At 46.2% G+C, this 72,089-nt stretch overlaps 1 protein-coding gene and 1 pseudogene across 2 annotated transcripts; both read right to left on the bottom strand.

The window, feature by feature from the left end:
* Positions 1-40,106: 40,106 nt before the first annotated feature.
* On the bottom strand, positions 40,107-42,184 carry LOC123076471 (E3 ubiquitin ligase BIG BROTHER-related-like; annotated as a pseudogene).
* Positions 42,185-42,200: 16 nt separating this feature from the next.
* LOC123080335 (uncharacterized) lies at positions 42,201-48,359 on the bottom strand. Of its 2 annotated transcripts, none has more exons than XM_044503245.1 (3): positions 48,037-48,359; positions 45,859-45,953; positions 42,201-44,650 (listed from the first exon to the last, which is right to left on the bottom strand). In XM_044503245.1, the coding sequence occupies exon 3, from the start codon at positions 44,646-44,648 to the stop codon at positions 42,465-42,467; it is 2,184 nt and encodes a 727-aa protein (XP_044359180.1). In that variant the 5' UTR covers positions 44,649-44,650; positions 45,859-45,953; positions 48,037-48,359; the 3' UTR covers positions 42,201-42,464. The 2 variants fall into 2 exon arrangements, with proteins under 2 accessions (XP_044359180.1, XP_044359181.1); XM_044503246.1 differs by lacking the exon at positions 48,037-48,359 and adding an exon at positions 47,676-48,020.
* Between the last annotated feature and the right edge of the window lie 23,730 nt (positions 48,360-72,089).

Here is a 72,089-nt window from a genome sequence, read left to right as displayed (position 1 = left end):
ACAATACTAGCACCGGAGGTGATAATACTCCGGACAACGAAGACCCTGTTGAGACAGGATCTGAACAGGAGGACCAGGAAAGCGGGCAAGATAGCCCTGATGAATAGGCCACATACGGAGATTCGGAGGATAGTAATTATCTTCCACTCTCCGAGGAAGAAGAGAGCCTCGGCAACGAGGAATTCATCGTGTCTGAGGAACCTCTAGAACAGGAGCGCTTTAAACGCCGGCTCATAGCCACTGCAAGGAGCCTAAGGAGGAAGCAGCTGCAGCTTCAAGTGAGCCAAGATTTGCTCAATGATAGATGGACCGAGGTCCTGGCCGCTGAAGAAAACGGCCTTAGCGGCCCAGACAAAAGCCACCACAACTGTAGGTGGCTCCCTCAATACGATGGCAAGGCGTTGGAGCCCACACGACCATCGAATAAGCCGGTAGGCCGACCACAGTTCGGTCCGGACAAAGCAGCAGCCCAAGCAGAGCAGCATACCAACCCATCCGGCCGTCCAACCAAGAATAAAGAAGCTCGGGGAAACACTCGCGACATCCAACAAGACCTGGAGGGTAGAACAGGACACACAAAATCGACACACCGATCGTGGAGGCATGCCCCGGCCAGTAATAACGGTTATCTATTCGGACACAACAGACCCGAGCACGCTCGGTCCGAAAACCGTAAGCGGAGTCCACCGGAGGTGCTTCATAGTGTGGCCCAACATAGAGGAGCCGCACACCCTCTTTGCTTCACCAACGAGGTAATGGAGCATGAATTTCCAGACGGGTTTAAACCCATCAACATCGAATCATACGATGGAACAACAGATCCCGCAGTATGGATTGAGGATTTCCTCCTCCATGTCCACTTGGCTCGTGGAGACGACCTTCATGCCATTAAATACCTGCCTCTCAAGCTTAAGGGGCCAGCACGGTACTGGGTAAACAGTTTGCCAGAAAATTCTATTGGCAGCTGGGAAGATCTTGAAGACGCCTTTCGTGACAACTTCCAAGGAACATATGTCCAGCCACCAGATGCCGATGACTTAAGTCATATTGTCCAACAGCCCGGTGAGTCAGCCAGGGAACTCTGGACTAGGTTCTTAGTCAAAAAGAACCAAATTGTCTACTGTCCGGACGCGGAAGCCCTTGCGGCCTTCAAATATAGCGTCCGGGATGAATGGCTAGCACGTCACCTCGGCCAGGAGGGACCTAAATCCATGACAGCCCTTACCGCTCTAATGACTCACTTTTGTGCGGGAGAAGACAACTGGCTCGCTCGTAAAAGCAACAACGCCAGCGACCCGGGCACTTTCGAAATCCGAGACAGCAACGGCACGCCACGATTAAACGAACACAACAGTCGCAACAATAATGAAAGATTGCGCGACACAGCGGTCAACGCCGGATTTCACAATCCGAAACCCGGTCAACGGAAGAAGCCATTTAAGGCCAACCAGGATGGACCATGTGCCCTCGATAGGATATTAGACCGACCTTGTCAGATTCACGGTCACCCTGATAAGCCAGCTAATCACACCAACAGAAACTGTTGGGTCTTCAAGCAGGCAGGCAAGTTTAACATCGAGCACAAGGCGAGGAGGCCATCAAGCGATAAAGATGACGGAGCAGCTCGCCAACCAAACACCAGGGGCCAGAAACAGTTTCCCTCTGAAGATCGACCACTCCCGGAACGGAAATAGCAGTTCGGCTTCCGCCACCCACCCACTATGCCGGCCAGATTTACACCACGTGTGCATCACTACACGCTCAAGATACCATGGGCATCGGCGGAAGCACACTATGGACAACCCTGCAAGCATTCCCGTAATGTTTTTTATCTGTTTCCCTTACTTTTCTTTATTATAACTCAAAAACAGGTGACCAACAGGACAACATCTACAACGGACTCTATCGGAGTCCGGATCCGTACATTCACCTAAGGGGCTACTTCTGTTAAGGACTCCCCTCCCGGAGGACGGGCGGCGCAGACGTGCGACAGGAGGTCCAAAACAGCTTTTTGTAGACCGCACTCTTTATTCTGAGCCTGTACTATGCCTTTTTTCCTCCGTTCCCGACCCCGAGCATGTCAAATAGCCGGGTTGTAAGTTCGAACAGCTCTATAGCGTACTTCGGCGCAAGTTTGGCCTTATATGCATCAGCTCCGAATCATTGGCTTTGGTCAATAGTTGGGTTGCCCGGCTCCTGTGCTTGCTACCCTACGTTCTGCTCTATCGGCTAGGGTAGTAAAGGGAGAACTACTGCGATTGTGCCCTGGCTTTGACCAGATGAGCACCTCAGTAGAGAAAGCCGAAAACTGACTGTCATGATGCGGTGAGGGCTGGTCAACCACTTGACGACTTATTCGAATCTTTAGCGATTCTCCGTGTCACACGAAGGATCTTTTTCAGATCAAAACATGTAAGGTACAAAAATTATAATACGCCGCATACATACCAGGGGCTATGTCGTAGCCCCACCATAAAACTCCTATGGCTAAGTGAAAGTGTTAACGCCCTATAGTCCGATTGCCTGGTTCGCCGCATTATCACCTCCTTTATGGACCGAGACGTTGGATAAAGAGTGATTCAATGCTTTTCCGAACACCAACGTATTTCCTACAAGGGGGCTGAAGCCGACGACTGGAAAACTTTCAGATTACATTAAAACGGTCGCACACGAGGAATACAAGCTTTCGAGCAAAAGATGAAAACAGATTAACCATAAAGTTGTCGGCTACAACACTTATACACATCACTCGAACATTATGTCTTTAGAGCACTGACCCTCTATCAAGCGGGCGGCCTCTAGGATGTCTTCAAAATAATGCTCCGGATCTCCTCAGCTTGCCGGATCTCCTCACGGGCTGCTCTGGATTCAGACCGCGCTTCTCTTGCCTCTCGTAAGGCCTTGTCAAGTTCAGCCGTTTTGGCTTCATTTTCCTTCTCAAGAAGTCTACAGCGGCTAGCCGCATTCTCTAACTCGTGCGCCATGGTGGACATCTTCTCCTTGTCTTGGCGCCGCGCAGCTTGTTCGGCTTTCAACTCAGTCGATGCCTTTTCGGCAGCCGCATCACTAAACCAGGCCTGCTCCTTGACCCGGGCCAGCTCTGCCCGAAGGGCTTCCATGGCGGCGGCACCATCTGCATTCATGCATATTTCATATAAAACTCTTTTTCAGAGTCAGGCTTAAATTACAAGCACATTGGTGTAAGGAATGCTCGAAATATATACCTTGCGAGTCGCCAAGACGCCGGTTGATCAATGCAATGTCATCCTCCGCAATATCCAGCTTTCGCTGCAGTTCGGCCACTTCCGTATTTCGAGTAGTGGCGCAAGGGGCGGTAGCCTGTATTTCAAATTAAATCAAGATTAGTACCTGAGCATATCTTTTTGATCCTCCGATTGCTTCCTTCGGAAGGCAATCCGAGTCTCAGGGGCTACTGCATACACAACAGGTGCATTCTGTCAATATCATTCAATTGGAAACATTACATCACAAACCTCAAAACCTCTTAGAAGGCTCGTAAAGGCCTCGTTCAACCCGCTCTTCGCGGAGAGAATCTTTTCGACCACCGTAACCATTAAGGCATAGTGCTCTTCCGAAACGGACGCTCGTCGCAGCATGTCCGTCAGCGTCTCCGGCACTCCTGGGTCTTCGGACACCGCCGCCGGAGCACGACACTCCTTTGAAGGAATCCGCTTACCCGCCTCCAAAATCGTCTCCGGCTGTAAACCGGATAGTTCGGGGCCGTCATTCTTGATCCCCAAACCCTGAGTGACAGAGGCGCCACCTTCGGGCAACTCCTTCCTCGTTTCCCACGCTACTTGCCGGTTGGGAGGAGCCCTCCGGGACGACACCTCAAGATCATCTGCCCTATTGGGCGAGGAGGCCGGAGAAGGCGTGTCACTCTCCATCATCTCCGGCAGAAGGTCTCCTGAGGAGGAGGACGATTGAGAAACACCAGGCGTTAACCTGCGAGGATGTACATATGTCGGAGGATTACTTCAGTAATAAGAAAGGAATGAGGTATGGTTAAAGTACCCTGTGTCACTTACGGTCCGGCCGGAGGTTCGTCCTCATCATCAAGCTCTACATCGACATCGCTTGCCCGACCCAAGCCGCCCGACGATGGCGTTTTCCCTTTCTTGGAAGGTTTCCCCTCCTGACCTCCAGAAGCGGCCCTCTTCTTGCTATGGAAGGCTCCCTCTACACCTTTGCCACTGGGCAAAAGGGTTCCAGTTTCCCCGAACACAGCGTCTGAATCGTCCTCAGGGCGGGCATCTCCTTTGGGCTCCCCGCTCTCACCCCCCTCTGCAGACACCTGGTACGGTGTCGAAGTTAACATCCGCGTCAGCAGGGCGGACGCGGGGTCTTCGGGAAGGGGCGCCGGACACCAGATCAGCACCGCTTTCTTTATCTAGTCCTATATAAGGACGGGTTGTTCAGTATCTTGTCAAGAGATGCTTGAATGAAAGGTGTTCGGAGATTGAATACTTACCGAAGTGTCTGGATGATTGCAGTCAAGGCCAACGTCTTCAGTGGTGTCCGTCCATTGTGCTCGCTCCCCGAAATATAATGTCCACATCCCTTCGTGCGTAGCGCCAAAGAAGTGCTGAAGAGTCCGCCGCCCTTCTGGATTAAACTCCCACATACGGAGAGGCCGCCGCTGACATGGCAGGATCCGGCGGACTAGCATTACTTGCTAAACATTCACAAGTTCGATGCCCTTCTCGGTAAGGCTTCGGATGCGACTTTGCAGAGTCTGCACCTCATTGGCCGACCCCCAGTCTAATCCCTTATTGATCCATGAAGCGAGCTGAGTTGGACGGCCGGGTCAGAACACGGGCGTAGCTGCCCACTTGGAGCCCCGCGGCTCGTTGACATAAAACCACCCCTGCTGCCATAGGTCGGAAGACTCGGCGAAAGATCCTTAAAACCAAACCGCGCTGGCAAACTTGCTTATTATAACGCTGCCGCACTCTGCCTGCTCCTCCTCTATCACCCGCGGCCTCACGTCGAAAGTCTTGAGCCACAAACCAAAGTGCAGAGGAGTCCGGAGGAAGGCCTCACACGTGACGATAAATGTCGAGATGAGGAGAACGGAGTCTGGGGCCAGATCGTGAAAATCTAGCCCATAGTAGAACATGAACCCCCGGACGAAGGAGTTAAGCATGAACCCTAACCCATGGAGGAAGTGGGACACAAATACTACCCTCTCGCCGGATTTGGGGGTGGGAATAACCTGCCCCTCGGCAGGAAGCCGATGAAGGATTTCTGGGGTCAGATACCTCGCCACGCGGAGCTTCGCAATATCCTCCTCCGTGACAGAAGAGGCCACCCACCGGCCTGAACGGCTGGGCCCGGACATGATTGGGGCTGGTGGCGATTGGAACCCGAGGGCTAGAACTTGAGGTGGCTGGGGTTGAGGAAGAAGCAAACGCAGAAGAGAAAGACAAGTTTGGGTCCCTATATAAAGGCCCGGAATATCGAGCGTCCCCTCCTGGATCTCGAAACTTACCTATCCTCAAAGAGTTGTGCCCAGGGGACGGTTGGGTTACCCACACCTACATTATTGAAAATCCCGTAAATAAGGGGACACGATCTCTGCTTTGACAAGACGTGCCAACAAAACTGCTCCCCGAGACGTGGGGCGACGGGCTAGCCATCGGTTGGAAATAATAACCGGGCAGGCGTGATACAATGGCATAAACAGTTGTCAGCAGATTGAACTCGTGGAGTACTGTATTTTCTGTGATTACATACACATGTCCGGATATATTTACTACATCTGAAGACTATCTTGGAGTTCGGAAGAAGGGGAACCCGCCTTGCAATGCCGAAGACAATCTGCGTGCCGGACTCCTCGTCATTGAAGCCAGGTTCAGGGGCTACTGAGGGAGTCCTGGACTAAGGGGTCCTCGGGCGTCCGGCCTGTTATCCATCGGGCCGGACTGATGAGCTGTGAAGATACGAAGGCCGAAGACTATACCCGTGTCCGGGTTGGACTCTACTTGGCATGGAAGGCAAGCTAGGCGACCGATTATGAAGATTTCCTCCTATGTAACAGACCCCATGTAACCCTAGATCTTTCCAGTGCCTATATAAACCGGAGAGCATAGTCCGGATGGAGATATACTCATTACCATATACTCATAGGCTAGACTTCGAGGGTTTAGCCATTACGATCTCGTGGTAGATCAACTCTTGTAACACTCATATTCATCAAGATCAATCAAGCAGGAAGTAGGGCATTACCTCCATAGAGAGGGCCCGAACCTGGGTAAACATTGTGTCCCCCGTCTCCTATTACCATCGATCCTAGATGCACAGTTTGGGACCCCCTACCCGAGATACACCGGTTTTTGTGACACCCAAAAAATTTGTTTGGTTTTATCAAATTCTTTATTTGATTTGAAGGAGGTTATTTAAATTTTGTTTTAAAGGGGACTCTCCTTCTCAAAAAATTTCTTTTATAACAAGTATTTTCCTTGAGTTCATCCAAAACTTGATCTTTGGTCTTGGAGGTTTTTCATCTTGTGTTGACTCAACACAAATGTTTTTCATTGGGAAAGTTTTTGAAAATCTTTTCTTTTAAAATAGCCCTGTGGCATATGGAGTGATCCTTTCCCTTTCAAAATTTCCTCTTGCCATGACCTAAGTGGAAATCCCCCTCCCAAAAACCATCTCCCCACTTTGTGTCAAGATAAACTTCAAATCCAGCAAGTTGAACTCCCCCATGATTTTATCTCCATTTATTTCTAATCAAAAACCTTTCTGTCCTCTATTTTGACCCTTGGAGATTTACAAAGGAACCACTAGTTCTCCTTTGAGTTTTGCCTCCAAAAAAATTTCCTTGGCTAGTCCATAGAACCCTCAACCAAGATCCAGGAACATCCACTGGTCTCCAGTTCAAAATTTTCAAAATGTGCTTGCTGCAAGTTTGGGCCATATTTGCAAAATTTGGTGAAATTCATTTGTTTTCCTCCTCCTAAAAATCTGAGGAAATTCAGGCAGCCTCTAGGTGCATCAAGAGGTCACCTCACCAAGTCCCAGCTCCAGAAAATTTTCCTCGTGCCCAAATCATATCGTCGAACACCTGGAGGGCACTGTTACTGTCGAAGTTCAGAGTTCAGAGAACAGTTTCAGAGCCAGTGTCGTTTTCTTCAGAACACCTGTCGATCTCGCCAGTAGCTGCAGTGGCACCTTGCGCCCTGTTCCTCCTTCTTATCCCCGCGCCGCACGATCGCCTGGACGCTTGCGGGCGTCGGCGGCGAGCTGGCCGAGGTGCATCGCCCCATGCGCGGCGGCAGCAGCGCCCGCTGCGGCTGCCAGAGAGGCGCAGCGTGGGACGGCGCCGTCCAGCACCGCCCAAGCCACCAGAGGCCACCGCATGGCCGTCCCCTCCTCTGTGCACGCTGCAGAGCCGTCGTCGTGAACTGGGAGGCACGGAGCGCGCTCCCTGCCGCCGTCGTGCCCGTACGGCCGTTCCGTCGAGGACCGGAGCATTACCCCAACCCGACCGAGGTTTTAGCGGAGAAACGGTGCCAGTGGACCACCACGATGATGCCCAACCGCCTAAACCTCCTGCCCGACCTCTGCCTCGCCGTAATTGCTCGCCGGCGTTATCCCGTTCACGGCCACCTCCTCGGATCGCCTATAAAAGGAGGTCCCGAGCTCGAACTCGAACACGCACCATCCCTACACCCCACAAGTACCACGCCAAGCCACTGGGAAGGCCTCGAGGAAGTCTTCTTCCCCAACTCCGGCCGCCTCGACCCGCTTCGGGATCCGGCAAGATTCGCTCCCGTGCGTGCACCCCTGCCTCTCAACTCATGCCAGTAGCCACCTAGTGCATCCACCTCCCTAACCCGCGCACCAATTTGGAGTTTGCAGCACCCACCGGAGAGTTCCACCCTCGCCCGAACCACCGTCCGCCGGAGATAAGGTCGCCGTCGACGTGGTGCTCACCGACGGCCAAGTCCACCACCCACCGACGCGGAAGGACACCCTGAACCCGTAGGTACCCTGCGATCACCCTACCTCGCCGTGGATCAACGCCGGCGACCACCGCAGCCTTCGGGCGCCGGCGAGCTCTGTTGGAGTTTGAACCTGACGGGTGGGACCCCCCCCGCCATCAGCCTCTCTTTCTTTTCCTTCGAACCGTTTTCTGAAGGCGCCTTCGGGCTAAGTGTGTTTTCCTTCTGGGCTGGCGTATTTCGTACCGAAGCGTTTTCTGCTTTTTCAAACAAGCCCCTGGATCTTTTCTGTTTCATCACAGATTAGTCCTTGGACTAAAACCCTTATATCTTTTAAACAAAAGATGCTTTTTGATTGATTCTTTTTTGTCAGTCTTATATTTTTGTCTAGTTTTTTATAGTATTTATTTGGAAAAATTTTGGAATAATTTTTATACCCGCAACGGTATTCACGTTAGTATACGGTTTCTTTATACCGTAGATTCCGGAGGAGGTGACGGAGCCGCGAACTTCGCCGAACTAGACTCCGACTTCTCCGAACCAGGCAAGCATGTTTGAACCTTTGATATGATCGGTGTTTTGCATGTTTGCTTGAATAGTTTGTGCATGGCATATGGGCATCGGTGAGTGTTACGTTGCATGCAAGGCAAGTAACTGTGTGCTTTGAAGTTTGTTGTGATCTTTTGATGGGAGATGACCTGATCATGTGGTGACATGAGAGGTAGTAAGATGGTATTGTTGTAGCATGCCAGTCTTATGTCAACCGTTAAACTCCGACGTTAACGTGGACCGAGCCACGTTACCGTTCGTCCCCTTCCGTGCTGCCACATGTTTTCTGCAAAGAATACGGTTTAGTAAGTTGCAAACCTCTTTCCTTGTACACACCAAATAGAGGGGCCGGGATGAGGGTTCCATGGCCCTGGATTAAAGCCAGTCATCCGGTCAGGGGGCATGGGTGTTTCCGGTTGGGACCGAGAGGGGGGGCACCCCTTAGAGCGCGCGATATAAATTTGATCCCATGCTACACGAGGTTGTAGCCTCCCCGTCTCAAAGTTTTTCTTGAACGTTGCCGAGGGTGATTCCTGGCATCGGAATGTTGAATGGGTGTGTACTGGTTAGATGTGTTTCTCCTAAAACACCGTAAACGGAACTAGTCCCTTGTGACTACTGAAATCCGTTGGCTGTGGTTAAATAGTACAAACTCTGCAGAGTCAAATCCTTCCGAGTCATCGTGTCCATGGTCAAGGACCATGGCCGGTATATCCATATCTACGTCAATCCTCGTGGTAAATCCCCGGTGAACAAGCTTGAGTGGTAAACCCGGTAGCATTGTTATTCCTGTGGATGGACTAACCTTTATTTTATCTCGTACCTGAATATTCCCTTGCAATGATTTCTATTCATGAGCTACTGAAATATTAAGTTATGAAATATAAGCCCTTTATGTGATGTCGCTCAGACGTCCGACTGTGGCACTCTTGTTATTTACTTTTGATATAAGCCCTTTATGTGATGTCGCTCAGACGTCCGACTGTGGCACTCTTGTTATTTTCTTTTGATATAAGCCCTTTATGTGATGTCGCTCAGACGTCCGACTGTGGCACTCTTGTTATTTACTTTTGATATAAGCCCTTTATGTGATGTCGCTCAGATGTCCGACTGTGGCACTCTCGTTATTTACTTTTGATATAAGCCCTTTATGTGATGTCGCTCAGACGTCCGACTGTTGCACGCACTATCGTTTATATTCCATTATAAGCCCTTTATGTGGTGTCGCCCCGACGCCCGACTGCGGCATTGTTAATTTATTTGTACCCTTTCGAGGAGTCACTTCAGACACTCGATTGGCCTTCAGTAGTACATTGGAATTTTCGGGAGGACTACCGCCCGACTTCCTTTTTATTTCCCATGCATTGCTATTTTATTATCTGAGTGCGCATTCTTAATCTGTTCATATGCATCATGTTTGCATTTGTTATATCTTATGTCCAAACTGTCTTGTGAGTACTTTCATAGTACTCACCTGGCTTGTTGATTTGGCCAGATGTTGACGAAGGCGATCTCATGGATGATGAGTTTGATAGCGAGTCCGACGCCTAGAGGAGTCCCAGTCAGTCCCGTGCGATCCTGGATTTGGTCACTTGTATTATATACGCTTCCGCCACCCAAATAAAGTCCTCGAGCCTCACTCCGACGCTCGATGAGCTGTAAGATTTAGGAGTCATGTCACCCGCTTCACTGTGACATATCCACCACCACTTTTATTACGAGTCAGTAGTTATGCCACCACACCCTTTGTGTCATATCCGCCCTTATGTATAATATCGGCGTCCTTGTAATAAATTGTTGAGCAGCCCCCGCTCTGCTCAACCGTGTATTATATTTAGTACTCCTGGATATTTCTGTAATCAAGAATTTGTCTACTGGTAAGGAGGATTCTTCTCTACTGGTCCGTTAAAGGGATCGGTTTCTCAATAAAGGTTTTATTGGAAAACCGGTCATGACAAACTTGGTATCAGAGCCAGGCTGACTGTAGGAAGCCACTAGGTGCGATCGCTAATCGGTTATTAGCGTTTTTAGTGCTTTTTCGGCATTTTGCAAACGTAGCTACTTTCCGTTGGTCATCATAAATTTATGATTTGACTATTCAGAATTTTGCCTACTTTTGCAGATGGCTGGCAACGACTGCGAGACACGGGTGTTCACCAACGTGCCCGAGGGGTTTGTCAAACTTCTCGTCTCCATCACCAAGCTCACGATCGGGCCGTCGACTCGTCCAGAGTTCACACTTTACCAGCACAAGCTCAGTGACGACGTGTCTATGCACCAGGCCGTGGTGCAATTCAAGGGAGGACGTTCTGCGTCTCGCCACTTCCATTTTGTGGGGAGGGCCATGCCTACGGAGAGGCATGCCATGTAGATGGCCGCCCGTGAGGCGATAGCTCGTCTTCGGGATGTTCTTCCTACGATGAAGACTCGTCGCTACCGCTACCTCCCATGCCATGTGCCATATACTTGTCACTATGCATTCGCCTTCCATAGGGGAGAGAGAGATGAAGCTATCGAGATGCTTGTTGAGTATCTCAAAGCTCTGGAGGCAGCTTTCGACAACCTCGTGGACGACCTTGTGGCTGCCCGTATGGACTCAGTTCAGGGTTGTTCCGCCAACAGGAGGGAGCTTCTCCACATGGCACCGCCACTGACTTTCGTCTCGTCCTCAGCATCCTATGCACCTGCCATTTTAGCCACCGCTCGCCGTCTGCCTACCACTGAGGAGTTCGACCAAGTCATTGCTCCTACTCCAAGTAGAGCTGCACCGCCTGTCGCACCCGCACCAACTCCTCAACGCATTGCTACGCGCCTGGACCCTATTAGGGAGGAGGAGGAGGTTGAGTCTCCTGCACCACTGGGTCTCACCCTCGGCAGACAGAAGGAAGTTTTCACCATCTCCGACTGAGTGCGCCTAGTAGCCGTGTGATGTACCCGCTTGTATGATATGTTTATATGTACCTAGGTTCGGTGAGAAGTAGTGTGTGTGCGCATCATGTAGGAACTCGGAGAAGTGCACTAGCCTAAATAACATATCAGAAATGTGTACGCACATCCTGAGTGATGTATTGTATAATTACGACTCGCGTGTAAAATATGTACTGAGCAGTTCTTCTCCGTGCGCAATCAAGTATTTTTTTCTTAAAAAAAAATCTTGAGGTCCTTTAAATTTTCGCCTTTGCAAAAAATTTCCTTGTGCCACACAGTTCTTCTCATGAGTTTTGCAAAATAATACCCCAGAGTGGAAAATGCCTCGTCCCTGGACTCGTTCCATGCCAAATCCACCGGAAGAAGTTTATGGAACCCAGACAAGCAACAACTTCACACAGGGGCAGTCTAGTCAGCAGGGCAGCGAGGCAGCATTTTCTCAAGTATGCCGCCTTTTCGAACAAAGCCAGCAGCAGCACCAAGAAATGATGAATCACGTTATCAATATGGGAAATCACCGTGAGCCATACCAACCGCATTCCAAGTTGTCTGCACTACAGAAGACACGTCCTCCAACGTTCGCTCACACTGATAGGCCGCTTGAGGCCGATGATTGGCTTCGAGACATCAAAAGGAAGTTGATTATTGCACAATGTTCAGATCGTGAGAAGGTGCTTTATGCACCTCACTACCTCACTGGAGCAGCTGCAGCATGGTGGGAAAATTTTCTACACATGCACCCCAATGAACATAACATCACCTGGGAAGAGTTTAAGGAAGGTTTTCGTGGGGCGCACATTCCCAGGAGCATTATAAAGATCAAGAAAAGGGAGTTTGATGACCTCAAGCAGAGAGGCATGACCGTGACTGAGTACAACAGTCAGTTTACTCAACTATCTCGTTATGCCTACGATGAGCATATGATTGAGAATAAAAAGATGGAAAAAAATTTGGACGGCCTGGCGCCAGCACTTAAATGCCAACTGGTCGTACACACCTTTCCAGATTTCAAAACATTGGTTGACAAGGCTATTACATTGGAGAATGAGCGCCGCAGCCTGGAGGATATTCGCAAGCGAAAAAGGGACAAGACGGCTCATGCTCGCAACAACCGGAGCAAGACTGATATTCAGAGGAATGAAGCGAGAAAATCCACGACCACTGCTCTAAGGCCAACCAAACATTTCCATTCAAGGGACAAGGACTTTACATACCGCCCAGGTATTACTTGTTATGCTTGTGGAGAGGAAGGGCACTATGCCAAACAGTGCCCAAAGCCGAGGAACTCCGCCCCCAAGCCGAACAGTGGTGGAAATAATCCAGCCCCCAAGCGTAACAACTTCAACCCCAACAACAATCACAAGAAGGGTCACCTGAACCATGTGACCAAGGAGGAAGCACAGAATGCCCCAGACATCGTACTCGGTACGTTCCCTGTCAACACAATACCTGCCACGGTTTTGTTTGATTCTGGAGCTTCTCATTCGTTCATTTCGGAGAGTTTTGTTTTGTAACATGGTTTTCCGATACTTCCTTTGAAAAAGTCCATGATCATCAAGTCCCCCGGGAATAAGCAGATCACTCAGAGTTACTGCCAAGGTGTGATTATTGAGTTTGAAAGACTAAAGTTTCAGGCGAATCTCATCGTGTTGGAAAATAAAGGACTGGATGTTATCCTAGGAATGGACTGGTTAACCACCAACAAGGGATTTATCGACTGCTTCAATCAGACTGTAATCTTCACTCACCATCACGGCAAGACAATAAAAGTTGCAGCTCAAGAGAGACCACGGTCACGGCAACCAAAGTTGAACAAGGTGGACATTTCAGAATTGAGAAAAGTTCCAGTGGTGTGTGAGTTTCCTGACGTATTTCCCGAAGAACTACCAGGCATGCCACCAGACCGAGAGATAGAGTTCAGCATTGAACTAGCACCTGGCACCACCCCCATTTACAAGAAATCTTATAGAATGGCACCCTCCGAGTTGGTAGAATTAAAGACGCAAATAAAAGAATTACTGGACAAAGGATTTATACGAGCCAGCTCCTCACCTTGGGGTTCACCAGTATTATTTGCCAAGAAGAAGGATGGGACACTGAGATTGTGTATAGACTATCGAGCACTCAACATCGTCACCATCAAAAACAAATATCCGATGCCACGGATAAATGATTTATTTGACCAGCTCGCACAAGCCAAGGTGTTCTCAAAAATTGATTTAAGATCGGGGTATCATCAATTAAAGGTACGGACAGAAGATATCCCTAAGACAGCATTCACCTCCAGATACGGATTATACGAGTTCACAGTAATGCCGTTTGGACTGACGAACGCCCTCGCATATTTCGTCCACCTCATGAACAAAGTGTTTATGAAATTTATGGACAAATTTGTTGTGGTGTTCATTGATGATATTCTGGTATACTCAAAGACACCGGAAGAACATGCTGAACATCTCAGAATTGTACTGGGAGAATTAAGGAAACATCAATTATACGCCAAATTTAGCAAATGTGAATTTTGGCTAAGACAGGTTGGTTTTCTAGGCCATGTACTGACCCAAGAGGGCGTGGCCGTAGACCCAGAAAAAGTCAAGGCCGTTCTTGGCTAGAAAACACCAGCCAACGTAACAGATGTACGAAGTTTTCTAGGAATGGCTGGATATTACCGAAGGTTTATTGAAGGATTCTCCACCGTGGCAAAACCAATGACACAGTTACTCAAGAAAGATAAGAAATTCGTATGGACTGAAGCATGCGAGAAAAGCTTCCAAGAACTCAAGAGGAAATTAACAACAGCACCGGTTTTGGTTGTGCCAGACATACACAAAAGTTTTGAAGTGTATTGTGACGCATCCCGAAAGGGCCTCGGGTGCGTATTGATGCAAGATGGCAAAGTTGTCGCATATGCTTCCAGGCAACTACGGAAGCATGAAGAAAATTATCCTACTCATGACTTGGACCTAGCAGCAGTCATCCATGCACTCAAAGAGTGGAGACACTTTTTGCTGGGAAATCGTTGTGAAATATATACGGATCATAAAAGCCTTAAATATATTTTCACGCAACCAGAGCTCAATTTACGACAACGACGCTGGTTGGAATTAGTCAAGGACTATGATGTCGGCATTCACTACCATCCAGGGAAAGCAAATGTAGTGGCAGACGCTCTTAGTCGGAACCCCAGCTCGGGCAACGACAGTCTACAGAACTTGAGGCCTGAAATTCAGCAGGAGTTTGCCAAACTCAACATGGTGATAGTCGCGGAGGGCAACGTATCAAATCTGGAGATACAGCCCACCCTAATGGGACAGATTAAGAAGGCTCAGCATGGACATCCCAGCATCGAAGGTATAAAGAGAAAATTGAGCCTTGGCAAGGCTTCAGAGTTCGTCATAGACAATGAGGGAGTATTATGGTACGGGGACAGACTTTGCGTACCAAACATTGAGGACCTCAAACAGCAAATCCTAACCAAAAGCCACACCGCCCCATATTCAATCCACCCTGGAGGAACCAAAATGTACAAAGACATTCAGGAAAGATTTTGGTGGCACGGTATGAAGAGGGATATAGCCACATTCATTGCATGTTGTGATTCGTGTCAGCGCATTAAAGCCGAACACCAAAAACCAGCAGGGCTGCTACAGCCAAACAGGATACCTGAGTGGAAATGGGACGAAATTGGAATGGATTTTTTCGTCGGACTACCTCGATCACAACGCGGAAATGATGCCATATGGGTCATCACAGATAGGCTAACCAAGGTAGCACATTTCATTCCCGTGAAGACGACCTACTCCACTCAGAAGCTTGCTAAGCTTTATCTCTCCCATATAGTTTGTCTGCATGGAGTCCCAAAGACTATAATATCCAACCGGGGCACTCAATTTGTCTCTAAATTTTGGGATCACTTACAACAAGCTCTGGGCACTCAACTAGCATTCAGTACAGCGTACCACCCCCAGACTGATGGACAAACTGAACACGTGAACCAAATCCTAGAGGACATGCTGAGAGCCTGTGTTCTCACCTATGGAACCAGTTGGGAGGAAAGCTTGCCATATGCCGAATTCGCATACAACAACAGTTACCAAACCAGCCTACAAATGGCACCTTTTGAAGCATTGTACGGACGGAGATGTCGTACCCCATTAAATTGGTCAGAAATAGGTGACAGTCGTATCTTCGGCCCAGGCATGCTCAAGGAAGCCGAGGAGAAAGTTAAACAAATCAGGGACCGACTCAAGACAGCTCAAAGCCGACAAAAGAGCTATTACGATCGAAAACATCGTGAGGTCAGCTTTGAACCCGGTGACTATGTATACCTACGAGTGTCTCCTATGAGGGGCCTGCAACGGTTCAAAATTAAAGGGAAGCTAGCCCCAAGATTTATTGGACCCTTCTGTGTAGTTGCACGAAGAGGCACAGTAGCCTACCAGCTAGACCTACCCAAAGAGTTGTCAGACGTCCACGACGTGTTCCACGTCTCACAGTTGAGGAAATGTGTGAGCAACCCAGAAAAGCATGTATCTCATGAGAGCATTGACGTGCAACCAGACCTCACCTACAGAGAGCGGCCAGTAAAAATATTGGAAGAATCTGAAAGGAGGACCCGTCAGAAAACAATTAAAATTTTCAAGGTTCAGTGGAGCAATCACACCGAGGGTGAAGCAACATGGGAAAGAGAGGATTTTCTTCACGCAGAGTACCCACATCTATTTGAGGATCAGCAGAAATCTCGAGGACGAGATTTTTCCTAAGGGGGTAGGTGTTGTGACACCCAAAAAATTTGTTTGGTTTTATCAAATTCTTTATTTGATTTGAAGGAGGTTATTTAAATTTTTTTTAAAGGGGACTCTCCTTCTCAAAAAATTTCTTTTATAACAAGTATTTTCCTTGAGTTCATCCAAAACTTGATCTTTGGTCTTGGAGGTTTTTCATCTTGTGTTGACTCAACACAAATGTTTTTCATTGGGAAAGTTTTTGAAAATCTTCTCTTTTTTAAAATAGCCCTATGGCATATGGAGTGATCCTTTCCCTTTCAAAATTTCCTCTTGCCATGACCAAAGTGGAAATCCCCCTCCCAAAAGCCATCTCCCCACTTTTGTGTCAAGATAAACTTCAAATCCAGCAAGTTGAACTCCCCAATGATTTTATCTCCATTTATTTCTAATCAAAAACCTTTCTGTCCTCTATTTTGACCCTTGGAGATTTACAAAGGAACCACTAGTTCTCCTTTGAGTTTTGCCTCCAAACAAATTTCCCTGGCTAGTCCTTAGAACCCTCAACCAAGATCCAGGAAGATCCACTGGTCTCAATTTTCAAAATTTTCAAAATGTGCTTGCTGCAAGTTTGGGCCATATTTGCAAAATTTGGTGAAATTCATTTGTTTTCTCCTCCTAAAAATCTGAGGAAATTCAGGCAGCCTCTAGGTGCATCAAGAGGTCACCTCACCAAGTCCCAGCTCCAGAAAAATCTTCCTCGTGCCCAAATCATATCGTCGAACACCTAGCGTGCACTGTTACTGTCGAAGTTAAGTGTTCAGAGAACAATTTCAGTAGCTGCTGTCGTTTTCTTCAGAGACTCTCTTCGATCTCGCCAGTAACTGCAGTGGCACCTTGCGCCCTGTTCCTCCTTCTTATCCACCGCGCCGCACGATCGCCTGGACGCTTGCGGACGTCGGGGCGAGCAGGCCGAGGTGCAGCGCCCCATGCGCGACGGCAGCAGCGCCCCATGCGCGACGGCAGCAGCGCCTGCTGCGGCTGCCAGAGAGGCGCAGCGTGGGACGGCGCCGTCCAGCACCGCCCAAGCCACCAGAGGCCACCGCGTGGCCGTCCCCTCCTCTGTGCACGCTGGAGAGCCGTCGTCGTGAACTGGGAGGCACGGAGCGCGCTCCCTGCCGCCGTCGTGCCCGTATGGCCGTTCCGTCGAGGACCGGTGCATTACCCCAACCCGACCGAGGTTTTAGCGGAGAAACGGTGCCAGTGGACCACCACGATGATGCCCAACCGCCTAAACCTCCTGCCCGACCTCTGCCTCGCCGTAATTGCTCGCCGGCGTTATCCCGTTCACGGCCACCTCCTCGGATCGCCTATAAAAGGAGGTCCCGAGCTCGAACTCGAACACGCACCATCCCTACACCCCACAAGTACCACGCCAAGCCACTAGGAAGGCCTCGAGGAAGTCTTCTTCCCCAACTCCGGCCGCCTCGACCCGCTTCGGGATCCGGCAAGATTCACTCCCGTGCGTGCACCCCTACCTCTCAACTCATGCCAGTAGCCTCCTAGTGCATCCACCTCCCTAACCCGCGCACCAATTTGGAGTTTGCAGCACCCACCGGAGAGTTCCACCCTCACCCGAACCACCGTCCGCCGGAGATAAGGTCGCCGTCGACGTGGTGCTCACCGACGGCCAAGTCCACCACCCACCGACGCGGAAGGACACCCTGAACCCGTAGGTACCCTCCAATCACCCTACCTCGCCGTGAATCAACGCCGGCGACCACCGCAGCCTTCGGGCGCCGGCGGGCTCTGTTGGAGTTTGAACCTGATGGGTGGGACCCCCCCGTCAACCTCTCTTTCTTTTCCTTCGAACCATTTTCTGAAGGCGTCTTCGGGCTAAGTGTGTTTTCCTTCTGGGTTGGCGTATTTCGTACCGAAGCGTTTTCTGCTTTTTCAAACAAGCCCCTGGATCTTTTCTGTTTCATCACAGATTAGTCCTTGGACTAAAACCCTTATATCTTTTAAACAAAAGATGCTTTTTGATTGATTCTTTTTTTGTCAGTCTTATATTTTTGTCTAGTTTTTTATAGTATTTATTTGGAAAAAATTTGGAATAAATTTTATGCACGCAACGGTATTCACGTTAGTATACGGTTTCTTTATACCGTAGATTCCGGAGGAGGTGACGGAGCCGCGAACTTCGCCGAGCTAGACTCCGACTTCTCCGAACCAGGCAAGCATGTTTGAACCTTTGATATGATGGGTGTTTTGCATGTTTGCTTGAATAGTTTGTGCATGGCATATGGGCATCGGTGAGTGTTACGTTGCATGCAAGGCAACTAACCGTGTACTTCGAAGTTTGCTGTGATCTTTTGATGGGAGATGACCTGCTCATGTGGTGACATGAGAGGTAGTAAGATGGTATTGTTGTAGCATGCCAGTCTTATGTCAATCGTTAAACTCCGACGTTAACGTGGACCGAGGCACGTTACCGTTCATCCCCTTCCGTGCTGCCACATGTTTTCTGCAAAGAATACGGTTTAGTAAGTTGCAAGCCTCTTTCCTTGTACACACCAAATAGAGGGGCCGGGATGAGGGTTCCATGGCCCTGGATTAAAGCCAGTCATCCGGTCAGGGGGCATGGGTGTTTCCGGTTGGGACCGAGAGGGGGGCACCCCTTAGAGTGCGCGATATAAATTTGATCCCATGCTACGCGAGGTTGTAGCCTCCCCGTCTCAAGGTTTTTCTTGAACGTTGCTTGGGGTGATTCCTAGCAACGGAATGTGGAATGGGTGTGTACTGGTTAGATGTGTTTCTCCTAAAATACCATAAACGGAACTAGCCCTTTGTGGCTACTGAAATCCGTTGGTTGTGGTTGAGAGTACAAACTCTGCAGAGTCAAAACCTTCCGAGTCATCGTGTCCATGGTCAAGGACCTGGGTTAACAGATCCAAACAGTATCCATATCAGTCTCAGTGTCAGTCCCTGTGTCAGCCTCCGTGGAAACCCCCGGTGAACAAGCTTGAGTGGTAAACCCGGTCGAATGTTATTCCTGTGGATGGACTAACCATTTTATTATTTCGTACCTGAGTGTTTCCTTGAAATGATTTGACTTCATGAGCTACTGGAATATCGAGTTATGAAATATAAGCCCTTTATGTGATGTCGCTCAGACGTCCGACTGTGGCACTCTCATTGTTTACTTTTGATATAAGCCCTTTATGTGATGTCGCTCAGACGTCCGACTGTGGCACTCTTGTTATTTACTTTTGATATAAGCCCTTTATGTGATGTCGCTCAGACGTCCGACTGTGGCACTCTTGTTATTTACTTTCGATATAAGCCCTTTATGTGATATCGCTCAGACGTCCGACTGTGGCACTCTTGTTATTTACTTTCGATATAAGCCCTTTATGTGATGTCGCTCAGATGTTCGACTGTGGCACTCTCGTTATTTACTTTTGATATAAGCCCTTTACGTGATGTCGCTCAGACGTCCGACTGTGGCACGCACTGTCGTTTATATTCCATTATAAGCCCTTTATGTGGTGTCGCCCTGACGCCCGACTGCGGCATTGTTAATTTATTTGTACCCTTTCGAGGAGTCACTTCAGACACTCGATTGGCCTTCAGTAGTACATTGGAATTTTCGGGAGGACTACCGCCCGACTTCCTTTTTATTTCCCATGCATTGCTATTTTATTATCTGAGTGCGCATTCTTAATCTGTTCATATGCATCATGTTTGCATTTGTTATATCTTATGTCCAAACTGTCTTGCGAGTACTTTCATAGTACTCACCTGGCTTGTTGATTTGGCCAGATGTTGACGAAGGCGATCTCATGGATGATGAGTTTGATAGCGAGTCCGACGCCTAGAGGAGTCCCAGTCAGTCCCGTGCGATCCTGGATTTGGTCACTTGTATTATATACGCTTCTGCCACCCAAATAAAGTCCTCGAGCCTCACTCCGATGCTCGATGAGCTGTAAGATTTAGGAGTCATGTCACCCGCTTCACTGTGACATATCCACCACCACTCTTATTACGAGTCAGTAGTTATGCCACCACACCCTTTGTGTCATATCCGCCCTTATGTATAATATCGGCGTGCTTGTAATAAATTGTTGAGCAGCCCCCGCTCTGCTCAACCGTGTATTATATTTAGTACTCCTGGATATTTCTGTAATCAAGAATTTGTCTACCGGTAAGAAGGATTCTTCTCTACTGGTCCGTTAAAGGGATCGGTTTCTCGATAAAGGTTTTATTGGAAAACCGGTCGTGACAGTTTTGACACCGACAATGCCCCCTCCACAGTTACACACCTCGGTCATATCGTCGTAGTACTTAGGCGAAGCCCTGCGCCGGTAACTTCATCATCACCGTCACCACGCCGTCATGCTGACGGAACTCTCCCTCGGCCTCAACTGGATCAAGAGTTTGAGGGACGTCATCAAGCTGAACGTGTGCTGATCGAGGAGGTGCCGTGTGTTCGGTACTTGGATCAGTTGAATCGAGAAGACGTTCGACTACACCAACCGCGTTAGTAAACGCTTCCGCTTTCGGTCTACGAGGGTATGTAGACACACTCTCCCCCTCTCGTTGCTATGCATCTCCTAGATAGATCTTGCGTGATCGTAGGAATTTTTTTGAAATACTGCGTTCCCCAACATCTACCAACAATAATTACATGTTAGCATGCCAATTTAATACTATATATTATTGTAAGGCTATGAAATTAAAAGTATTTGAACATACTCTTCTGTGTTCCCATCTTGCATATCTTTTGTGTTGTAAGTTACTGAAGTTAGGAAGCAAATGTATCACCAGAGAGACCTCAACTTTCCGTACCAACCACTTCACCCAATGTAACTAATTCCTGAAATCATGACTAGAAGTCTAGAACCATTAGCATTGCATCTTAGAAATTCAGATGAAAGCCCAGAAACCAAAGGGAATAAAGCAAAAATAACTTGCCTCATAAGAGTTCTCATCTGGATCAACCTTGCCATGAATCATGTGTTCCTTCGGTAACATGCCGATTTGTAAATGTCAGGTACTCTGTCAAATTTGGCTCCTTTCAATAAGTAAGCAAAAACACGATACCACAATTCGAACAAAGATAAAGTTCTCCATACATAAATTAGACGAATTGGAGGTGCATGCCACAAACCCCAGAGAGAAAACATGGCAGTAGGTAAATGTTACCACTTATAGCATACTATCTACATCATAAGTAGCTTTTGGCTTTGATTGCTATATCAGAGAATGATTTAGCTCTACCTAGGAATTATGCCATTGCTTCAATTAAAATAAATAAGTACTCCTACTACACTATATGTCGCACGCATTAACAAAATAAGCATTGCTGTCGATCCAAGGTCATTTAATCAAAACTTGAGTGCTCCCAACTTCCAACTTCAAATACAAAAATTAAATCCATCCAAGAAAAGGAAACAAAAATCACTACATGCATGTGCAGCGTTTATGTGATCCTCAACATGCTCCTCTGCCCGCCCTACAAAGCAAAAGCAAAACTGCACATCAGCAACCCACGCGAAACGTGAATGAGCTGAAAAACAAAAAATACTCACAATCGCTGATCCCAGCGAGGGACATAAGCCATGTGACAACCTGTACTCTGCAGGGTCTTGCGTGGGCTCCAAGTCCTGCACCTCCTCATCCTAATCGAACCCCTCCTCTTCAAAACCTCGGAGAGCTCGTACTCGCGTTCATCCTCGCAGGTAGCCCTCACCCTCAGCCTTGAGATCATCGTCCCCATCACCATGGACGCCACCCGGCTGCTCCGGGTGGTGGACGCGGTGGTGGTGCTTCATCCCCTCCTCATGCTATTTTTCGTAGCTCCCGGCCTCCGAGCTCCCATAATCGCTGCCCTCGCCACCTCCGTTCATCCGCAGCAACATGTACGCCCTCTCCTGCATCGATCCATAAGGTATGTTATATGTTGGTCGCACTCTCAAAAAAATTTAAAACATCAGGATGTCAATCGCGCACCTCGGAACCCTAGGGACGGGGACGGGACGGTCGGGGCCGCGAGATCTAGCCAACTTGCCTGCTCCTGGAGGTCGGCGTCGATCTGGCTGAGGGCCGTGAACGGGCACCACGCGGCGCCTCGTCGTCGGCCTTGGCCGCTGTAGCGGCCCCCTCCAGAAGAGTCGGCCGGCGGGTTCTGATTCGGGCTAGGGTTTCGGCCGGCGTCGGACCTCTCGCCGCTGCAGCTCCCTTTCGAATACTTCTTGGGCGCGATAGTGCGGTGCGGGACGAAAGGGATCTGGTATATATATATATATTCCCTCCGTTTCTAAATATAGGTGTGTTAGATCAGAGTTCTAGAAACCTAGTAAATCATTTCTTATCATCATCTGGTTTGATCAATAAGGATAAATAGACGCATAGAATTTTCACAGGTGTAACAAAACTTTGATAAGGTAACATGTTAAAAAGGTCTAACAAAGCCAAACTTCTTGAGTGGCAGTAAGACAAAATGATTTACCTGAAAGTTGAGCCAAGAGAAGTGTCCAGATCAATTTGTCCATTCCAAGAAACACCATAGCGACATGCTTGGCTGAGACCATAAAGAAACCATGAAATATCATATTTAACTAGTCCAACAAGCATGCTCAGGGACTTGACGGCCCGGACCGCGAGATCTAGCCAACTTGCTTGCTCCTGGAGGTCGGCGTGGACCTGGTTGAAGGCCGTGAACGGGCGCCGCGCTGCGCCTCGTCGACGGCCCCCTTCGGAAGCGTAGTTCGGTGGGTTCTGATTCGGGCTAGGGTTGCGGTCGACGTCTGGCCTCTCGCCCACACTACTCCCTTTTGAATCTTCTTTGGGCGCGATAGTGCGGTGCGGGACGAAAAGGATAGAAGTCGGAGCAGGCATATGTCATGTGGAACTACTTGGAGAAGTTCCTTTGTAGTTGAGGCTGGATCCAATTCATAGCATACCTTCAGGGAGTTTTGGATTTGAAATGGCACCTAGTGCGAAAACCGCATTATTTCCTCCATTGGAATCCTCGTGCTCTTGCTGGGTCAGAAAGTGGCTTGAACACAGACACCAAACCAGGAATTTTCACAAAAACTAAAACGTGGCTTGAACACAAACACAAAACCAGGAACTTTCACAAAAATTACTCAGATCTACCCATTGGGGCCAACAAAACTTGCAAAGATATACCGATTGATGCCAATTAATAGGGACCATAGAAGTTACAAAGATCGATCGGTAACTTCATTTACTGGCCGGATACAACCAAATTGGCGTCCGGTAGCCATTAAGGAGCTAGAGGTTGAGGACGCCGAATGCAGCTAGATGGGCGTCTGGTCGACTCGTTGGATGGGTCCTCCACGTACTAGCCGGCATATCTCTCTCTCTCTCTAAAAAGTAAAAACATGCAGGACCATGAGGCTCTCCCGCAGAAGCGTTTAGCAGCGAGTACTACATTACCTCTGCTTGCTTGGCCATGCATTGACGAGCGAGGTTAGAGCCTTGGAGACGTTGTGCGTTCATGTAGTGCATGAATGCATGCAGCTACAGGTTGAGGAGGCCAGCTGCGTCCAGATCTGTAACGATACAAAAGCTTTATTGCATGTTTTATTTACAAAGTAACCTATTATCAATCGAAATGCGGCCAGAGTAATCTGCAAAATACCTAGGTGCCTACTGAAATATACCCGAAGTAACTAGAAACCTAAGCAAAAGAACTGCCCCCGAAGCAAATCAACATCACACAAGATTTTATCAGGCGCAACAATGGAAGATGCTTTACCAGGAAGCTCGTGAATCATGACGAGTTGATGATGACCAATTTGTCCATTTGAAAAACATGGCAGCCACGGCCTGTAGAACACACAGGGGATTACCCGCTAAGAGGACACCATACAGAAACATGGTTACAACCAGCTCAGCAGGACATAAACAACATCAGTATATAAAGGTAGAACCTAATAAGGCAGGAGTAAACGTTGATTTCATGCACACAACACTACATAAGTTACATGCTCATCCATTTGCATATTTCTACTTGTTTATACTATATGTGCAATAATATAAAATGGGACTTTCATATATGGTATATTCAAGTCTCATCAGACATGAAGATCATTATGCCCTAATTTTCAGCATTAACTAGGTGTAAGAACCTTAACTTTGAGCATTAGTATGAATTCACACACACATGTTATCAAGATCAGAAGTTTTCAACTTAACTTGAATTTGAATAAAAATTTGCTAACACAAAAGTATCATCATACATCGGATCATTTACAGTCTAAAGTAAATGTTCATGACATGTAAATAATTGCACACAAGACATCATACTTAAATACTCACCATATATGTATGCTGCTGAAGCATCAAGGGACATATTACATTAAGCACATTGAATGCAATTTTTAGAAATACCCATTTTTACATATACTATTGGAGGTGCCAACATTTTACAAGGAATACCAATAGCCCATTATATAAAACCCTAAACAATAATACAATCGCCAAACCTGAGTTCTAGAGACCCATGACATCTAAAAATACAAATACTAAAATATGTATAAAAAAACTGGTGCACAGGTACAAAGGTACCCTACATTTTCTATTCAGGTGACTAGACTAATAAGCATAGACGTGTGGTTGTATAGTAGAGGTACAAACGAACCCTACATTTTCCATGGCGCACGTGTGATTGCCTGATATGCTTCATACCATGAAAACATAGGCAATCCTCATCTATGGGGAACTATATGTTCTAACAATAACTAGGTTGAAAGTGGCATTGTACCTTATTTATTTGACGCCACTGAATAATGCAGTCAGGATCGTATGAATGCTTGCAGGGAAGTGCAACAAAGGATTCATCTTTCTCAAATGCCCTCCGACAAATTACACATCTACCAACAATAATTACACGTTAGCATGCCACTGTAATAATATATATATTATTGTAAGGCTATTAAACTTAAAATTTCATGCCACTTTAATAATATATATTATTGTAAGGCTATGAAACTTAAAAGTATTTGAACGTATTGTTCTGTGTTGCCATCTTGCATATCTTTTGTGTTGTAAGTTACTGAAGCTAAGGAAGCAAGTGTATCAGCAGAGAGACCTCTACTTTCCGTACCAACCACTTCACTCAATGCAACTAACTCCTGAAATCATCACTAGAAGTCAACAACCATTAGCATTGCACCTTGGAACTTTAGATGCAAGCCCGGGCACCAAAGGGAATAAAGCAAAACTAACTTGCCTCATAAGGGTACTCATCTGGATCAACCTTGCCATGAATCATGTGTTTCTTGAGTAACATGCCGATTTTTAAATGCCAGGTACTCTCTCAAATTTGGTTGGTTTCAATAAGTAAGCAAAAATACGATACCACAATTTGAAAAAAGATAAAGTTCTCCGTGCATAAATTAGACGAATTGGAGGTGCGTGCCACAATCCCCGGAGAAAACATGGCAGCAGGTAAATGTTACCACTTATAGCATACTATCTACATCATAAGTAGCTTTTGGCTTTGATTGCTATATCAGAGAATAATTTAGCTCTACCAAGGAATTATGCCACTGCTTCAGTTAAAATAAATAAGTACTCCTACTACACTGTATGTCACACGCATTAACAAAATAAGCATTGCTGTCGGTCCAAGCTCATTTAATCAAAACTCGAGTGCTCCCAACTTCCAACTTCAAATACAAAAATTAAATCCATCCAAGAAAACGAGACATAAATCACTCCTCTGCAGCGTTTATGCGATCCTCAACATGCTCCTCTGCCCGCCCTATAAAGAAAAAGCGAAACATCACATCTGCAACCCACGTGAAATGCGAAATGAGGTGAAAAAAAAACATACACACAATCGCTGATCCCAGTGAGGGCCATAAGCCATGTGACAACCTGTACTCTGCAGTGTCTAGCGCTGGCTCCACGTCCTGCACCTCCTCATCCTAATCGAACCCCTCCTCTTCAAAGAGTCGCGGAGCTCGTCCTTGCCTTCATCCTCGCAGGTAGCCCTCACCATCAGCCTTGAGATCATCGTCTCCATCACCATGGACACCACCCGGGTGCTCCTGGTGGTGGACGCGGTGGTGGTGCTCCAGCTCCTCCTCATGCTCGTGCCCGTCGTTCCCGGCCTCCGAGCTCCGATAATCGCTGCCCTCGCCGCCTCCGTTCATCCGCAACATCATGTACGCCCTCTCCTACATCGATCCAAAAGGGGTGTTATATATTGGTCGCACCTTCAAATTTTTTTAAAACATCAGGATCTCAGTCGCGCACCTCGGAACCCTACGGACGGGGACGGGACGGCCGAGGCCGCGAGATCTAGCCAACTTGCCTGCTCCTAGAGGTCGGCGTGGACCTGGCTGAGGGACGTGAACGGGCGCTGCGCCACGCATCGTTAGCGGCCTTGGCCACCGCCGCGGCCCCCTCCGGAAGCGTCGGCTGGCGGGTTCTGATTCGGGCTAGGGTTGCGGTCGGCACCGGGCCTCTCGCCGCTGCTGCTCCTTTATGAATCCTCTTTTGGCGCGGTAGTGCGGTGCGTGTCGAAAAGGATAGAAGTCAGAGCAAGCATGTGTGGCATCATCAGACTGGAACTACATGGAAAAGTTCCTTTGTAGCATACATTGGGGGAGTTCTGGATATGAAATGGCACCTGGTGCAAAAACCGCATCATTTCCTGCGTTGGAATCCTCCAGGTGTTTGCTGGGTCAGAAAGTGGCTTGAACACAAACACAAAACCAGGAATTTTCACAAAAACTAAAAAGTGCCTTGAACACACACACAAAACCAGGAACTTTCACAAAAATTACTCAGTTCTACCCACTGGGGCCAGCAAAAATTGCAAAGATATATCAATTGATACCAATTAATAGGGACCATAGAAGTTACAAAGATCGATCGGTAACTTCATGTACTGGCCGGATACAGCGAGATGGGCGTCCGGTAGCCATTAAGGAGCTAGAGGATGAGGACGTCGGATGCAGCCAGATGGGCATCCGGTCGACTCGTTGGATGGGTCCACGTACTGGCCGGCATCTCTGTCTCTCACTCTCTCTCTATAAAAAGTAGAAACATGCGGGACCATGAGACTCTCCCGCAGAAGCGTTTGGCGGCGAGTGCTACGTTACCTCTAGTTGCTTGGCCATGCATTGACGAGCGAGGTTGGAGCTTTGGAGACGCCGTGCGTGCATGCAGTGCATGAATGCATGCAGCTACAGGTTGAGGAGGCCAGCTGTGTCCAGATCTGCAACGATAGAAATACTTTATTGCATGTTTTATTTACAAAGTAACCTATTATCAATCAAAATGCGGCCAGAGTAACCTGCAAAACGCCTTGGTGCCTACTGAAATATGCCGGAGTAACCAGAAACCTAAGCAGAAGAACTACCCCCGAAGCAAATCAACATCACACAAGATTTTATTAGGCGCAACAATGGAAGATGCTTTACCTGAAAGCTCGTGAATCATGACGAGTTGATGATGACCAATTTGTACATTTGAAAAACATGGCAGCAACAACCTGTAGAACACACAGGGGATTACCCGTTAAGAAGACAACATACAGAAACAAGGTTACAACCAGCTTAGCAGGAGATAAACAACATCAGTATAAACAGGTAGAACCTGATAAGGAAGGAGTAAACGTTGATTTCTTGTACACAACACTACATAAGTTACATGCTCATCCATTTGCATATTTCTACTTCTCTATACTATATGTGCAATAATATAAAATGGGACCTTCATATATGGTATATTCAAGTCTCATCAGACATCACAATCATTATGTCCTAATTTTCAGCATTAACTAGGTGTTAGAACCTTAACTTTGAGCATTAGTATGAATTGACACATACATGTTAGCAAGATCAGAAGCTTTCAATTTAACTTGAATTTGAATAAAAATTTGCTAACACAAAAGTATCATGATACATCAGATCATTTACAGTGAAAAGTAAATGGTCATGACATGTAAATAATTGCACACAAGACATAATACTGTAAATATTCACCATACATGTTTGATGCTGAAACATCTATGGACATATTACATTAAGCACTTTCAATGCAACTTTTAGAGATACCCATTATTACATACACTGTTGGAGGTGCGAAAATTCTACAAGGAATACCAATAGCCCATTATATAAAACCCTAAACAATAATACAATCGCCAAACCTGAGTTCTAGAGACCCAAGACATCTAAACATACAAATACTAAAATATGTAAAAAAAAGTGGTGCACAGGTACAAAGGAACCCTAGATTTTCTATTAAGGTGACTAGAGTAATAAGCATAGACGTGTGGTTGTATAGTAGAGGTACAAAGGAACCCTACATTTTCAATGGCGCGGGTGTGATTGCCTGATATGCTTCATACATTGAAAACATAGGCAATCCTCATCTATGGGGAACTATATGTTCTAACAATAATCAAGTTGAAAGTGGCATTGTACCTTATTTATTTGACTCCACTGAATAATGCAGTCAGGATGGTATGAATGCTTGCAGGGAAGTGCAACCACGGATTCACCTTTCTCAAATGCCCTCTGACAAATTACACATCTACCAACAATAATTACACGTTAGCATGCCACTTTAATAATATATATTATTGTCAGGCTATGAAACTTAAAAGTATTTGAACGTACTGTTCTGTGTTGCCATCTTGCATATCTTTTCTGTTGTAAGTTACTGAAGCTAAGGAAGCAAGTGTGTCAGGAGAGTGACCTCTACTTTCCGTACCAACCACTTCACCCAATGCAACTAATTCCTAAAATCATGACTAGAAGTCTAGAACCATTAGCATTGCATCTTGGAACTCTAGATGCAAGCCAGTGACCAAAGGGAATAAAGCAAAAATAACTTGCCTCATAAGAGTACTCATCTGGATCAATCTTTCCATGAATCTTGTGTTTCTTCAGTAACATGCCGATTTGTAAATGTCAGGTACTCTGTCAAATTTGGTTGGTTTCAATAAGTAAGCAAAAATACGATACCACAATTTGAACAAAGATAAAGTTCTCCATGCATAAATTAGACGAATTGGAGGTGCATGCCACAATCCCCGGATAAAACATGGCAGTAGGTAAATGTTACCACTTATAGCATACTATCTACATCATAAGTAGCTTTTGGCTTCGATTGCTATATTAGAGAATAATTTAGCTCTACCAAGGAATTATGCCACTTCTTCAATTAAAATAAATAAGTACTCCTACTACACTGTATGTCGCACGCATTAACAAAATAAGCATTATTGTCGGTCCAAGGTCATTTAATCAAAACTCGAGTGCTCCCAACTTCCAACTTCAAATACAAAAATTAAATCCATCCAAGATAAGGAAACATAAATCACTACCTGTGCAGCGTTTATGCGATCCTCAACATGCTCCTCTACCTGCCCTACAAAGCAAAAGCAAACAGCACATCAGCAACCCACGTGAAATGCGAAATGAGCTGAAAAACAAAACATACTCACAATCGCTGATCCCAGCGAGGGCCATAAGCCATGTGACAACCTATGCTCTGAAGTGTCTAGCGCTGGCTCCACGTCCTGCACCTCCTCATCCTAATCGAACCCCTCCTCTTCAAAGCGTCGCAGAGCTCGTCCTCGCCTTCATCCTCACAGGTAGCCCTCACCATCAGCCTTGAGATCATCGTCCCCATCACCATGGACACCACCCGGGTGCTCCTCGTGGTGGACGCGATGGTGGTACTCCAGCTCCTCCTCATGCTCGTGCTCGTCGTTCCCGGCCTCCGAGCTCCCATAATCGCTGCCCTCGGTGCCTCCGTTCAACCGCAGCATCATGTATGCCCTCTCCTACATCGATCCAAACGGGGATGTTATACATTGGTCGCACCCTAAAAAAATTAAAACATCAGGATATCAGTCACGCAGCTTGAAACCCTAGGGACGGGAACGGGACGGCCGGGGCCGCGAGATCTAGCCAACTTGCCTGCTCCTAGAGGTCGGTGTGGACCTGGCTGAGGGTCGTGAACGGGCGCCGCACCGCGCGTCGTCAGCGGCCTTGGCCGCCGCCGCGGCTCCCTCCGGAAGCGTCAACTGGCTTGTTCTGATTCGGGGTTGGGTTGCGGTCGGCGCCGGGCCTCTCGCCGCTGCCGCTCCCTTTTGAATCTTCTTCCGGCGCAGTAGTGCGGTGCGGGACGAAAAGGATAAAAGTCAGAGCAGACATATGTCATGTGGTATCATCAGACTGGAACTACTTGGAGAAGTTCCTTTGTAGTTGAGGCTGGATCCAATTCATAGCATACCTTGGAGGAGTCCTGGATATGAAATGGCACCTGGTGCGAAAACCACATCATTTTCTGCGTTGGAATCCTCCTGCTCTTTGCTGGGTCAGAAAGTGGCTTGAACACAGACACAAAACCAGGAATTTTCAGAAAAACTAAAAAGTGGCTTGAACACACACACAAAACCGGGAACTTTCACAAAAATTACTCAGTTCTACCCATTGGGGCCAGCAAAAATTGCAAAGATATACCAATTGATACCAATTAATAGGGACCATAGAAGTTACAAAGATTGATCGGTAACTTCATGTACTGGCCGGATACAGTGAGATGGGCGTCCGGTAGCCATTAAGGAGCTATAGGTTGAGGACGCCGGATGCAGCCAGATGGGCGTCCGGTCGACTCATTGGATGGGTACACGTATCTCTCTCTCTCTCTGTCTCTCTAAAAAGTAAAGACATGCGGGACCATGAGACTCTCCCGCAGAAGCGTTTGGCGGCGAGTGCTACGTTACCTCTACTTGCTTGGCCATGCATTGACGAGCAAGGTTGGAGCTTTGGAGACGCCGTGCATGCGTGCAGTGCATGAATGCATGTAGCTACAGGTTGAGGAGGCCAGCTGCGTCCAGATCTGCAACGATAGAAAAACTTTATTGCATGTTTTATTTACAAAGTAACCTATTATCAATGGAAATGCGGCCAGAGTAACCTGCAAAACAACTTGGTGCCTACTGAATATGCCCGGAGTAACCAGAAACCTAAGCAGAAGAACTTCCCCCGAAGCAAATCAACGTCACACAAGATTTTATCAACCGCAACAATGGAAGATGCTTTACTTGAAAGCTCGTGAATCATGACGAGTTGATGATGACCAATTTGTACATTTGTTAAACATGGAAGCAACAGCCTGTAGAACACACAGGGGATTCCCCACTAAGAAGACACCATACAGAAACAAGGTTACAACCAGCTCAGCAAGAGATAAACATCATTGGTACATACACGTAGAACCTGATAAGGCAGGAGTAAATGTTGATTTCTTGTACACAACACTACATAAGTTACATGCTCATCCATTTGCATATTTCTACTTCTCTATACTATATGTGCAATAATATAAAATGGGACTTTCATATATGGTATATTCAAGTCTCATCAGACATCACAATCATTATGCCCTAATTTTCAGCATTAACTGGGTCTTAGAACCTTAACTTTGAGCATTAGTATGAATTCACACACATGTTAGCAAGATCAGAAGATTTCAATTTAACTTGAATTTGAATAAAAATTTGCTAACACAAAAGTATCATGATACATCGGATCATTTACAGTGAAAAGTAAATGGTCATGACATGTAAATAATTACACACAAGACATCATACTGTAAATACTCACCATATATGTATGCTGCTGAAACATCTATGGACATATTACATTAAGCACTTTCAATGCAATTTTTAGAAATACCCATTTTTACATACACTGTTAGCCGAAGATCTGACAGAGGTTGACTGGCTGGCTTGTGAGTTGCCAGCTCTGTAGTTGACTGAGGTGCGAAAATTCTACAAGCAATACCAATACCCATTATATAAAACCCTAAAGAATAATACAATCGCCAAACCTGAGTTCTAGAGACCCAAGACATCTAAACATACAAATACTAAAATATGTAAAAAAAGTGGTGAACAGGTACAAAGGAACCCTAGATTTTCTATTAAGGTGACTAGAGTAATAAGCATAGACGTGTGGTTGTATAGTAGAGGTACAAAGGAACCCTACATTTGCAATGGCGCAGGTGTGATTGCCTGATATGCTTCATACATTGAAAACATAGGCAATCCGCATCTATGGGGAACTATATGTTCTAACAATAACTAGGTTGAAAGTGGCATTGTAACTTATTTATTTGACGCCACTGAATAATGCAGTCAGGATGGTATGAATGCTTGCAGGGAAGTGCAACCACGGATTCACCTTTCTCAAATGCCCTCCGACAAATTACACATCTACCAACAATAATTACATGTTAGCATGCCACTTTAATAATATATATTATTGTAAGGCTATGAAACTTAAAAGTATTTGAACGTACTGTTCTGTGTTGCCATCTTGCATATCTTTTGTGTTGTAAGTTACTGAAGCTAAGGAAGCAAGTGTGTCAGGAGAGTGACCTCTACTTTCCGTACCAACCGCTTCACCCAATGCAACTAATTCCTAAAATCATGACTAGAAGTCTAGAACCATAAGCATTGCATCTTGGAACTTTAGATGCAACCCCGGGCACCAAAGGGAATAAAGCAAAAATAACTTGCCTCATAAGAGTACTCATCGGGATCAATCTTGCCATGAATCCTGTGTTTCTTCAGTAACATGCCGATTTGTAAATGTCAGGTACTCTTATCAAATTTGGTTGGTTTCAATAAGTAAGCAAAAATACGATACCACAATTTGAACAAAGATAAAGTTCTCCATGCATAAATTAGACGAATTGGAGGTGCATGCCACAATCCCCGGATAAAACATGGCAGTAGGTAAATGTTACCACTTATAGCATACTATCTACATCATAAGTAGCTTTTGGCTTTGATTGCTATATCAGAGAATAATTTAGCTCTACCAAGGAATTATGCCACTTCTTCAATTAAAATAAATAAGTACTCCTACTACACTGTATGTCACACGCGTTAACAAAATAAGCATTGTTGTCGGTCCAAGTTCTTTTAATCAAAACTCGAGTGCTCCCAACTTCCAACTTCAAATACAAAAATTAAATCCATCCAAGAAAAGGAAACATAAATCACTACCTGTGCAGCGTTTATGTGATCCTCAACATGCTCCTATGCCCGCCCTACAAAGCAAAAGCAAAACTGCACATCAGCAACCAACGTGAAATGTGAAATGAGCTGAAAAACAAAACATACTCACAATCGCCGATCCCAGCGAGGGCCAAAAGCCATGCGACAACCTGTGCTCTGCAGTGTCTAGCGCTGGCTCCACGTCCTGCACCTCCTCATCCTAATCGAACCCCTCCTCTTCAAAGCGTCGCAGAGGTCATCCTCGCCTTCATCCTCGCAGGTAGCCCTCACCATCAACCTTGAGATCATCGTCCCCATCACCATGGACACCACCCGGGTGCTCCTCGTGGTGGACGCGATGATGGTGCTCCAGCTCCTCCTCATGCTCGTGCTCGTCGTTCCCGGCCTCCGAGCTCCCATAATCGCTGCCCTCGCCGCCTACGTTCATCTGCAGCATCATGTACGCCCTCTCCTACATCGAGCCAAATGGGTGGTTATACATTGGTCTCACCCTAAAAAAAATTAAAACATCAGGATATCAGTCACGCACCTCGGAACCCTAGGGACGGGGACGGGACGGCCGGGGCCACGAGATCTAGCCAACTTGCCTGCTCCTAGAGGTCAGCGTGGACCTGGCTGAGGGTCGTGAACGGGCGTCGCGCAGCGCGTCGTCAGCGGCCTTGGCCGCGGCTCCGTCCGTAAGCGTCGGCTGGCGGGTTCTGATTCGGGGTAGGGTTGCGGTCGGCGCCGGGTCTCTCGCCGCTGCTGCTCCCTTTTGAATCCTCTTTGGGCGCGGTAGTGCGGTGCGGGACGAAAAGGACAAAAGTCAGAGCAGGCATATGTCATGTAGTATCATCAGACTGGAACTACTTGGAGAAGTTCCTTTGTAGTTGAGGCTGGATCCAATTCATAGCATAGCTTGGAGGAGTCCTGGATATGAATCAGAAAGTGGCTTGAACACAGACACAAAACCAGGAATTTTCACAAAAACTAAAAAGTGGCTTGAACACACACACAAAACCAGGAACTTTCACAAAAATTACTCAGTTCTACCCACTGGGGCAGCAAAAATTGCAAATATATACCAATTGATACCAATTAATAGGGACCATAGAAGTTACAAAGATCGATCGGTAACTTCATGTACTGGCCGGATACAGCGAGATGGGCGTCCGGTAGCCATTAAGGAGCTATAGGTTGAGGACGCCGGATGCAGCCAGATGGGCGTCTGGTCGACTCGTTGGCTGGGTCCACGTACTGGTCGGCATCTCTGTCTCTCTCTCTCTCTCTAAAAAGTAAAAACATGCGGGACCATGAGACTCTCCCGCAGAAGCGTTTGGCGGCGAGTGCTACGTTACCTCTACTTGCTTGGCCATGCATTGACGAGCGAGGTTGGAGCTTTGGAGACGCCGTGCATGTATGCAGTGCATGAATGCATGCATGCAGCTACGGATTGAGGAGGCAGGCTGCGTCCAGATCTGCAACGATAGAGAAACTTTATTTCATGTTTTATTTACAAAGTAACCTACTATCAATGGAAATGCGGCCAGAGTAACCTGCAAAACACCTAGGTGCCTACCGAATATGCCCGGAGTAACAACCCTATATTTTCTATTAAGGTGACTAGATTAATAAGCATATGTGTGTGGTTGTATAGTAGAGGTACAAAGGAACCCTATATTTTCCATGGCGCGGGTGTGATTGCCTGATATGCTTCATACCATGAAAACATAGGCAATCCTCATCTATGGGGAACTATATGGTCTAACAATAACTAGGTTGAAAGTGGCATTGTACCTTATTTATTTGACACCACTGAATAATGCAGTCAGGATGGTATGAATGCTTGCAGGGAAGTGCAACCACGGATTCACCTTTCTCAAATGCCCTCCGACAAAATACACATCTACCAACAATAATTACACGTTAGCATGCCACTTTAATAATATATATTATTGTAAGGCTATGAAACTTAAAAGTATTTGAACGTACTGTTATGTGTTGCCATCTTGCATATCTTTTGTGTTGTAAGTTACTGAAGCTAAGGAAGCAGGTGTATCAGCAGAGAGACATCTACTTTCCATACCAACCACTTCACCCAATGCAACTAATTCCTAAGATCATGACTAGAAGTCTAGAACCATTAGCATTGCATCTTGGAATTTTAGATAAAAGCCCGGGCACCAAAGGGAATAAAGCAAAAATAACTTGCCTCATAAGAGTACTCATCTGGATCAACCTTGCCATGAATCATGTGTTTCTTCAGTAACATGCCGATTTGTAAATGTCAGGTACTCTGTCAAATTTGGTTGGTTTCAATAAGTAAGCAAAAGCACGATACCACAATTTGAACAAAGATAAAGTTCTCCATGCATAAATTAGACGAATTGGAGGTGCATGCCACTATCCCCAGAGAAAACATGGTAGTAGGTACTATCTACATCATAAGAAGCTTTTGGCTTTGATTGCTATATCAGAGAATAATTTAGCTCTACCAAGGAATTATGCCACTTCTTTAATTAAAATAAATAAGTACTCCTACTACACTGTATGTCAAACGCGTTAACAAAATAAGCTTTGTTGTCGGTCCAAGGTCATTTAATCAAAACTCGAGTGCTTCTATCTTCAAATACAAAAATTAAATTCATCCAAGAAAAGGAAAATAAATCACTACCTGTGCAGCGTTTATGCGATCCTCAACATGCTCCTCTGCCTGCCCAACAAAGCAAAAGCAAAATTGCACATCAGCAACCCACAAGAAATGCGAAATGAGCTGAAAAACAAAACATACTCACAATCGTTGATCCCATCGAGGGCCATAATCTGCAGGGTCTAGCGCTGGCTCCACGTCCTGTACCTCCTCATCCTAATCAAACCCCTCCTCTTAAAAGCCTCGCAGAGCTCATCCTCGCCTTCATCCTCGCAGGTAGCCCTCACCATCAGCCTTGAGATCATCGTCCCCATCACCATGGACACCACCCGGGTGCTCCTGGTGGTGGACGCGGTGGTGGTGCTCCAGCTCCTCCTCATGCTCGTGCACGTCGTTCCCGGCCCCCGAGCTCCCATAATCGCTGCCCTCGCCGGCTCCGTTCATTCACAGCATCATGTACGCCCTCTCCTACATCGATCCAAAAGGGGTGTTCACTAGTAGAAAAAGGGCCATTAGTCCTGGTTCATAAGGGCCTTTAGTCCCGGTTCTGGAACCGGGACTAAAGGGTCTTTACTAAAGCCTCCCCCTTTAGTCCCGGTTCTTACACGAACCGGGACTAAAGGCCCTCCACGTGGCCGCTGCCTGGAGGTCCACCTTTAGTCCCGGTTGGTAACACCAACCGGTACTAAAGGAAATATTATGATTTTTTATGAATTTTTTTTTTATTTTTTTTGAATTTTTTTTTGATTTTCAAATTTCTGAATTATTTTGACCTCTAATCTCTAATCACCCATCATCACTGCTCAATTTAACCTCTAATCTCTAATCACCCCTCATCATTCCAAATCATCTAACTTCCCGGACGGTCACCCATCCTCTCACTACTCCAGCCTGACCACGCTTAACTTCCGGGTTCTATTCTCCCTCGTTTCCAAGTCTGCACTTGTTGTTTTTCTGACAATAGTAAGATGTCAATCCTATTAACCCTCAGGAATTTAGCTTGAGCATGAAGTCACACATTTCACTGTTTGAGTTTGAAACTATTGTTCTAAAAAACAATAATTATTTAGTAACACTAATATTTCTTGAATAAGTAGTTTGACCATAGATTGACCACAGTTTGACCAGATTTGACCAGAATTCAAAAAAATTGAAATAATTATTTAGTAACACTAATATTTCTTGAATAATTAGTTTGACCACAGTTTGACCAGATTTGACCAAAATTCAAAAAAACTGAAATAATTATTTAGTAACACTAATATTCTTGAATAATTATTTAGTAACACTAATACTTCTTGAATAAGTAGTTTGACCATAGTTTGACCAGATTTAACAAAAGTTCAAAAAAACAGAAATTTGAGCATAACTTTTTTTCCTTTTAGAATTTGAGGATTCTAAAAATTTGCAAACAGGCCGTAGGCTGTCTAAATCGGATGCGGATTTTCGTGCTGAACATTTTGATATATTATACTTTTTTCTGACATCGTATGCAAAAGTTATAGCCGTTTTACATTTTCCACTTTTTGCAAAACATGTCCAAATTTAAGTTTTTAAATTTTCCTAACTAGTACATGTAGTAACATAACTACATCTGGAAGGATTTTAATTTTTGAAGTTTTTATCATTTTCTTTTGCTTTTTACAAAACTGAAAAGGCGATCCACGTGGGGGGGTAGAGTTTGAAAATGGGACCTTTAGTACCGGTTCGTGCCATGAACCGGTACTAATGCCTCAAACCCCATTAATACCGGTTGGTGGCTCGAACCGGGACTAAAGGTCTAACCTTTAGTACCGGTTGATGCCACGAACCGGTACTAATGGGCATCGCACCCTTAGTCCCGGTTCGTAGCACCAACCGGGACTAAAGGTCCCATTTGAACCGGCACTAATGCCTGTACGGTGCCCTAGCCGCTCGAACCGGGACTAATGCTCACATTAGTCCCGGTTCGTAATGCAACCGAGATTAATGCTCTTTTCTGGCCGAACCAAAGCCCTGTTTTCTACTAGTGGTTATATATTGGTCGCAACCTTAAAAAAATTAAAACATCAGGATATCAGTCACGCACCTCGGAACCCTAGGGACAGGGATGGGACGGACGGGGCCGCGAGATCTAGCCAACTTGCCTACTCCTAGGGGTCGGCGTGGACCTGGCTGAGGGCCGTGAACGGGCACCGCGCCGCGCCTCGTCAGCGGCCCCCTCCGAAAGCGTCGGCTGGCGGGTTCTGATTCGGGCTAGGGTTGCGGTCGGCGTTAGGCCTCTTGCCGTTGCTACTCCCTTTTGAATCCTATTTGGGCGTGGTAGTGCGGTGCGGGACGAAAAGCACAAAAGTCAGAGCAAGCATATGTGGCATCATCAGACTGGAACTACTTGGAGAAGTTCCTTTGTAGTTGAGGCTGGATCCAATTCATAGCATACCTTGGGGGAGTCCTGGATATGAAATGGCACCTGGTGCGAAAACCGCATCATTTCCTCCGTTGGAATCCTCCTGCTCTTTGCTGGGTCAGAAAGTGGCTTGAACACGGACACAAAACCAGGAATTTTCACAAAAAACTAAAAAGTGGCTTGAACACAGACACAAAACCAGGAACTTCCACAAAAATTACTCAGTTCTACCCATTGGGGCCAGCAAAAATTGCAAAGATATACCAATTGATACCAATTGATACCAATTAATAGGGACCATAGAAGTTACAAAGATCGATTGGTAACTTCATGTACTGGCCGGATACAGCCAGACGAGCATCCGGTAGCCATTAAGGAGCTAGAGGTTGAGGACACCGGATGCAGCCAGATGGGCGTCCGGTCGACTTGTGCGATGGGTCCTCCACGTACTGGCCGGCATCTCTGTCTCTCTCCCTCTAAGAAGTAAAAACATGCAGGACCGTGGACTCTCCCGCAGAAGCGTTTGGCGGCGAGTGCTACGTTACCTCTGCTTGCTTGGTCATGCATTGACGAGCGAGGTTGGAGCCTTGGAGACGCCGTGCGTGCATGCAGTGCATGAATGCATGCAGCTACAGGTTGAGGAGGCCAGCTGCGTCCAGATCTGCAACGATAGAAAAACTTTATCGCATGTTTTATTTACAATGTAACCTATTATCAAATGAAATGCGGCCAGAGTAACCTGCAAAACACCTAGGTGCCTACTGAAATATGCCCGGAGTAACCAGAAACCTAAGCAGAAGAACTGCCCCCGAAGCAAATCAACATCACACAAGATTTTATCAGGCGCAACAATGGAAGATGCTTTACCTGAAAGCTCGTGAATCATGACGAGTTGATGATGACCAATTTTTACATTTGAAAAACATGGCAGCAACAGCCTGAAGAACACAGGGGATTACCCGCTAAGAAGACACCATACAGAAACAAGGTTACAACCAGCTCAGCAGGAGATAAACAACATAAGTATATACAGGTAGAACCTGATAAGGCAGGAGTAAACGTTGATTTCTTGTACACAACACTACATAAGTTACATGCTCATTCATTTGCATATTTCTACTTATCTATACTATATGTGCAATAATATAAAATGGGACTTTCATATATGGTATATTCAAGTCTCATCAGACATCACAATCATTATGCCCTAATTTTCAGCATTAACTGGTGATAGAACCTTAACTTTGAGCATTAGTATGAATTCACACACAGTCATGTTAGCAAGATCAGAAGCTTTCAATTTAACTTGAATTTGAACAGAAATTTGCTAACACAAAAGTATCATGATACATCGGATCATTTACAGTGAAAAGTAAATGGTCATGACATGTAAATAATTGCACACAAGACATCATACTTAAATACTCACCATATATGTATGCTGCTGAAACATCTACGGACATATTACATTAAGCAGTTTCAATGCAATTTTTAGAAATACCCATTTTTACATACACTATTGGAGGTGCCAAAATTCTACAAGGAATACCAATAGCCCATTATATAAAACCCTAAACAAAAATACAATCGCCACACCTGAGTTCTAGAGACCCAAGACATCTAAAAATACAAATACTAAAATATGTATAAAAAAGTGGTGCACAGGTATAAAGGAACCCTACATTTTCTATTAAGGTGACTAGATTAATAAGCATAGAAGTGTGGTTGTATAGTAGAGGTACAAAGGAACCCTACATTTTCCATGGCGCAGGTGTGATTGCCTGATATGCTTCATACCATGAAAACATAGGCAATCCTCATCTATGGGGAACTATATGTTCTAACAATAATAACTAGGTTGAAAGTGGCATTGTACCTTATTTATTTGACGCCACTGAATAATGCAGTCAGGATGGTATGAATGCTTGCAGGGAAGTGCAACCAAGGATTCACCTTTCTCAAATTCCCTACGACAAATTACACATCTACCAACAATAATTACATGTTAGCATGCCACTTCAAAATATATATTATTGTAAGGCTATGAAACTTAAAAGTATTTGAACGTATTGTTCTGTGTTGCCATCTTGCATATCTTTTGTGTTGTAAGTTACTGAAGCTAAGGAAGCAAGTGTATCAGCAGAGAGACCTCTACTTTCTGTACCAACCACTTCACCCAATGCAACTAATTCCTAAAATCATGACTAGAAGTCTAGAACCATTAGCATTGCCTCTTGGAACTTCAGTTGCAAGCCCGGGCACCAAAGGGAATAAAGGAAAAATTACTTACCTCATAAGAGTACTTATGTGGATCAACCTTGCGATGAATGTGTTTCTTCAGTAACATGCCGATTTGTAAATGTGAGGTACCCTGTCAAATTTGGCTGGTTTTAATAAGTAAGCAAAAATACGATACCACAATTTGAACAAAGATAAAGTTCTCCATGCATAAATTTGACGAATTGGAGGTGCATGCCACAATCCCCGGAGAAAACATGGCAGGAGGTAAGTGTTACCACTTATAGCATACTATCTACATCATAAGTTGCTTTTGGCTCTACCAAGGAATTATGCCACTGCTTCGATTAAAATAAATCCCTCCTACTACACTGTATGTCACACGCATTAACAAAAATAAGCATTGCTATCGGTCCAAGGTCATTTAATCAGAACTTGAGTGCTCCCAACTTCAAACTTCAAATACAAAAATTAAATCCATCCAAGAAAAGGAAACATAAATCACTACCTGCGCAGCGTTTATGTGATCCTTAACATGCTCCTCTGCCCGCCCTACAAAGCAAAAGCAAAACTGCACATGAGCAAACCACGCTAAATGTGAAATGAGCTAAAAACCAAAACATACTCACAAACGCTGATCCCAGCGAGGGCCATAAGCCATGTGACAACATGTACTCTGCAGGGTCTAGCGCTGGCTCCATGTCCTGCACCTCCTCATCCTAATCGAACCCCTCCTCTTCAAAGCCTCGCAGAGCTCGTCCTCGCCTTCATCCTCGCATGTAGCCCTCACCCTCAGCCTTGAGATCATCGTCCCCATCACCATGGACAACACCCGGGTGCTCCTGGTGGTGGACGCGGTGGTGGTGCCCCAGCTCCTCATGCTCGTGCTCGTCGTTCCCGGCCTCCGAGCTCCCATAATCACTGCCCTCGCCGCCTCCGCTCATCCGCAGCATCATGTACGCCCTCTCCTACATCGATCCAAAAGGGGTGTTATATATTGGTCGCACCCTCAAAAAAAAAAATTAAAAACATCAGGATATCAGTCGCGCACCTCGGAACCCTAGGGACGGGGACAAAACGACCAGGGCCGCGAGATCTAGCCAACTTGCCTGCTCCTGGAGGTCGGCGTGGACCTGGCTGAGGGCCGTGAACAGGTGCCGCTCCGCGTCTCGTCGTCGGCCTCGGCCACCGCAGCAGCCCCCTCCGGAAGCGTCGGCCGGCGGGTGCTGATTCGGGCTAGGGTTGCGGTCGGCGCCGGGCCTCTCGCCGCCGCTGCTCCCTTTTGAATCCTGCTTGGGCGCGATATATAGTGCGGTGCGGCACGAAAGGGATCTGGTATATATACTCCCTCCGTTTCTAAATATAGGTGCCAGATCAGAGTTCTAGAAACCTAGTAAATCATTTCATATCATCATCTGGTTTGATCAATAAGGCTAAATAGACGCATAGAATTTTCACAGGTGCAACAAAACTTTGATAAGGTAACATATTAAAAAGGTCTAACAAAGCCAAATGTCTTGAGTGGCAGTAAGACAAAACGATTTACCTGAAAGCTGAGCCAAGAGAAGTGTCCAGATCAATTTGTCCATTCCAAGAAACAACACAGCGACATGCTTGGCTGCAACCATAAAGAAACCATGAAATATCATATTTAACTAGTCCAACAGGCATGTTCAGGGAGTTGAGTACATTTTTCTCCGCAAAAGAACACTTTAACCCAGGTATATTTCATTGTTCAAAAACCCAGCTATGTTAAACCTTAAACAAGGATGCTGCTACATAACACAACATGGGGGTATACATGGGGAGTATACTACAGGTCACCAGCACAACCTGGGAACATATGGTACAGCACTAGACAAACCGTACCACCCAACTAACTCCAGGTTGAAACAAGTGAAAGAAGGAAAAACAGTGAAGCAGGAGCACAGAACAAGCGCATGTAGCATCATCAGACTACTTGAAGAAGTTCCTTTGGAGTTGAGCCTGGATCCAATTCATAGCATCCCTTGGGGGAATTGTGAGCTTCTTCACCAGTAAGGATATGAAACGGCACCTGGTGCGAAAACCGCGTCATTTCCTCCTCTGGAATCCTCCTGCTCTTTGCTGGGTCAGAAAGTGGCTTGAACACAGACACAAAGCCAGGGACTTTCTCAATGGGCATGACAGAAAGGCCTTCACTTGGGCTGTAGCTGTCAAGAACCTGCACCAAGTCATACTTGTACATTGTCTCATCAGGTACAAGTTCATCCCAGTCGGCAGACCAGTTCTGGTACAGGGCCCAGATATCACCTTTCCGTGGAAGAATTCTGATGATTCTTCTACCTGGACCTTTCTGACATGCGACAAGATGAGAGAATTTATTCAGCTCGTCAGCATCTTCGGATGCACCAGGCTTGAAATCGCCACAGGTCTTGGAGAATCCACATGAGAGCCAGTCTGAAGCCCCAAACTCGTCGGGATTATCCGCCTTGAGGAATGCAAATGTAACCTTAAAAGGGCGTCTGGAGTGCACTGTCTGGATCAAAGCATAGTAGCGAGGCATGCCATCTTCTTCATCATATGTGGCCCACACTTGATCCTTCTGGAAAGAGTTCCCAGAATGATCACCAAAGGCATAGAAATCTGCATCAGGGACAAGCATTTCATCGGGAGATGGCTCTTGTTCCCTGCGGCTTCTCCTGGTGTAAAAAAGCCGTATTTCAGGTTTCTTCCACTCCCATGACCCCATTTCTTCTGAACCGGCATGCTTCCTCTTCTCTGCCCTCTTTCTTTCACTGGTCAGTTTCTTCCCATTATCTTCTTCTGGATGAACTGAACTACTTCGTTGTGTCCTCTTCATTTTCTTGGCATCAACTGCTGTGCTGCATGTGGCCGCTTTGTTTGTTCTCTGACTAGTCTGCATCTTTCGTCCATTCTCCATATCAGCCTTCTTCCTGTTGAACTCCTCTAATTTGTCCCGAAGTTGGAGTTTCATCTTGTTAATTAGTAAGTTTCGCATATCCAACTTCTCCATCTCCTTGATGAAGCTGCTCCCTGCAGATACAGGACAATTAGAAGTTTCCTTGCGCCTCTTCGCTCCCGATGCCCGGTCAGTGGAGCGAGCCTTCATTTTGGCTTTGTTCTGTGAACTTGAGTCACCATCAAGGCCAGAGCTTGTTGACTGCGGCGCCACTTTCTTGTATCGCTTCTTTGCGGCTTCCTTTTCCTTCGTTGCTGCAGCTTTTCTAGGGATTGATGATCCGGAAGAGCCTGAAACAGTACCATGTGTCTGTTGCACTGAATGTGAAAAAGTGTGTGCACCACCTGCAGATCCCTGAAAAGAGCACCGCTGCTGCATAGGATTATGATGATTCCGGCTACCACTAGCCACTCCTGTTCCTGCCATTCCCTCACCAGGACATGCTGTGCGACCCCTACTAGTATTAGTATCCATTGACTTTGGTTGGTAGGTGTGACTTGAAGTAGGCGGAGGAGGAACTTCTTCAGCCTTAAAAGGTTTATGGCACTCTGGGCATATCATATATTGGTTCACGTATTGCCTTGGGTACTCAAAGTTCATGCGACAAGAAATGCAGACTGTCCAAAATGTGCTTAGCTTTGGGATATTTGGAGGAGGCACATTGGGAGGTGAGGCTGGACCAGTATTTTGCCTGCAGAAGCCATTCATACTTGGCATGGATGAACTGGAAGTGTTATCAACACTTACTTGGGAGTTGTTCTGAAGGACTCGTAAAGAGCTCATATGCCTCCTCTGATCATGAAGTATTCTCTTGTTTTTGTCAGACAATACATTCCAAGCATCTGAGATGAGATTGAAAGCACTATCAGCACCAACGAAACTGTTCTTGTCTGGATGAGTTTGTAAGGCCAGCTTCTTGTACTGCTTCCTGATAGTCTCCTCATCAGCCCAGGTTGATACTTCTAGGATGCCATACCAGTCATTCTCCCCTTCAAACTTTTTCAGTGACCTTAGGTGGACATCCAAGGCTACAATCATCTGATCGATGCCCTCAAGATCGAAAAGACCCTTTGCTTTCAAGGCAAACTTCCTTGCGCCCGCAAAATCGTTCACCTTGTACTTCCTTTCAGCCATCTCCTTTGATCTGATCGCTTCATCTTTGTTGCACTCCATATCTGTAGAAAATACTGTGTCAGCCTTGTTTCATAAATCAGTCATAACGTTCAAATAAGTATTGTGATAAGCTGCCATCGTATCAAATTTTAAAATACTTCATTGAGGGAGTGCACAAAATGTGGAGTACACTGCCCGTGCACTCGTCTCTATGGTACCAAATCCATATCCATATAACACATTTTATTGAAACAAAAGCAAAGAGAGATAACACATGATTGGGTACAGCAGCATTCAAACAGAAGAAAACAAGGGCACTACTAACACATCAAAATCCATGCATGAAGTGCTATGTTTAGTTTACAACCACGTCCTAATCAAAAGAATTGGACATGCTACTAGAAAACTGGATGCGGTTACTAAATTCCAAGTAGTAAGGTCATTCACGAATATGCGCTTCCACAATTCCAGCATGTGCAATTGAATAAAAATAAACAATCAATCTGAAAGAAGCCGCATTCGGACCATGGAGTGAGTTTATGGTTGACTGCTTACTATTTCAAGGGTTCATACTTGATCTGTACCTTTAAGTCCCTAGTCCAAATTAACTAGTTTCAACCATTACAGAAATCTAGACAGTAATCAATACGAAAGCCATGCTAAACAATAAAGAGCAGCATACTCTCCAATCAGCCTAGAGAGATTTTAGCTAGATACAAAAACTACAATAGCGAGGCAAAGTTGATCAAAATGTCTCCAGCAACTCACAGCATGCAAAAGGATTAGTGTTTGGCGTACACACTGTTGGGCGAGTTAATATCTGACTGCTGTTTCCCCAAAGTTGATACTTAATCTAGACCCTAGCAGCCCTAGTAGTCCAGTACTGCCAAATTATGAACTAAAGCTAAAAAATAAATAATCTTTCCCAAGCAATGCTAAACAGTAGATGAGCAGAACACTTTCCAATCATGGCAGAGAGATCCCACCCCAAAACAGCAAACTGTAGACCTAGACAAACTGATCAAGCAAAGCATCCCCCCCACCCACCCCACCCCCCAAAAAAAACAAAAAACAAAAGGAGTGGCGTTTCACTTTCGCACCATCCAGCAAGTTAATTGCCTCTTGCTGTTCCCAAAGCTGATGCTTAATCGATCATAGAACTGAAGATAAACAGCAATCATGTCGAACCAATGCTAAACAATATTGCGAAGAACACTCTCCAATAAGCACAGGGAGATTCTACTTAAACCTACATAGTAGCAAGACAAACCTGATCAAGCGTTTCCCACAATAACAACTCACGGCACCGAAACACGAGTGCGGCAATGTGCAGCTGCTGCTTCTAATCACGGGGAGGAAACGAACCTGTAGAATATTTTGTCAGCCTTGTTTCATAAATCAATCATAACATTCAAGTAAGTATTGTGATAAGGTACCATAGTATCAAATTTTCAAATACTTCATTGAGGGAGTGCACAAAATGTTGGGTACACTGCCTGTGCACTCGACTCAATGGCGCCAATTCCATATTCATATAGTAAACATTTAACTGGAACAAAATCGAAGAGAGATGACGCATGATTGCAAACAAAAGCATTCCACAAGAAGAAAACAAGGGGACGACTAACACGTCAAAGGCCAACCACATCCTAATTAAAAGAATCAAACATGCTACTAGAAAACTAGACTTGGTTATTATGTTCCCAAACAGTAAGGTCTTTAACGAGTATTCGGTATACTGCATTATTTAAGGGAAAATATTACCATCCTTGCACGCATTCCAAAAGAAGCAAATTAGACTACAACTAGTACAAGAAACTCTTCAGCATTAGCATTTATGTTTAGGTTTCACAGTAATTATTATCTTTAACAGCTATGATGTCCCAGTAGTTGAATTCATCATCAGCTACTATGTTTTCTCAAGACTATGACCATTGATTAAACTGCCTGAAATGTTTAATAACCCTGCACGTGCAGTTATCTCGATCCCGCCAAATCCAGTATTCACACAAAACTACACATTTCATGAGACACTAGCAGGTCTCAACACTTGCACCTTTGTGTTACTGAATAAAATTAATCAAACAAATCAAAAGAAGCCACATTTTGCGCCATCTAGTGAGTCAATGGTTGATTGCTTACTATTCCAGTAGTTCATACTTGATCTGTACCCTTAAACACCTAGTCCAATTTAACTAGTTTCAATCATTACGGAAATCTAGACAGTAATCGTATCAAAGCCATGCTAAACAATAAAGAGCAGCACACTCTCCAATCATCCTAGAGGGATTCTAGTACGAAAACTACACACGAGGCAATGTTGATTGTCGTTCAAAATGTCCTGAACAACTCACAGCATGCAGAAGGATCAGCGCTTTGGTGTAGGCCATTGGGTTAGTTAATATCGGCTTGTTGTTCCCAAAATTGATACTTAATCTGAACCCTTGCATTCTAGCACTCTCAATTATAAACTATAAGCTAAACAGTAATCATGCCCAAGCAATTGTAACAGTAATAGGCAGAACACTCTCCAATCATGTCAGAGAGATCCCACCCAAATACAGCGAACTACAGACCAAGCCAAACTTGATCAAGCAAAGCATCTCTCAAGAAAAAAGGAGTAGCGCTCCGCTTTCGCGCCATTGTGCGAGTTAATCGCCGTTTACCGTTTATAAAGCTGATGCTTAATCAGTCATAACACTGAAGATAAACAGTAATCATGTCGAACCAATGCTAAACAATAATGGGAAGAACACTCTCCAATCATCACAGGGAGATTCTACTTAAACCTGCATACTAGCAAGCACAAAACTCGATCAAGCATTTACCCCCAAGAACAAGACCTCGCGGCACGGGAACACGAACGTGGCAATGTGCGGCGCCGCTTCCAATCACGGGGAGGAAACGGAGGTTCCAACCCGCGTATGTGTAGAGCGCACAGGAAACGACGATTCCAACCCGTGTATGTATGTGTAGAGCGCACACGCGAAACAAATCGGAGTCCAACCTGGGAACGGCAACCAACCAACCAACCAACCCACGGAGAAGCGCACCCAAACCCCAGGCAGATTGAACCAATGCACCCACCCAAAGGGGCGCCGCCGGGCGTGGCGGCGGAGCCTACGCGATCGCCATCGGTCCAGGACCCTCCGGATAGGAGCCCCGGAACCCCCGCGGGCCGCCGCCGATTCGCGCCGGTGCTCGAAGACGCCGGCCGGTATCTCTGTCTTCCCCTGTATGTAGAAAAAGAGGCCTTTCGTCCCGAAGCAAGTGTCCCGAACCAAACCCAACCAAACCCAACGGAAGTTACGGGACTTCTTCGGCGACGGCGGCCGGCGGCGGCGAGCGAACCAGGCGAGAATCGCGCGGGCGGTTTTGAACGCGTCGCCCAATTTTTGCGCGCAAGTAGAGAGCAGCGGGCGGAGAGGAGGAGGGGGGTGGCGCTCACCTCGTTTTCGTCGAGAGGCAGGGACGGGACGGGGGACCCGGCGGGCAGAGAGGAGGGCGGCTCCTCCTTCTCGCTCGGTTCGGTGGATTTGATTTCTGATGATGGGAATTCTCTTTTTTGTTTGCGAAGAAGATTAAAAATGTATGTTTGGGTGTGTGTGGGTGAGAAGGGTGACGGCGCAGAAGCCGGAGTAGGAAATCGAATCGGGAGGGGAGTCCGGTTTAAATACGAGACCGAGCGGAGTTTGGAAACGAAACCCTAGCGAGCGAGAGAGCAACGGCGAATTGCGAATTTTGGAGACCAAAAAAATCGCGGGCGGCGCGTTCGCGAGTTTCGTAGTACCAGTTTTGTTCGTGGTGGCACGGTGAGCGGCGCGTTCCTTGTCTCGGTTTCGGCACGTCACGGCCTCTTGCGTCACACTCGTGAAGCGGTGGGCGGACCCGGCCGGAACAAATATTCGGTGGGTGCACCGAGTTTGACTTTTTTTCCCCTCTAAACACAACACAGTACAGAAACAGACGCTTACACATGCCCATATACATTTACCCTATGACGGGCACACACACAAACCTTATCCCTATGAGCATTTTCGGAAGCTTGAGCCCGCATAACAATTTAAGATTGACGGAATTACCACAGGCGCCTCTTGTTGCTCTATGGGAACGTCTCCTTCGAAAAAACAATTATGCGTGACCATCCTCCTCTCGTTGCTCTTCTCGCCTGCACCGTTGCCTGCTGCCTCCCCTCACTGCTTGTAGCGCCGCCTTTGACCGCTTTTGGCCGTCTCCACTCCCTCCGACAACGGCATGGACAACGCCTTTGACCTCTGCGTATGATTCCATCAGTTTGGAGTAGGATCCGACGAGTTCAACGGTTGTTATGCCTCCGACAATCGGCCGCCACCGCCTTGGTCAGCACCTCGTCCACCCTGTCTAATAAGAGCTTGACGCGGAGGTGGAAAAGCCTATGTCGTCGCGTGCAGGCGGCGGCTTGCCCCGTCAAGACCACAACGATCCACATCGACAGGGCCGAAGAAGAAGACAGGGAAAGGCCACACCTTTGCCCCTCCTCGCTTCGTCCCAACGATAGGTGGAACTAGGGAGCCTTCCCTATCCTACACTGGACCATAAATGGCGATGAGGTAAAAGAAATTCATCATTTGCCTTGTGTTCGTTTTTTCTTTGATTGAATGCGGGTTGACCGTGGAAAATATGCAATGTTTGTAATTTAGCAATGATTTTGTCAGAGGGGTCGACCCTCAACAATGAATTGTTTCTCGATAGTATGATGAGTGATTCCGGGACAAATGATGTCGATGTCAAGGGCGCATCGTTGTCTTTTTTTTATCATACATCCGACCAAGATACGAAATTTGACCAATTCAAACCCTCCCCCTATGAATGCACACACACACTACCCCCTGTGAGTATCTCCGAGAGACTGAGCCGACACAACATCTTGAGATTGACAAAGTCACCACACGTGCCTCCGTAGTCTAAGGAAATGTCTTCTAGAAAAATAGTTTGGCGTGACCCCCTCGTCTCGCAGCTCTTCTCGCCTCGCCTCCCCTCACTCGTCATAGCCCCGCCTTTGACTGCTTCTGGTCGTCCCCATGTTAGGGAACGTAGCATGCAATTTCAAAAAAATTCCTACGATCACGCAAGATCTATCTAGGAGATGCATAGCAACGAGAGGGGGAGAGTGTGTCCACGTACCTCCGTAGACCAAAAGCGGAAGCGTTAGGTTAACGCGGTTGATGTAGTCGAACGTCTTCACGATCCAACCGATACAAGTACCAAACGTATGGCACCTCCGTGTTCAGCACACGTTCAGCTCGATGACGTCCCTCGAACTATTGATCCAGTAGAGGGTCGAAGGAGAGTTCCGTCAGCACGACAGCGTGGTGACGGTGATGGTGATGTGATATGCGCAGGGCTTCGCCTAAGCACTACGACGCTATGACCGGAGGAGTAAACTGTGGAGGGGGGCACCGCACACGGCTAAGAGAACAATTGATGTGCCTTTGGGGTGCCCCCTGCCCCCGTATATAAAGGAGGAGGGGGGAGGCCGGCCGGCCCTAGGGGGCGCGCCAAGTGGGGGGAGTCCCACTAGGACTCATAGTCCTAGTCGGCTCCCTCCTTCCTTCCAACGGAGAGGGGGAAAGGGGAAAGAGGGGGAGAGGGAAAAGGAAAGGGGGGCCGCGCCCCCACCCCTTGCCCAATTCGGATTGGGCAGGGGGCGCGCGCCACCTCTTGTGGCCTGCCTCCCTCTCTCCACTATGGCCCATGAGGCCCATTAACTTTCCCGGGGGGGGGGGGTCCGGTAACCTCCCGGTACTCCGAAAAATCCCCGAACTTCTTCGGAACCATTCCGGTGTCCGTATATAACCTTCCAATATATCAATCTTTACCTCTCGACCATTTCGAGACTCCTCTTCATGTCTGTGATCTCATCCGGGTCTCCAAACAAACTTCAGTCACCAAAACACACAACTCATAATACAAATCATCATCGAACGTTAAGCGTGCAGACCCTACGGGTTCGAGAACTATGTAGACATGACTGAGACACATCTCTGGTCCATAACCAATAGCGGAACCTGGATGCTCATATTGGTTCCTACATATTCTACGAAGATCTTTATCGGTCAAACCGCATAACAACATACGTCATTCCCTTTGTCATTGGTATGTTACTTGCCTGAGATTCGATCGTCGGTATCATCATACCTAGTTCAATCTCGTTACCAGCAAGTCTCTTTACTCGTTCCGTAATGCATCATCCCGCAACTAACTCATTAGTCACATTGCTTGCAAGGCTTATAGTGATGTGCATTACCGAGAGGGCCCAGACATACCTCTCCGATACTCGGAGTGACAAATCCTAATCTTGATCTATGCCAACCCAACAAACACCTTCGGAGACACCTATAGATCATCTTTATAATCACCCAGTTACGTTGTGACGTTTGATAGCACACAAGGTGTTCCTCCGGTATTCGGGAGTTGCATAATCTCATAGTCAGAGGAATATGTATAAGTCATGAAGAAAGCAATAGCAATAAAACTTAACGATCATTATGCTAAGCTAACGGATGGGTCTTGGTCATCACATCATTCTCTAATGATGTGATCCCGTTCATCAAATGACAACACATGTCTATGGTCAGGAAACTTAACCATCTTTGATTAACGAGCTAGTCAAGTAGAGGCATACTAGGACACTCTGTTTTGTCTATGTATTCACACATGTACTAAGTTTCTGGTTAATACAATTCTAGCATGAATAATAAACATTTATCACGATATAAGAAAATATAAATAACAACTTTATTATTGCTTCTAAGGCATATTTCCTTCAGTCTCCCACTTGCACTAGAGTCAATAATCTAGATTACATTGTAATGATTCTAACACCCACGGAGTCTTGGTGTTGATCATGTTTTGCTCATGAAAGAGGCTTAGTCAACGGGTCTGCAACATTCAGATCCGTATGTATTTTGCAAATCTTATGTCTCCCTCCTTGACTTGATCGCGGATGGAACTGAAGCGTCTCTTGATGTGTTTGGTTCTCTTATGAAATCTGGATTCCTTCGCTAAGGCAATCACTACTGCAGGATGGTCCAAACGCGACACTACGATCAGTGACCCTTCGACGAAACTGTGTGCGATGCCATAATCGCAAACGGTGGTGTAAAGGAACCGTCAAAAAAGGTGCAAAATGTTTGCGATGACGGATGCATCAAACACGGTTCAGATTTTAGTTGCGCGTGCGATGCTGGGCATACGGTTCAGTTCAATTAACTGTTTGCGATGAGGAGGAACAAAAGAAACGGGCAGCTAGATGAAGATGTGTGCGATATACAGCATACGGTTCACTAGGATGAACTGTGTGTGATTAGGCAACACAATGGAAAACGGTTCAACTAAACAAGATGTGTGTGATACGCGGCAAACATGTCCGTAATCAGAAATGTGTGCGAAGACTAATAATAACACAGACGAGTGCTGCTAATAAGTCGTGTGATTTTCTCTGTCTACAGAAGAATAACATGTATATATATATATATAACTGAAATAAACGTATAATTACATAAGTGACTATATAGATCATTCGCATACCTCTCAATAAACAATTGCATGCATTCTAAAGTAGGAGAAACGATCGTCTAGTCATCTACTTCTTGTGACGCTCCCGCCACTGCTCTGTGGCTCGATCCCTCATCTGGGGAAGGAAGAAGACACTTCCTCATGTCAACGATCCGCCTGTCCATCTCGTAGCTTGTGTACGCGTCCTTAGCCGTGTACTTGACATGTTGTTCATCCAGTCTCTCATTCCACACACTGTGCCAGGCGTTCTTGTCCTTCTTGCTCTCATTCTTCATCTTCATGTAGTAGGGGTCGATGATGGCCGAGACGAGGTCAACCAGGGAGTTTAGTTTGTTTTTGTCGCTGCCCCAGACCTTATAGTGGTGCTGGATGTTGACAAGATTCGGGCATTTCAAGCCCAAAACCTTGAGCGCTTTTAGATCGTTGGTGGTGTCCACCGTAGCGAAACTGTAGTCGGAGCTGTTGACAAACCTGGAGAAATGCTCGCAAGGCCTTGTGGCAAGGTGGTAGTGGTAGACGAGGACGTCATGTCGCACGCACAACTGGGCAACGGCAACCTTCTAATCGTGCCCGGCATGACCGATGGTGTACTCGAGGTCAAAGCCGGCCACTTGGTACTTGTCCTCGGCAAGGAACTGCTCCATAGTTTGGATGGAGCTCTCCACCGAGACCGGGTCGTTCGTGTACACCACCGAGAGGGCCTTCCCCCTCACGTGGGTGTCCACTACATGATGCGTGGTGAACTGCCCGCCGTTGTCGTCGTCAGCCGCTGGGAGCGCCATTGGAGCCACTGGGATCACCATTGGAACCGCTGGATGTCCTCTCTATATGTGTCATCGTGGGTGTGCTTATTGTGTCGTGTGACGCGAGAGATGAAGGTAAATGGCCGCAGGAATAAATGGGGGCCGGGCGGCCTGGATTCTCTGCCCGTCCGCATGGCAGTTTTTGCAGCGGGTAACTGCATTGTCACGCCGCGCCCAGCGCAACTGCATGCACACGAACGTGCGTGATCGTGCGCCGGCCCCAAACACTGGCAGCGCGCGTGGGGGGACGAGGGCAGAGCACCCGGAGGGATGCGAGAGCAGAGCGCGCGCCGCGACCGCTTGAACCACAAGCAACCACACGCATAGAGCAGTTGAACACGCAGGAAATGGTCGCCTACAAGCCGGACGACAGTTGTGTCGCTGCATAGAGAGCGGCCGTGTGCTACTACCTCCGTCTAGTCTATAGTCCCCTTTATATTCTGTGCCATACTATGCCCTCAAATTTAACCAACAAAATTTTAATGCATGTTATAAAAATTATATAATTGGAAACTATGTTCAAATACGAATCCAACTATATAATCTTTGGCGACATGCATTCGTATTTTATTAGTTAAATCATACTTATAAACCAGGACGGGGGTATAGTAGGTAATTAAATCGCAAACGTTTTTTTATTAACCGTATGTTTACGTGGCCTTTCATCCTCCTCTCGCACGTCTTGTCACCCCGCTGCCGCAGACGGCTTACAGCGCAAGCTTGCGTAGCGCGCGGGGGCATTCTTTTGGCCAAATGGTGGCGCCAATGAATCATCGGCGAGCCCGTTCCCGCGCAAGCTTCCCGCCTGACTCGGTGAAATCCCCCAAAATCCCAATGCTTACCAGCCTGCTATATAAACCCTCACGGCCGGCGAGTCCTGCGTCGCATTTTCCCCTCCCTCCCTGTAGCTTATCTTGCCTGCTTCTCCCAAAATCGCCAATGTCACCGGTCTGTCGTCGTCGCTCAGCCACTCCGCCGTCATCAGAGGACAGCTCCAGCTGTGAGGCTACACCGTGGCGGCAGCGCAGTCCCCGGCGTAGTGTAGTGCGCGTGCCGTCCCTGTTGGGTGTGCGCGATGAAGGAAATATGCCCTAGAGGCAATAATAAAGTTGTTATTTATATTTCCTTATATCATGATAAATGTTTATTATTCATGCTAGAATTGTAATAACCGGAAACTTAGTACATGTGTGAATACATAGACAAACAAAGTGTCCCTAGTATGTCTCTACTTGACTAGCTCGTTAAACAAAGATGGTTAAGTTTCCTAGCCATGGACATGTGTTGTCATTTGATGAATGGGATCACATCATTAGAGAATGATGTGATGGACAAGACCCATCCGTTAGCTTAGCATTAATGATCGTTAAGTTTTATTGCTATTGCTTTCTTCATGAATTATACATGTTCCGCTGACTATGAGATTATGCAACTCCCGAATACCGGAGGAACACCTTGTGTGCTATCAAACGTCACAACGTAACTGGGTGATTATAAAGATGCTCTACAGGTGTCTCCGATGGTGTTTGTTGAGTTGGCATAGATCGAGATTAGGATTTGTCACTCCGTGTATCGGAGAGGTATCTCTAGGCCCTCTCGGTAATGCACATCACTATAAGCCTTGCAAGCAATGTGAATAATGAGTTAGTTGCGGGATGATGTATTACGGAACGAGTAAAGAGACTTGCCGGTAACAAGATTGAACTAGGTATGATGATACCGACGATCGAATCTCGGGCAAGTAACATACCGTTGACAAAGGGAACAACGTATGTTGTTATGCGGTTTGACCGATAAAGATCTTCGTAGAATATGTAGGAGCCAATATGAGCATCTAGGTTCCGCTATTGGTTATTGACCGGAGATGTGTCTCAGTCATGTCTACATAGTTCTCGAACCCGTAGGGTCCGCACGCTTAACGTTCGATGACGATTTGTATTATGAGTTTATGTGATTTGATGACCAAAGTTCGTTCGGAGTCCCGGATGAGATCACGGACATGACGAGGAGTCTCGAAATGGTCGAGAAATAAAGATTGATATATTGGACGATGTTATTCGGACACCGGATGAGTTCCGAGAGGTACCGGGGAACTATCGGAGTGCCGGAGGGTTATCGGAACCCCCCGGGGGAACTAATGGGCCTTAGTGGGGAGAGAGAAGGGCCGAAAGGGGCTGGCCGCGCCTCCCCTTGGGTATGAATTGGACTAGGGGAAGGGGGCGGCACCCCCCCTTTCCTTTCCTTCCCTTCTCCCTCTCCCTTCCTCCTTCCCCCTTCCACCAAGTGGAATCCTACTAGGCCTTGGAGTCCTAGTAGGACTCCTCACCTTGGCACGCCCTACAGGGGCCGGCCGGCCTACCCCTCCCCTCCTTTATATACGGGGGCAGGGGGGCACCCTAGAACACACAAGATCAATTGTCTTAGCCATGTGCGGTGCCCCCCTCCATAGTTACACACCTCAATCATATCATCGTAGTGCTTAGGCGAAGCCCTGCGCTGGCAACTTCATCATCACCGTCACCACGCCGTCATGCTGACGGAACTCTCCCTCATCCTCAACTGGATCAAGAGCCCGAGGGACGTCATCGAGCTGAACGTGTGCTGAACGCGGAGGTGCCGTACGTTCGGTGCTCTTGGATCGGTTGGATCACGAAGACATTTGACTACATCAACCGCGTTACTAAAGTTGAAAGACGATGGTAGCAATTACACGGACTGGGTCCGTAACTTGAGGATTATCCTCATTGCTGCACAGAAGAATTACGTCCTGGAAGCACCGCTAGGTGTACCACCCGCGCTAGCAACTGCAGACATTGTGAATGCCTGGCAGTCGCGTGTTGATGACTACTCGATAGTTCAGTGTGCCATGTTTTACGGTTTAGAATCGGGACTTCAATGACGTTTTGAACGTCATGGAGCATATGAGATGTTCTAGGAGTTGAAGTTAATATTTCAAGCAAATGCATGGATTGAGAGATATGAAGTCTCCAATAAGTTCTATATCTACAGAATGGAGGAGAATAGTTCTGTCAGTGAACATATACTCAGAATGTCTGGGTACCACAACCACTTGACTCAACTGGGAGTTAATCTTCCTGATATAGTGTCATTGACAGAGTTCTTCAATCATTGCCACCAAGCTACAAAAGCTTCGTGATGAACTATAATATGCAAGGGATGGATAAGACAATTCCCGAGCTCTTCGCGATGCTGAAAGCTGCGGAGGTAGAAATCAAGAAGGAGCATCAAGTGTTGATGGTTAACAAGACCACTAGTTTCAAGAAAAAGGGCAAAGGGAAGAAGGCGAACTTCAAGAAGAACGACAAGGAAGTTGCTGCTCAAGTGAAGAAGCCCAAGTCTGGACCTAAGCCTGAGACTGAGTGCTTCTACTGCAAAGGGACTGGTCACTGGAAGCGGAACTGCCCCAAGTATTTGGCAGATAAGAAGGGTGGCAAAATGAAAGGTATATTTGATATACATGTTATTGATGTGTACCTTACTAATGCTCGTAGTAGCGCCTGCGTATTTGATACTAGTTCTGTTGCTCATATTTGCAACTTGAAACAGGGGCTACAGATTAAGCGAAGATTGGCTAAGGACGAGGTGATGATGCACGTGGGAAATGGTTCCAAAGTCGATGTGATCGCCGTCGGCACACTACCTCTACATCTATCGTCGGGATTAGTTTTAGACCTAAATAATTGTTATTTGGTGCCAGCGTTGAGCATGAACATTATATCTGGATCTTGTTTGATGCGAGACGGTTATTCATTTAAATCAGAGAATAATGGTTGTTCTATTTATATGAGTAATATCTTTTATGGTCATGCACCCTTGATGAGCGGTCTATTCTTGTTGAATCTTGATTGTAGTGATACACATATTCATAATATTGAAGCCAAAAGATGCAAGGTTAATAATGATAGTGCAACTTATTTGTGGCACTGCCATTTAGGTCATATTGGTCTAAAGCGCATGAAGAAACTGGCAAATTTGACAATTTTGACCTGGAAACGAAATAAATTCACAGAATGAACTGGGTGCGAAACTAGTTCACACCCCTAACCCTTTTGTGTAGCGCCCGCCACGCCGGCGCCACACCCTACGGTGCAGCGCCTAGCTCGGGGGCGTTGCACCTCTGTCCACCGTGGCAGCCCATGGGCCCGCACCCAGCAGTGCAACGCCTCCGAGCTAGGCGCTGCACCTGTAATGTGCAGCGCCTAGCGGCTAGGCTCTCCACATGTAATGTGCAGCGCCTAGCGGCTAGGCGCTGCACTGTGACTTATCTGCAAACGCGCCAGCCCTCTCCTCCCCCACCCTCCCCATTGGCAGTTACAGAAAAACAGGGCGGCGGTGCCCATGAGGCTCGACCACATGAACCATGCCCGGGTTTGTCGCGGCCATGGCTAACAACAACCTAGGGATTCAGTTGTATGCTTCCTCCCATGTACCATACAACATCTTAAATGCGGCTTGCTTCGCCTTCCATGCCTTGCCGTATTTCACCTTGTAATGAAAGATGGCTTTCACAAGGTCAATGACATGTTGGACGCTCATTGTTGGAAGTGTGGATATTGAGTTGGAGAGCCTGTAAGCGATGAACTCGGACGTGAGTTGTTTGTGGTCTTCAGACACAATCTTGCCATCCACCCTTTTGCGTTGGCACATGTGAGTTGGCACACAACTCACTACATGCCAAGTAGGACCTCCTTTCCATGGTCTTGCACGCACAATCCATGGACAACCGCCACGGCGTCTTGCCACTCCTTGTTGGACCTCCTTTCCACGACCTCTACCACCACCACGGCCTCTTGTAAGTCCAAGTTGGACCTCCTTTTCATCTTCACATGCACATGCAACCGTGTAGCGCACATTGACGTCCGAGTGCACCACCTTGTGTGGACGATAATGCGTAACCGAGTAGTTGTCGAGCCACATCTTCAAATCCAACAAGCTGTCGAACTTAGAACCTTTAGCAATCCGGTTCTTGTCGTCTACCAAATCACGGTGAGAGCTTGGCCTAACCCCAAGAGGTACACATTGGCCACCATCTACCACGGCTTCATCCGCGAGACTAACATCCTTGAACAATGTAGTCCGATGATCCCGACCAAATACCTTCTCGAAAGCTTCGGCCTCCTTCACCGTGAACCCCTCCGCATAAACTTGTTCATCGGGACCATCGTCATCCGAGTCCGATGCATATGCACGGGAAAAAGGGATGGAATGGTCCATTGTCTCTTGCAAATGATATTTGTCGAGATCACCCACATTGTTGTCATGGAGATCAACTTCATTGTCATCGTCCGCATACTCATCATTGTCCTCTTGCAAAGATTCATCTTGGTTGTTTCTATAAGGGCTCAATGTTGGCCTCACTTCTTGGGTCAAAAGAGGTTCAACAATTTCATCTCGCTTCAAGGATGGGGGGCTACTAGCAACCAAAGGGGAGGGGTTCCGGTTCAAGTCCAAATGCAAACTTGAATCAACCTTCTTCGTTGCAAATAACTCAAGAGCCTTGTCTAGTGATTCGGCCACCGTCTCCTTGTATGCAACCCAACGTTGCTCCGAGTTTACACGCATTGTCTTCCAACGGATGTGCATTCCAAAACCAACATTATGCCTTCCCTCCAACTCAATGATATCACTAGGGTCCATCCAATTCAAATCTTTCCTAACTTGTTGCAAGAGCTCCGCATAGCTAGGACTACTATCAAACACCATGTCAAACTCATCCGGGTCCGGTTCTTTATTGCCTTTCAAAAAGGCGTCTTTGTCCCCATGATGAACAAACACACATGTTCTTCCCATCCCTATAAGCAATGAACACAAGGTAACATTGCTTCCATGAGTACTAATCCATGGATTAACACCGAATACAAACCCTAATATATATATGAAACAACAACCCTAACCCTAACCATAACCCTAACCCTAACCATAACCATAACCCTAACCATAACCCTAGCCCTAAACCTAACCCTAGCACCAACATAAGAACACCCATAAGAATAACCCTAGCATACTAACAAAGCCTAATCATAGAAATTGGCAAACAAACATCTCACATCTCCATGCAAATCTCTAGATCCAAACAAAACTAGGGTTTCCCCAAACTACCAACAAATGAGCAATGGGAGAACTTTACTTCGATCAAAAAAAGGGGATCGGAGATTATTACCTTGAGGGAGGGTTTGACTTCGAAATCCACGGACAAATTCTTCAAATTTGCAAGATTTGGAAGAAGATTTGAGAGGGGGAGAGTGGGAGAGGGGGCAAAGCTCGGGGAGAGAGTGAGAGAGTGTGTGGTGGGGGGGGGGGGGTGGGCCCAGCCAAGTGGCTGGATAAGTCACAGTGCAGCTCCTAGCGGCTAGGCGCTGCACATTACACGTGTAGCGCCTAGCGGCTAGGCGCTGCACATTACACGTGCGGCGCCTAGCTCGGAGGCGTTGCACTGCTGGGTGCGGGCCCATGGGCTGCCGCGGTGGACAGAGGTGCAACGCCCCGGAGCTAGGCGCTACACCGTAGGGTGTGGCGCCGGCGTGGCGGGCGCTACACAAAAGGGTCAGGGGTGTGAAATAGTTTCGCACCCAGTTCAGTCTGTGAATTTATTTCGTTTCCAGGTCAAAATTGTCAAATTTGCCGAAGAAACTCCATGCTGATGGACTTTTGGAATCACTTGATTATAAATCACTTGATACTTGCGAACCATGCCTCATGGGCAAGATGACTAAAACTCCATTCTCCGGAACAATGGAGCGAGCAAATGACTTATTGGAAATAATACATACTGATGTATGCGGTCCGATGAGTATTGAGGCTCGCGACGGGTATCGTTATTTTCTGACCTTCACCGATGATTTGAGCAGATATGGGTATATCTACTTGATGAAGCATAAGTCTGAAACATTTGAAAAGTTCAAAGAATTTCAGAGTGAAGTGGAAAATCATCATAACAAGAAAATAAAGTTTCTACGATCTGATCGTGGAGGTGAATATTTGAGTTATGAGTTTGGTCTTCATTTGAAACAATGTGGAATAGTTTCGCAACTCAGGCCACCTGGAACACCACAGCGTAATGGTGTGTCCGAATGTCGTAACCGTACATTATTGGATATGGTGCGATCTATGATGTCTCTTACTGATTTACCGCTATTGTTTTGGGGTTATGCTTTAGAGACAGCTGCATTCATGTTAAATAGGGCACCATCTAAATCCGTTAAGACGACACCATATGAACTGTGGTTTGGGAAAGAAACCCAAGTTGTTGTTTCTTAATGTTTGGGGTTGCGATGCTTATGTGAAAAAGCTTCAACCTGATAAGCTCGAACCCAAATCGGAGAAATGTGTCTTCATAGGATACCCAAAGGAGACTGTTGGGTACACCTTCTATCACAGATCCGAATGCAAGATATTCGTTGCTAAGAATGGATCCTTTCTAGAGAAGAAGTTTCTCTCGAAAGAAGTGAGTGGGAGGAAAGTAGAACTTGATGAGGTAATTGTACCTTCTCCCGAATTGGAAAGTAGTTCATCATAGAAATTAGTTCCAGTGATTCCTACACCAATCAGTGAGGAAGCTAATGATGGTGATCATGAAACTTCAGATCAAGTTAGTATTGAACCTCGTAGGTCAACCAGAGTAAGATCCACACCAGAGTGTACGGTAATCCTGTTCTGGAGGTCATATTACTTGACCATGATGAACCTACGAACTATGAGGAAGCGATGATGAGCCCAGATTCTGCGAAATGGCTTGAGGCCATGAAATCTGAGATGGGATCCATGTATGAGAGCAAAGTGTTGACTTCGGTTGACTTGCCCGATGATCGGCAAGCAATAGAGAATAAATGGATCTTCAAGAAGAAGACTGACGCTGACGGTAATGTTACTTTCTACAAAGCTCAACTTGTTGCGAAAGGTTTTCGACAAGTTCAAGGAGTTGACTACGATGAGACATTCTCACCCGTAGCAATGCTTAAGTCTGTCCGAATCATGTTAGCAATTGCCGCATTTTATGATTATGAAATTTGGCAAATGGATGTCAAAACTGCATTCCTTAATGGATATCTGATGTGGAGCATCCCAAGGTCATCCCCATGTACCTACCTAAGTCTCCCACGACACCACTTGGACCTATGACAAGAGCCCGAGCAAAGGCTATCGAAGTTAAGGTGAGCTCGCTCCTTTCCGAACTACCACTTTATATACATGAGACATGGTTGCTACCTCAAGCGGAAACACTATGTGTGATCAGGTACTGGGAGGAAAGCCACGGAACATTTACATCCAACAGACAAGACGGCGAGGACACCAAGTGCGAAGGACTGATACATCTCCAACGTATCTATAATTTTTGATTGTTCCATGCTATTATATTATCCATCTAGGATGTTTTATATGCATTTATACGCTATTTTATATGTTTTTTGGGACTCTATTAACCTAGAGCCCTGTGACAGTTTCTGTTTTTTCCTTGTTTTTGAGTATCGCAGAAAAGGAATACCAAACGGAGTCCAATTGACGTGCCAATTTTTAATGATTTTTTATGGACCAAAGGAAGCCCCCGGAGTAAAAGAGTTGTGCCAGAAGAGTCTCGGGCCGTCCACGAGGGTGGGGGGCGTGCCCTACCCCCCTAGGCGCATCCCCCTATCTCGTGGACGACTCGGAGACCCCCCTGACGTGAGACCTACGCCAAAAATTCCTATAAATACATAAACCTCCAGAAAATAACCTAGATCGGGAGTTTCGCCACCGCAAGCCTCTGTAGCCACGAAAAACAAATCGGGACCCTGTTCCGGCACCCTGCCGGAAGGGGGATCCCTCACCGGTGGCCATCTTCATCATCCCGGCGCTCTCCATGACGAGGAGGGAGTAGTTCACCCTTGGGGCTGAGGGTTTGTACCAGTAGCTATGTGTTTGATCTTTCTCTATCTCTCTCTCTCTCTCTCTCTCTCTCTCTCTCTCTCTCTCGTGTTCTTGATTCAGCACGATCTTGATGTATCGCGAGCTTTGCTATTATAGGTGGATCTTGTGATGTTTCTCCCCCTCTACTCTCTTGTAATGGATTGAGTTTTCCCTTTGAAGTTATCTTATCGGATTGAGTCTTTAAGGATTTGAGAACACTTGATGTATGTCTTGCATGTGCTTATCTGTGGTGACAATGGGATATTCACGTGATCTACTTGATGTATGTTTTGGTGATCAACTGCGGGTTCAGTGACCTTGTGAACTTATGCATAGGGGTTGGCACACGTTTTCGTCTTGACTCTCCGGTAGAAACTTTGGGGCGATCTTTGAAGTTCTTTGTGTTGGTTGAATAGATGAATCTGAGATTGTGTGATGCATATCGTATAATCATACCTGCGGACACTTGAGGTGACATTGGAGTATCTAGGTGACATTAGGGTTTTGGTTGATTTGTGTCTTAAGGTGTTATTCTAGTACGAACTCTAAGATAGATCGAACGGAAAGAATAGCTTCATGTTATTTTACTACGGACTCTTGAATAGATCGATCAGAAAGGATAACTTTGAGGTGGTTTCGTACCCTACCATAATCTCCTCGTTTGTTCTCCGCTATTAGTTACTTTGGAGTGACTCTTTGTTGCATGTTGTGGGATAGTTATATGATCCAATTATGTTATTATTGTTGAGAGAACTTGCACTAGTGAAAGTATGAACCCTAGGCCTTGTTTCCTAGCATTGCAATACCGTTTACGCTCACATTTATCGCTTGCTACCTTGCTGTTTTTATAATTTCATATTACAAAAACCTATATATATACCATCCATATTGCGCTTGTATCACCATCTCTTCGCCGAACTAGTGCACCTATACAATTTACCATTGTATTGGTTGTGTTGGGGACACAAGAGACTATTTGTTATTTGGTTGTAGGGTTGTTTGAGAGAGACCATCTTCATCCTACGCCTCCCACGGATTGATAAACCTTAGGTCATCCACTTGAGGGAAATTTGCTATTGTCCTACAAACCGCTGCACTTGGAGGCCCAACAACGTCTACAAGAAGAAGGTTGTGTAGTAGACATCAAGCAATTTCTAGCGCCGTTGCTGGGGAGGTGAGTGCTTGAAGGTATATCTTTAGATCTTGCAATCGAATCTTTTAGTTTCTTGTTTTATCACTAGTTTAGTTTATAAAAGAAAACTACAAAAAATGGAATTAAGGGTGCCTCATATGCTTCATCTTTTTAATGTCTTTCGTGAAAATGATGGGAAGGAAAATTGGCTCAAGTGCTAGAAGGAGAATTAGATACAATGCTTGGCATAAAATATGTGAATGATGAGCATGACTGCAATGTTGTTAGTATGAATTCTTTGAATACCCATGATGCTGATGATATGCAAAGCCACAAGCTTGGGGATGCTATGTTTGATGAAGATGATATGTTTTATCCCCCAAGTTTTGATGAGCAAATTTACTATGATGAAAGCATGCCTCCTATTTATGATGATTATATTGATGAAAGTGGATTTAGAGAGGTCATGACTTTATTTAGTGATGAATCCACTATTTCGGAAGAGGTTCCAATTGATTATGAGAACAAAGTTGCTATCTATGATGATTATTGTGATGACATGTATGCTATAAAGAATAAAGATAACCATGAAATTTGTCATCATGATTTTAATTTTCAATTGGATTATGCTTCACATGATAGTTACTTTGTTGAGTTTGCTCCCACTACTATTGATGAGAATAAATTTGCTTATGTGGAGAGTAGTAAAATTTCTATGCAAGTAGATCATGAAAAGAATGATTTATGTGATGGTTATATGGTTGAGTTCATTCTTGATGCTACTGAAAATTATTATGAGGGAGGGATATATGCTTGTAGGAATTGCAATAATATCAAGTTTCCTCTCTATGTGCTTAAAATCTTGAAGTTATGCTTGCTTTGCCTTCCTATGCTAATTAATTATCGTTCCCATAAGTTGTTTGCTCACAAAGTCCCTATGCATAGGAAGTGAGTTAGACTTAAATGTGTTAGTAATATGCTTCATGATGCTCTCTTTATGTTTCAATTCTTATCTTTTATGCGAGCATCATTGAAATCATCATGCCTAGCTAAAAGGCATTAAAGAAAAGCGCTTGTTGGGAGACAAACCAACATTTTACCCTACTGTTTTTGTGTGTTCACATGATTAAACTAATGTAGTAATCATGTTTTATAGCTTTTTTTTAAATAAAGTGCCAAGTAGAACCTTTGGGAAGACTTGGGTGAAAGTCTATGTGATCTTGCTGTAAAAAACAGAAACTTTGCGCTCACGAGATTAGCTGCCAATTTTTGCTGGAGAGTGAATTTAGGTTGATTCTTTTTGAAGATGATTAATATACAAATTCTTCAGGTCCACCAATTTATTTCAGAATGTTTGGAGAAAATAAGTATTCGAATGATACAGATTACTACAGACTGTTCTGTTTTTGACAGATTCTGTTTTCTATGTGTTGTTTGCTTATTTTGATGAATCTATGAGTAGTATCGGAGGGTATGAACCATAGAGAAGTTGGAATACAGTATATATTACACCAATCTGAATTTAGAATGAGTTCCCAACAGTACCAAAAGTGGTGATTTATTTTCTTATACTAACGGAGCTTACGAGTTTTCTGTTGTGAAGTTTTCAAGTTTTGGGTAAAGATTTGATGGACTATGGAATAAGGAGTGGCAAGAGCCTAAGCTTGGGGATGCCCAAGGCACCCCAAGGTAATATTCAAGGAAAACCAAGAGCCTAAGTTTGGGGATGCCCCGGAAGGCATCCCCTCTTTCGTCTTCATTCATCGGTAACTTTACTTGGAGCTATACTTTTATTCACCACATGATATGTGTTTTGCTTGGAGCGTCATTTTGTTTTATTTTGTTTTGCTTGCTGTTTGAATAATATCCCAAGATCTGGAATTCTTAAATGTTAGAGAGTCTTCACATTGTTACATAATTACTCAACTACTCATTGATCTTCACTTATATCTTTCGGAGTAGTTTGTCGTTTGCTCTAGTCCTTCACTTATATCTTTTTAGAGCACGGTGGTGGTTTTATTTTATAGAAATTATTGATCTCTCATGCTTCACTTATATTATTTCTTTTAGAACAACATGGTAATTTGCTTTGGTTATAAAATTAGTCCTAATATGATGGGCATTCAAGATGGGTATAATAAAAACGTTCATTTAGAGTGCATTGAATACTATGAGAAGTTTGATACTTGATGATTGTTTTGAGATATGAAGATGGTGATATTAGAGTCATGCAAGTTGAGTAATTGTGAATTTGAGAAATACTTGTGTTGTGGTTTTGTAACACCCGGGAATCATTCTACAGTGATCTCCCCTTTAATGATGCCACGTTGTCATGTTTTTCAAACTAAATTGCCACTTGATGAAAATCAAAGACAAATTCCATTTGAAATACAATTAAAATATTTACTTCTTCTGTCATGCAAAATAAAATGTTCAAAGTGTTGCAAATATTCCATAATTAATTATGGTGGTGAGCCAACATTTTTGTAAAGTCCTTAATTGCTCCTAAGTACATTTATCAGTGGCTAAAAAAGTAATTAAATGCCTTTTATAAATTATAAAATATTAAAATAAATTGTTAAGGTACCAGACTTTTTGTGGCAGTGCTCAAAATTTTCCTAGTATTTGTTTTGTCCAGGTCCACATTTTTTTTGCAAAGTCGTTTGGTGGCTTATTTAAATACAAATGGAGGCTGTTAAACGAAAATAGAATAATAGAAAGAAAACTAAAAAAAAGAGAGGGCACGTGCCCCCACTGGGCCTCACCCAAGTCGGCCCACCTAACCCCCCTGGTCGTCTTCTTCTGTTCACGACCGAGCCCGAACAGGGGCACGTCCCCGCCGAACCACCTCGCCGGCCATGCCGCGGGAGGATAAGGCCTCCACCGAGGCGCCCCTCCCCCTAGATATTTTCTTCCCACTCGCCTCACTCCTCCTCGGCGCCCTCCCTCCCAGATCCACCTCTCCCCTCTCCTCTCGCTCGATCCCGAGCTCGGCCGCGTGAGCTCGTCGCCACCGATCGCCGTCAACGTGGCCACCGTCCACGCCGCACTTTGCCAACGCGTTCCCGAGCACCGCCGTCATCGACTACGTCATATGCTCTAACCAATGCAAGTCGGGAGCCACTGCAGCGAGCCCGGCAACCTCTTCTTCCCCTACGGCCGTCTTCGCCTTCGTCGCCGATTCGTCGCCGTCGATCTTCCCCGAGCCCACCTGAGCACACCTACAGGACCAACGTGAGCACGCGCCTCTTTCCCCTCTCTTCCCCGCGCGTTTCCTACGCCGTAGCTCCTCCTCCCCGTCGTGCCCGAACGCGGCTCCGCCTGAGCTCATCGCCGACGATGCTCCGGCGACCAAATGGCCTCGGCCCCGTGCGCAACTCGCTCGCCACTTCGCCTAGATCCCAACGCGCACACGCACGCGACTCGCCGTGCCCCGCAGCCCCCTGTTCGCCGCTCACCGGAAACCCACCACCACTTGACTCACCGCCGGCGAAGTTCCCGGCCGTCCCTGGCCATGCCACCACCTCCATTCGACGCGGTGTGGACGGGCCGTTCGAACGGGCCAGACCACAGCCCTGGAGATGCCCTGTGGGCGAAACCTAAAGCTCACCCGCGCCTCGCCGCCGCGGAGAGCTCGTCGGCGCAACTCCGGCGCCGGCCGCCGACGTGGCACACCTGGGGCCACCCCTGGGTCAGTGCTAGTGGGGCCCCTGGTCCCTTGTTGACCAGTTGACCTGGTCAACTATGCTGACTGGGCAGGCCCCAGCCACTGACATGCGGGCCCCACCGCTTTTTCCTCTAACTAAAATGTTTCAATAAATAAAACTAATTAGTTTAGCTAATTAGACTATGACAGGTGGGGCCTACCTGCTAAATATCTTTGTTTAGTTAGTTTTAAAACTCTGTTAGTTCTCTGTCTATGACATGTGGGTCCCACGGGACCCACTGGTCAGGTTTGACCTGGTCAGCCGCTCTGTTGACTGCTGAGGTCATCAAGACGTCATGCTGACGTCATATTTCATTTATGTTAATTTATTTAATTCCAGAAAATGTTTAAACCTTTAGAAATTCATAGAAATTAAACAGTAGCTCCGATGAAAATGTTTTCTACATGAAAGTTGCTCAGAAAAATCCAACGAATCCGAATGCGCGGTCCGCTTACCTGTCAGATGCATCTAACTATCTGAACATGGAACATTCCCCCTCCGGTCATCTGTCTGACACAGGTCCGGAACCGGGAATACATTCCCGGTTGAATTCCCCCTTCACCTATATCGTGTAGCCATGCGTTAGGTCACACCCGGCACAACATATTGCCACGTTATGCTTTGTGATGCTATGTTTGCTTTATATTTACTGTTTCTTCCCCCTCTTCTCTTCGGTAGACCCCGACACCGATGCTGCCCTTGTGATCGACTACGTCGATGACGACCCCTCCTTGCTAGAGCAACCAGGCAAGCCCCCCCTTTGATCATGCTCATATCGTCCATTCCATTCTCTCATGCTTGCATTAGATTTTGTTACTGTTATTTTTTGCTCCTATTCTGATGCATAGCCTACTTTTGTAACCTGCTCATTGTACCTTACCTGCTTATCCTAAACTGCTTAGTATAGGTTGGTTAGTGATCCATCAGTGACCCCCCCACCTTGTCCTTGTTGCCCCTGCTTCATCATTGAAGACTCGATCAACGGGATCGAAGACCAGGCCCCGACACCGCACATCACTTTCCCCTTAGTTGCTCGACACTACTGGGTTACTATCGAGTGCCGAGGGTGAGACCTCTACAACACTTCTGATGTTAACCCTGTAGTGTAGCTATTCGGTCATGGTCATCGAGGGTGATTCCGCCTTAACCACTTCTGGTACGAATCTGTCGTGCAACCCCTCAAGTGTGAACTTCGAGGGTGGTTCCTCTTACGTTCACCTTTATAATTACATCGAGTGGAATCCGTCAAGGGTGATTCCTCAGGTTTTCCACTTGGTGTTAAACCCACGGTTACTATGGTTACTATGACTTTACACTGAACCCTGTTACTAAAGACGGGTCGGCCCTGAGGGGTACCCGCGCGAGCATATTTGCGAGTGATGTGGAGACGGGTTGACCTGGAGGGTGCCCGCGAGATAATTACGAGGCGTGGCCGGGCATTCCTAGCCCTTGCCGCAAGTCCTCGAGACGGGGCAACGGGGTCACATCTTTCGTGAGTCTCTGCTTGTTACCACATGCTCCTAATCCACTACAATTTGGATATTTGATCCGAGGGGCCTCTGGCCTGATAGCACTAACCATCACGTGGGCATAGTATGGGCGTTCTGCGTCGTATGCATCAACCGAAGCTTAATAGACGCCAGCGACTGAGCGGCGCGCGCTGGGTTGGACTGGTAAGCACCTGCCTTTTTAAGGAGGTAGCTAGGTCTGCTCACCGGCTGCCCTCGCAACGTGCAGGAGTTCCCGGGGCGATGGCCCATGACCCCTGGGGGCATAGGTTTAGTCCGGCGTGCTGACCTCTCTATTAAGCCTAGGTCGGGTTGCGGCGTATTGTTTGGCCGAGGTCGTGCATGACCCAGGAAAGTGTGTCCGGCCGGAGTTAATCGAGCGTGGTAGGTAAGTTGGTGCACTCCTACAGGGAAGAAAACATCTATCGATAGCCTGTCCTACGGTAATGGACACTTGGAGTTGTATCCCGATCGATACAACTAGAACTGGATACTTGAGATGAGACATGGATATGCGAACTGGATAGTATGGCTCTGGGATTGCTTTCTCGCAGGGAGTCGAGAAAGGATCTCTGGACGAGGTTGATAACACTACTACTACTACTTTACTTATGCTACTCTACTCCCTCCTGTTGCTGCAAGATGGTGGTTTCCAGAAGATGCTAGTCTTCGATAGGCTAGGCTTTCCCCTTCTCTTCTGGCATTCTGCAGTTCAGTCCACTTATACAACCCATTTCTTTGATACCGATGCATATGTAGTGTAGATCCTTGCTTGCGAGTACTTTGGATGAGTACTCACGGTTGCTTTGCTCCCCGCCTTTTCCCCCTTTCTTCTTCTTTCCGGATGATGCAACCAGATGTCGGAGCCCAGGAGCTAGATGCCACCGCCGATGCCTACTACTACGTGGAGACCGCCGACGACCAGGAGTAGTTAGGAGGCTCCCAAGCAGGAGGCCTTGCCTTTTCGATCGTTGTTGCTTTTGTGCTAGCCTTCTTAAGGCAAACTTGTCTAACTCATGTCTGTACTCAGATATAGTTGCTTCCGCTGACTCTTGTGTAATCGAGCTTATGTATTCGAGCCCTCGAGGCCCCTGGCTTGTAATATAAAGCTTGTATTATTTTAATTTGTGTCTAGGGTTGTGTTGTGATATCTTCCCGTGAGTCCTGGATCTTGATCGTACACATTTGCGTGCATGATTAGTGTACGATTGAATCGAGGGCGTCACAAGTTGGTATCAGAGCCGACTGCCTGTAGGAAGCGCCCTTTCCAACTCCTTGGCCGAAGTTGAGTCTAGTCGTCCAAAAACTGTTTTACTAACATGGCTGTGTGGCTTACGGGCCCACGTTGACATTGGGTGGTATTAGGATCTTTTATTCCTCGTCTATACTATGGGTCTCTGATCTCTCGTTTATTCTGGTTAAACATTTTACTAACTTTGACATTAGGCTCTCGTACCCACTTCCTCCCGGAGAGCCCCGACACTATCGATGATTGCTTGCTTCGCCAGAAGATTCTGCGGATACTCCTCGATGTTTCCCGAGACCCTGTGCCCACTGCTTTGCAGTTCCTGACAACCGATAAGTCCCCATGGATAACATCCTTGCCGTTTGTACCTTCATCCCCAGTTGCTCTTGTTGTTACAAGTTACCCCTAACACTCTCCGTTGTTTCGAGAATCCTTTGTGCCTTATGCCTCGATGCTTCTTTTTGCACTATGGATAATTCACTTACCCGGGGTCTGTTCCTCCCCAGTTGTTCACGTGCCTTCCAGAATGCTTTGAAATTCTATCTGATTTCCCGAAAATCCTCCGCAGCCTTTTACTCTTGATTCCCCTTGCCTGCTTGTATTATGGTGAATTCCATATGTCTAGCGATAATTATTAAAATCCTTTGTGTTTGTCATTCTATTCCTATGGATTCAATGTATGTGCGACTACTCGCAATCATCAATTGATCCATAGGAATTTTCTTTCCGGCTCAGACATCAATCCGGATATGAGCTGGTTCTTGCCCAATCAAGATTCGATCGGTGTGCCTCTAAGTCTGTTCAACCTATCCATCTTCGATCGGAGCATCTGATTCTGATACACCGATTTAGAAATCAAATTTCCTTGTATTTAAGCATGAAATTATTAAAATGTTTCCATAAACCGATACCCTTGCATTTCTTCTTCTTCTGGTTGAATACTGATACTCACATCAGCTCCGTCGTGAATCGCCAGATCCATTGTTGGATTGTATCCGACAGGGCCCATCGCATTCAAAATCCTTGAGAGTTCTTCCCCTAATACATGATGCCTTTGGAAAATTGTATCCTCTCCTTACATTTGAGTATGTGTTATTTACTCCTGAAGACTGTGGTATAGGTTCCTAAGTTGTCCCGATGGGTTGAACCTATGCTATGTGAACTCGTAAGTTATGCGAGTCATACTCTTCTAGTACTTCGCCAGATAAATCTTCCGCGCTACACTTTCTTCTAAAATGAGGAGTGAATGAAAGGTTATGCATTGAAGAAGTGGGAGTCGACCTTGAACTTTGTGTTCATGCCCATGGACCCTATGTAGAACTTATCATGGAAGCTGCTCGTAAAAATAATTATTCCCTTGGTACAAGTTCATCTTGTATCTATGAATTGATCCTTTACAATCGTGGTTCCGACCATAGTTCCTCCTTGATTCCATTTCCCGGATAAGTTGAAATACGTTCACTCTGCAGATCATTTCACCCGTCCAACCTCTACTCCGATGTACCTTCCGGTATTACGCCTAGTACTTGTTACTGGGAAGTTTAATACCCTATCACATTATTCCTAGCCTGATCGGCTATATTTTTATCGTGCTAAATTTTAACTGTGCTACCTGGTCCTTCTTCCCGGAACAGAATTTTCGACGATGAGCTAAGCTTATGTCGATCTTCCTGGTCATACCATTTCGCCTTGAACAGCAAGCTTGCTATCGAGTTTGTGTCGTACCCGTGGTTCCAATAACTTTTCGCTTCATCATTCCTTTGACTTGATGTCATCACCGATCGATTACATCTTCTTGAAATCTCTCGACAATTGTGTCGTGCTCGTCAACATTCTGAGCTTTTCCAGCATATCAATCGAATTCATGATGAGAAATACAATCCTTGCCCCTCGATGATTTGTGTTATCATCGACAACATTCTTGCCTCCCCAACACGAATTTGTTCATTTAAATTTTGGAAATACATCCTCTTTGACACGTCGATGGATTTTTGTTGAAACCATCGGCCACCTCCTCATCTTCCCTGATAAAATTGCATGAGGTGTCCAAGTAATTCCCGATGGATCCTTTGTGTTCCCAAGGTCCGGCCTTTACCTGATGACCATGTCAATGCTATCCAAAAGTATGACTGTGTTACTCCAAACATCATTAAGAACATTGGAGGCGCAATGCTAAATGTTTCTTGATCAATTATCCAAACACCGCTGTATGGGTAAACATCATGATTCTCCTTGCCCCATTAACTAAATGGATAAGTACTTGATGTCCTGTCATGTATATCATGCTCTGTTTGTTCTTGGGAAGCATATACTCTAATACTTTTGTTTAAGCACCTTTTCCTTTCCATTGGTCTGGTTAAACTAATAACCACATTTTCCTTTCCATGGTTTTGTTTAACCTTTCTTGTGATCTATATGGTCTAAGCAGTAATAGTTCCCTGCTTATGAAAACACCTCGGTGTACAATTTGTCAGTAAGACCTTGTTATTATTGCTGTTGACATTCCGGTAACCACCGATGGACGAGAACTTTGCCTATTGGTCCGCCTCTTCAACGAGCAGGAAAATAGTTCTCTCTGTCCCTCGCCCTTGTTACCAACGTTGTTGACAACATAACTGACAGTCTATCATCTGACATGCCTTGC

The sequence above is a fragment of the Triticum aestivum genome, chromosome 3D, assembly GCF_018294505.1.
Source record: "Triticum aestivum cultivar Chinese Spring chromosome 3D, IWGSC CS RefSeq v2.1, whole genome shotgun sequence".
Classification (NCBI taxonomy): Eukaryota; Viridiplantae; Streptophyta; class Magnoliopsida; order Poales; family Poaceae; genus Triticum; species Triticum aestivum.
Note: the sequence above shows the minus strand (reverse complement) of the source record. Positions and strands in the feature narration are given on the sequence as shown.

What these genes read in the sequence shown, in the direction of transcription:
- LOC123080335 (XM_044503245.1), bottom strand. Translation starts at nt 44,648, where the DNA reads ATGGAGTGCAACAAAGATGAAGCGATCAGATCAAAGGAGATGGCTGAA.